We start from the raw sequence: 72,089 nt of genomic DNA, 5'->3' as shown, positions 1-72,089 counted from the left end.
AGCTCCCCTTCATCTTGATTTGAGGTGTCTGCGATTTAGCAACCTGTTTTCTGTAATGTATTACCGTTATTTCCATGCGCGCCACCTCAAGTAGCTTGGGATTAGCCCCGGTTTCATCGACCGAGAACCCTGTAGGTTTTAATTTTCATTATCTGGGAGTGCAGTGTACGCCTCCATTCAGTTTGTGTTTCGGGCCGTTTACTTAACCTGTTCTTTTTCGCAAAGGCCCTGTAGGTTGGATACTGGATACCCCTGTACAAAATGATTTTCAATTTGTAAGTAGTGCCTTGAGAGGAAAGATTGTAAATTATGATGTTGCCTTGAGTGGGCCGTAAGAAACTGAAAGCCTGTTAGCTCTTTTTCCAATGTTTGTGAAAGTAACGTGTGCCTCTGGAAGGCAGATATTGTATTTTGGGAGCAAGTGCTCTTGAATTAGGGGATTTCTGCCCTTAACTAAAGGATTTCTTATTTTTAATTGAAGTTCTGTAAACTGGATCCGGTATATCTGGAATTGCAAAACTACGGGCCTGAAGCCCAGAATCTGTAAAGTTCACTGTTTTTGAATTTTCCTAGTCTTGCTTCAAGATTGCTTTTGTACCTGATATGTTGTTATGTTCACCTAGTGAAAAATTGTGAAGTTTGAAGTTCTAAAATAAATATAATCTTCAATTCATGTTTTAAATTAATTTTGATATCGTAGATAGTCCCATTCACCCCGGCACCTTCATTAACCTCTTTCTGCTTCACGTGTATCCCCGTAATAATAATAATAATAATAATAATAATAATAATAATAATAATAATAATAATAATGGCCGGGCTGAGTGGCTCAGACGGTTAAGGCGCTGGCCTTCTAACCCCAACTTGGCAGGTTCGATCCTGGCTCAGTCCGGTGGTATTTGAAGGTGCTCAAATACGACAGCCTCGTGTCGGTAGATTTACTGGCACGTAAAAGAACTCCTGCGGGACTAAATTCCGGCACCTCGGCGTCTCTGAAAACCGTAAAAGTAGTTAGTGGGACGTAAAACAAATAACAATATTATAATATAATAATAATAATAATAATAATAATAATAATAATAAATTCGTTACAAGCCCAGGAGAAGTATCTGAAAGGAATAAATAAACTGCGCATAATTTACAGTATGTAATAATATTGAAATATGAGTTACTTCTTCAACGCATTCCTAACGACGCATTTAGATAGCACTGCAGTGGTGGATGCCCGATGTCTCTAATAGTGTTCATAACACAGAGCGGGAAGTCCCCATTATCCCCACTATCACGCGCCAAAACGTCAGGGAACGCTTTAGCAATTACTATTAAACCTGCGATGCGATTTGGATGAAAATAGATCAGTAGATAGATCTATAAATAGAATATCGATTCGACTCTGGAGGTTGATTACTAGCGCAGCGATTTTGTCAAAGTGGGAGGAGCTTGCCCTCTTCAGGTAGAACTCCACCGGTCTGGTATAAAAGGAGCCTCCTCCTGCTTGCCTATATCCATTCACTCAATTTACTCAGTTCTTTTCAGTCATAAGTTTATTCTGTGTCAGCCGGAGGCAGCCTAATTGTTTTTATGTAGAGCTACAGTTATTGTTTGATGGATATGTGCGATGCCGATATTAGCACTCAGTGAGGGAGTGAATACAAATGATATGATCTTCAGGCTAAATAAATGAATTTCATTCAAAGACCGGGTTACGATATCTGTAATCGTCAGTGCCTGGTCAGAAATTAAGCATAGAGAATTAATGATCACTGTGCCATAATTATCTCATGTGCAGTTATTAGAAGCAGTAAATATAATAAAATAAATGCCTTCATATCAGCCAGGAACGTATACCATAAGTGAAGAGTGACGCTCGGTTGGGAGTAGACAAATAAGCGAATACATCTATCTGTAACGAACGGGGCGCGAGTGGCGATCTTCAGAGACACTAATCGCTACTTGTGGTGGTCCATCTCGAGCTTATGAGTGGTTACTATCATTGTCTCATTATCTTGAAGTCAGATAAAAATGTCCGCATGTATGTGAGTGCCCTTCGAACCCAGGATCTACGGTTTCGGGAGCGCGCCTTTGTGCCAGCAATATTCCTGAGTGGAGAGATAGCGTGGAACTTTCGACAGCTTGTAGGTAGCAGTTTCCAGGAAATCATGGAGTCAACGCGAAGCCAGATGAACCCAGGACCTGCTACTAGCGAAATGGCAGTCATGGATAACTAAATCCATATGGGTATCGCCAGATGACAGCAGGTTACATACCAAAATGATAAGTACATTCTAATAATATTAATAATAATAATAATAATAATAATAATAATAATAATAATAGTAATAATGGCGTATGGCTTTTTAGTGTCGGGATGTGTCCGAGGACTTCGGCCCGCCAGGTGCAGGTCTTTTGTTTTGTCTCCCGTGGACGACCTGCGCGTCGTGATGAGGATGAAATGATGATGAAAACGGCACATACACCCAGTTCCCGTGCCAGGGGAATTAACCAATTATAGTTAAAATACCCGACCCTCCCGGGAATCGAACCCGGGACCCCTGTGACCAAAGGCCAACACGCTAACCATTTAGCCATGGAGCCGGACAGTACATTCCAATGATCTCTTAGCATGAAAATCCGTCAATGTTGCAGTAATATGTTAATTTACCTTTTGTAGATGAGGTCAATAAGATGCATTTTTATTTCCTATATAATGTGTAGATAACGAGATGTATGAGTTATAAAAGGATACCCTTTTTCTTATTAACTTTGTTTCTTGTCTTCAGTGTAGGTATGGGTTAATCGCAACATTTATTTCCGGCAATCTGCATGAAGTAGTGTATAACTTGCTGTAGGTTGTATATCTATTTAGTGAAGCTCTCGTAAATGGGGATGGATTGAAATAATTCGGCTAATTTCCACGATATTTCCAATTAAATTCAAATAGTATGATCTCCTTAATTCCAATCATTAATTTGTCGAGGAGCTTCACAATTTAAATTCTGCATGACTATAGACATCCCCCTTACTTTAAGGATGCTGACAATTGAAGGAAGAAGGCGATAGTTCGAGGTACTAACAAATGACTTAGATAGATACGCGAGTGTGTGTAATGTTATAAATCAATCCATATTGTTGAGGGTCATCTACATATTTTAGAAGATATTTGAATAGTGTGAATATTAAGTACTTGTGTATGAAATTGAGGGTGATCGAAATAATATTTGAAAATGTGCAAGACAGGAGAAGGCTAGTAATGAATTTTACTGAGGCATTAGATAAAATGAATGATATATGAATGATATATGAATAGTGCCCATGGAAAACATGCGAGAAATGAAATGAAGAATTAATCGTTTATTCCGGACGGGATTGTACGCATCCACTCAGCTGTTGTGGCTAGAACATGCCTTCGAGATGAGTGATTTATGGCCCCATAGTGGAGGGTGAGAAAAGTGAAATTCCAGACCCTTAGTCTGTTGTTCTGTCCCATTAAAGATATGCCTGCCGCCCGTGCGCCAGTAAATGTCAGAGATAACATCGCTTCTTTAAAACACCGTAGTCAAATATACAAGTGCTTAGTAATTTCTTTTCGCAAGGCTACGTGTTCATTGAGCCAGAGTTGATGCATTGCCTCCAATTAGGGTATTTAAACAAAGTCGTAGTAGGGAATTTCAGATAACACCTCGATGCTAAGACGGTGTGGTTCGACACCCGACTGGAATCGAAGTCCTTGTATCGATACCAGAAGACCTTCAAGGGGTCACAGATTCCGGAGAACATTAAAGTGTATTATTATTTGTTTACAGGGACAATGCTCCACCATATTATGTGTTAATGTTTGTGCTGTGTGTAATTGTATGTTGATTCATTTGTGGAGTTACAGGCTAACGAACGTTGTGATGTCCGCCTTGTAAATACTTGTCAAACGCAATTTTCACAATCTCAACTCTGCAAAAATGATTCATAAGAGGTGCCACCGTCTTCCTGTAATGTATGTTGTCATGTCACATTATAGTAGATATCCAAATGATATCAGTATTAAGATGAAAGGGACAGATCCCTATCAATTTGTAGTGTGCGGTATTGAGTGATTTTTGGATTGGGAATGCCAGAAGGATTTTCAGGAGTGAATAACGAACTGACAAAGACATTAAATGGCATTACGGTTAAGTGGATTATATTTTAAAAATTGCCAGGCAGGCAATTATGTAGCATCTCTCGTGTGTATAAAGTTTTTCTTAGACAATGATTTTTCTCAGTGATTAAAATTATGTTGTGAATTCGGTAAAAATCCGTTCTTATTATTTAGTAGATTGTGTATTCCTCTTACTATAGTGCACTACTTTCAAGGTGTTCATATCACGTGCCCATTTTATTTGTTGAACAGAACCATGACCTGTATGCTCTCGAGCGTAGCCGTTGCACTGAATGAAAGTAAGGAGGATGGGACTTCGATGACCGGGTTTGATTTCCGAAGTTCTTCATCCATGAGATTTCCATCCGTGACCTATTTGTGAAGCAGCATTTTATACTTGGTACTTGCCCGGGGCAGGTGCAATATAACTGAGAAGGAAATACAGTACCTCACCCAGGTGGCATCACCTACTATGCTGAACAGGGGCCTTGTGGGGGGGTGGGAACATTGGAAGGGATAGGCGAGGAAGAGGGAAGAAAGCGGCCGTGGCCTTGCGTTAGATACCATCCTGGCATTTGCCTGGAGAAGAAGTAGGAAACCATAGAAAACCACTTCGAGGATAGGTGAGGTTGGAATCGAATCCCCTCTGAGTGTACCCCATTCCAGTCCTCGTACCACTTTTCAAATTTCGTGGTAGAGTCGAGAATCGAACCCAGGCATCTAGGGGTTGCAACTAATCACACTAAACACTACACCACAGAGGCAAACTTGTTCTATTTTAACGTTACATGAAAAATAGAATATTACAAAAATGAGACCATGACAACATGAGCAGAGTCTCACGCATTACAAACCTACTTTAAAAACACGTACAGTATTATTATTTAAATATTACCCTTTTAATACTTCTATAATGGAAGCTAAGTTATTATTATTTTTTTTTGATTCGTTGTGCCCAGCTGTGGAGCGCGTTTGAACTTATTTTGCACAATGTTTCTTCTTCTTTTCTTCCCAATATTTCTTCATTTTTTCACTGTGTTCCTTTCTGCGTGTTTCTGTCCAGCCTGTATTTTTTCTTGTTGGTTTCTCTGCAAATTTATGTTTGTTTACTAAGCTTCTAAATTTTATTCTATCTTGAATGGTTTCGTCCTCAATACCCATTTCTTGTAGATCTTCATGAATTTCTGCTAACCAATTATTATTATTATTAGTATTATTATTTTAAGAATTGATGAATTATCCAAAAGTGTTTCAAAAAACGTTTTGATTCATCTCATTTCCTTAAATTCCTACCTTTTTTGGACGGGCAGGGGAAGGAATCTTGGCGATCTATGTATAAACGTGCATGGCATTAGCATAATCTTTTATTAGCACAAACGAGCAAACTGGCAGTTTCCTGTTCAGTATAATTTATCTTGTTATGCTGTGGACAGCCTAGTAGGTAACAAAGGCAAGCGTGTAGCGGGTTTCTCATCGTAATTGATCATCCTATGGCCTGCCAGGAGGCCACGATCGTTAAGGCGTCGAATCTATATGGTCTGACGCCAAGGTTAGCCAGTTCGAGTTCCTTTGGTGAAAAAAGAAAGTCACCGTCAGAATGTTGGTCGACAGTATAGAAGAGGTGGTGGTGTACACATTCTAATCACTGCATTGCGTGCCAAAAGCCTGGATTCAATTCCATAACTTCTCTGGAGTGAGGGAACATGACGCTGTGAATGGTGATTCGGTCCTTCGGACTGGTACGTTAGGCCTTGAGCAGACGTCTTGGTGTTATTCGACCGGAGTAGACTATGCTATGTGCTGACTTGCAGTTTCACCTTCTCCCTACCTCATTTCACAATCACCGAACTCGATAGCTGCAGTCGCTTAAGTGCGGTCAGTATCCAGTAATCGGGAGATAGTGGGTTCGAGCCCCACTGTCGGCAGCCCTGAAGATGGTTTTACGTGGTTTCCCATTTTCACACCAGGCAAATGCCGGGGCTGCACCTTAATTAAGTCCACGGCCGCTTCCTTCCAATTCCTAGGCCTTTCCTATCCCATCGTCGCCGTAAGACATATCTGTGTCGGTGCGACGTAAAGCAAATAGCAAAAAAAGAAATAGTCACAATCATCTCACAACCAGGCGCGCAGTTCGCCCATGGGTGTCAAATACAAAGACCTACACCAGGCGAGCCGAAAATGTCCTCGGACATTCCCGGCACTAATTTCCATATGCTAAATAATAAATAAATAAATAAATAAATAAATAAATAAATAAATAAATAAATAAATAAATAAGAATCATCCTACGAAGTTTAATTCCAATCGATGCCTCCGATACATCACATTCCATTTAAAACTGGAGCAAAAATGTACATTTTTTAAAAGTACTTTTCTTTACGGCAGAATGGCTGTCACCATGTCGTAATAAATTGATCATCCCACCAAGTTCCATTCCGACTTGTCTGGTCCAACCCAAGCATTTCCTTTGTAGTCTGGCAGGGCCTCTACGTGCATGATGCCGGTTTTACTCCCGATGCTTTCTAGTAAACTACATTCATACGTGACTGATCTCATGTCAGCAAACACGATGTCGAGGAGGACGGAAATGTTCTAATGCATCATGCATGGAAAGTTCCGCGAGCACCAGTTACTTGGTCTTTCAGCAAGTGAGTGACTAACATGAAAATTATTTCCTTATTCGTAAGCTATTTCTTCCGTGTCTATATTTTTGGTTTTCGGATAAGAAAACGTCTGCCTCTGATGTGCAGTGGTGAATGTGATTAGCTGCCACCCCTCCCCAGGAGACCCGGGTTCGATTCCCAGCTCTGCCACGAAATTTGAAAATTGGTGCGACGGCTGGAACGGAGTCCACTCAGCCTCGGGAGATTAACTGAATAGAGAGAGGTTCGTTTCCCACCTCATTCATCCTCGAAGTGGTTTTCCGTAGTTTTCCACTTCTCCTCCAGGCAAATGGCGGGGTGGTACCTAAGATAAGGCCACGGCCGCTTCCTTCCCTCTTCTTTGTCTATCCTTTCCGATCTTCCCATTCCCCCAAAATATCCCTGTTTAGCGTAGCATGTGACGACGACGACGACGACGACACCACCACCACCACCACCACCACCACCACCACCACCACCACCACCACCACCACCACCACCACCACCACCACCACCACCTGTGCGAGGTACTGGTCCTCCTACTCAGTTGTATCCCCGACCCACAGTTTCACGTTCCAGGACACTGCCGTGGAGGCGGTAGAGGTGGAATCCCTCGTTGAGTCCAGGAGAAAACCAACCTTGGAGGGTAAACGGTTTAAAAAAGAAAGAAAGAAAGAAAGAAAGAAAGAAAGAAAGACAGAAAAGAAAACTCTCTTAAAACGTATCTGGTTTCTTCGACTAGCTTTAAATAGAACTGCTAACATCGTAGTGGCCTTCGGTTAATAGGGCCCTGGGTTCGATTCCCGGCCGGGTCGGGGATTTTAGCCGCGTTTACTTAATTCTTCTAGCTCGGAGGCTAGGAGTTTGCGATTGTCTTCACACACATCTTCATTCACACACACAACACACCCCATAAGTAACCTCCACAGAAACACGCAATGAATACATCCCTCCACATACGACTGGCGTCAGGTTTAATTTCTATGTTGATGGAGTGAAAGTATCTTATGGAGATCACTATAATTAAGTACCTTCTTCTTTTTCTACCGCTTTTCTCACACCTCGTGCGGTCGCGGCTGCGATACGTGTTGAACATGTGGTTATGGCCCTGTTTTACGGCCGGATACCCTTCTTGACGCCAATCCTAAATGGAGGGATGTAATCACTATTGTGAGTTTCTGTCGTGGTTGATAGTGTAATGTGTTGTCTCAATATGAAGAGGAAAATGTTGGGATAAACACAACACCTAGTCCCCGAATCAGAGAAGTGATTAAAATCCCCGACCCCAGCAGGAATCGAACCCGGGACCGTCTGAACTGAAGGCCAAAACGCCAATCATTCAACCCTGTAAGTAATTAGCTATATGTTAATATAAAGTTAATTGGGCAAATCACATTAATTAAACTGTAAATATAAGTTACGTATCTCTTCACATGGTTATGAGGGTATTTAGAGGTGAAGGAGAGAGCGTATAGTCACTGGTACGACCCCAATTAGAGTATGGTTCCAGTGTATGGGAACTTTACCAGGATTACTTGATTCGCGAACTGGAAAAGATCCGAAGAAAAGCAGCACGGTTTGTTCTGGGTGATTTCCGACAACAGAGTAAATTAATGTTACGAAAACGTTGAAAACTTTAGGCTGGGAAGACTTGGGAGATAGAAGACAAAGTAAGCACAATGTTACCGGGCGAATGTTGGCCGTGCGGTTAGGGGCGCGCGACTATGAGCTTGCATCCGGGAGATAGTGGGTTCGAATCCCACTGTTGGCAGCCCTGAAGATGGTTTTCCGTGGTTTCCCATTTCACACCAGGCAAATGCTGGGGCTGTACCTTAATTAAGACCACGGCCGCTTCATTCCAACTCCTAGGCCTTTCCCATCCCATCGTCGCCATAAGACCTATCTGTGTCGGTGCGACGTGAAGCCACTAGAAAAGAAAAAGCACAATGTTCCGAGCTGTTAGTAAAGAAATGGTGTGGAATAACGTTAGTAGACGAATACACTCGAATGGAAAGGAAGGATCCTAATGTGAAAATAAAGTTGGAATTTAAGGGAACAAAAAGAAACAAGCATCCGTTTACAGGGAGTGGAATTAGGGATTGGAGTAAATTTGTCAAGAGAGGAATTAGAAATTTGAATAATTTACCTAGGAAGATGTTCGATAATTTTCCAAATTCTTTGAGATACAGAAAAGAGTAGCTTAACAACTGATAGAGAACCTGCCACTTGAGTGACAGCTCTAAATGCCGATCAGTAGTGACTGACTAGGCCTTTGCTGGCAAGATGTAGTGTTTACAGTGCACTATGTCTTCTGGTATGGGTTAGACTAAATTTGTTACTTTCATTGACCTGTCTCAGTCTCATCCTTGACTTTGACAATATGAAAGTGGCTGAGGTATGAGTGATGCTAGTAATGCCATTCTTTTTGCAGCCAGTCTCTGCTATGAATGGTGTGAAATTGTTGCTCGTAGGGTCGGTTGGTGCACGCATTTCAGTGGGCTTCGCAGACTGATATGCAATAGCAACTTCTGGCTCAGAGAGGAAAGCAACGGGAACTACCTCACTCCTCATTTCCCTAGTGCGCCTCTTCAGTGACACCTAGGCCATCTATAACAGCTAATGGTGGACCTGTTGAGGATCCAACCAGCCTACGGGCTTAATACCCAACAAACAAAGTGACTGACGGATGATTGACACAGAACTTCTTCCTCATGTATTAGACTGTGAACTGGAAAGGAACAGACGACACAGAGAGTGCGGACTGCTCTGACCTCCTTTCAGCGTTCGAAGAAATGGAAAATGTTTGAGGATGTGCACTGTGTAAACTTGCTCAGAGTTGCTCAGTATCACTCTACAAGCCTACGTGTTATACCCGACGGTCCGGTTTGAGATGAGCATAGACCAAGGGGGAAATGATCGCTGACCAGGAAAAAAGAGAGATTTATGAGCCATCCAATATTACAACATCCCATTTTAATAAAAGTGAAAGCTCACAAACTAGGAACGGTACTGTTCGGAACCACCCTTTATACACCTTCAGCAGCATGATCAAATATGTGATAAAGGACTTTTTAAGTATTCTTCATCACCATCTCTACTACTTCCCACTCAATTTTTCAACTACGTTTGGACTCAGAAATAATTATTGGAACTGCAAGATTATCTTATTTGAAACAGCAACTATTTTACATTGCATCAACCTTATGTAATATATAATTTGGTATTTTCGTTCTGGGTTCTTGTGGTCACCTGCAATCCCAGTCAGGCGAAAATTAAATTTATTTTTAAATTTTGATATTGACCTGCCTGTGTTCTTACTACGCGAAAACTTGAGGTAGTTATACCTATTTAAACTTCTGAGCTATGAACTTGCATTCGGGAGACGTTGGGTTCAAACCCCAACAACGATAGCCTTGAAGATGGTTTTCCGTGGTTCCCCATTTTCACACCAAGAAAGTACTGAGGTTGTACCTTAAGTAAGACCACGGTCACTTCCTTCCCAGTCCTAACCTGCGTGAGTTAATGCATCGTTAAAACAGTCAGCATATGTTTTTCTTCTTCCTGGCCTTTTCCCAAACTATTGGGGTCATCACTTGGTATGGATATGGCCCAGTTTTGCGTCCAGATTCTCTTCCTGACGCAAACCCTATGTCGAGGGATGTATTCACTATTTTGTGTTTCCGTGATAGATAGTAGTGTGGTGTATTCTGTGCAGATGAAAGGAAGTGTATTATGACGACCAAAAACACGCAGTCGCTCAGCCAGAGGAATTAACCACACGCAGTTTTATCGTCGGGCCAATCTGGAATCCATACCGGGCCCCTCTCAACTCCAGACATGTATCAATATGTTACTAGGTACAATTCGATTAGAAGAGCAGGGTCATATAGGAAAAGTTCTTCTATATCTGTTTACACTCCAGGGTTGGGTTTTCCCTCGGAGTCAGCGATGGATCCCACCTCTACCGCCTCAAGGGCAGTGTCCTGGAGCTTCAGACTCTGGGTCGGGGATACAACTGGGGAGGATGACCAGTACCTCGCCCAGGCGGCCTCACCTGCTATGCTGAACAGGGGCCTTGCGGGGGATGGGAAGACTGGAAGGGATAGACAAGGAAGAGGGAAGGAAGCGGCCGTGGTCTTAAGTTAGGTACCATCCCGGCATTTACCCGGAGGAGAAGTGGGAAACCACGGAAAACTACTTCCAGGATGGCTGAGGAGGGAATCGAACTCACCTCTATTCAGTTGACCTCCCAAGCCTGAGTGGACCCCGTTCCAGCCCTCGTACCACTTTTCAAATTTCGTGGCAAAGCCGGGAATCGAACCCGGGCCTCCGGGAGTGGCAGTTAATCACACTGACCACTACACCACAGAGGTGGAGTACAGGAAAAGTTAAAGTGTAAAATGTGAATCGAAACAATAACGTTTCGATATATTGGAAATAAGGTCCATGATATACCATGGATTCAGAAGCGCATCTAAAAATACAACCTGGAGATGCCATGTTCGATTTTTACCTGGATCTGAAGGCCGGTCGAGGTCCACTTAGCCCTCGTGATTGCAATTGAGGAAGAGGAGCTATCTGACGGTGAGATAGCAGTCCCGCCGAGAATAACGGCCGAGTGCATTCGTCGAGCCGACCACACGGCACCTCGTAAACTGCAGAACTTCAGGCTGAGCAGCAGTCGCTTGTTAGGGTATGGTCCTTCGGGGCTATTGCACTATGGGGTTTTATTGATATAATTATTAATAATAATCAGCCACCTCTGATTCTCATTTAAGGTTGTCGCCCAAGTGGCAGATTCTTTTCTTAAATGATTTCAACGAAGTTGGAAAGTGATCGAACATTTCCCGTAGTAAACTATTCCAATCCCTAATTCCTCTCCCCATAAACGAACATTTGCGTAAATTTGTTCTCTTGAATTACAATTTTATCTTTTTATTATGGTCTTTCATACTTTTAAAAACTCCATTAAGACATGTTCGTCTACTAATGTAATTCCACTTCATCTCTCCACTGACAGCTCGGAACATACCGCTTATTAGTCGAACAGTTCGTTTCCTTACTCCCGAGTCCCCAACCCCCCACCCCCACCCCACAAAGTTTGCAACATTTTCGTAACAATACTCTTTTGACGGAAATCACCCAGAAAAAGACACGCTGTTTTCCTTCGAACCATTCCCAGTACTCCTGGTGAGGGTCCCACACACCTGTAACCTTTATTTACAATCTCGTTAAAGAGATATTTCCCCAGTGAAGATCTTTCCTTATATCAACACCTAGCTATTTACAGTGATTCCAGTGAGGCGTTTTCACCTCCCCCTCCCATCAACACAGTAAATGAATTTAGAGGACTTTTCCTCTTGGTCAACCTGGCTTTTCATCCCGTTTACTATCATACCAATATCTGCTGTCCATCTCACGATATTGTCGAGGTCAGTTTGCTCACAATCCTCTATCTTATTTATTACGGTACTCTATAAAGTATAACAGCATCCCCAGAAAGCAATGGTTGTCATTCCAGTTCTTTATTCACATAATTTATACTATATGGCTCTGTTATTCGTACAGGCTTCAATTTCTTATGAAGTCTCGTATATTCACATTAACGATTGAAAAATTGAAATAAAACGTACTTTACGGGTAAAAGCATGGTTTGTCAACGATAATTCGTTAATGAAAACCATACTTATTTCCATACAGGCAAGAATATTTGATATGAATGTGCCAGCATCGACAAATGCGTATACCAGTTGTATTCGTACACATGGACAGGATGATGCCCACTGTTTGTTTGCGATGCACGGAAAAGTCTCAGTGACGGCATAAGACTGCTCAAGTGTGTTACTCTCCTTCCTAGGATATCTGTGGTGGACATCGGTAGGAGTGCAGATTAAGTACGGAGCTTAAGAACACTATACAGTACTTAAAATGGCACTTAAAGGATTTTCATTATGAAAGACTGGGCAGCTAGGGAATAGAACACATTCTATGGTGCAATATGTGGTTGATAAATTTAAATACAAAGGCACTGTTAAGAACACGCCAAGGAAACCCAGGAGAAAGTGTTTAACTGAAAGGGAAGAACGGCTTGTTGTTCGGCTGATAAAGTCAGATTCCAAATTAAGTGCACCGTTATTGAGGCACCTTACGGAGGAACGAACTGGAAAGAAGATCAGCAACTCCACGATCCGTCGGATCCTGTATCGGCATGGGTACTGTGGGAGAATCCCTCGGAAAAGGCTATATGTAAGTAGAAAAAACAGAGGGATTAGACTGATATTCGCTAAGGAGCATACAAATAAAGATAACGAATTCTGGAAAGATGTTATCTGGTCTGATCAGACAAAACTAAACCTATTTGGTTCAGATGGCATCCACAGAATATGGAGAAAAATTGGTACGGACAATGATGTGGCAAATACACTCCCAACTGTAAAATACGGTGGTGGGTCTGTAAAGTTTTGAGTCTGTATGTCGACCAGAGGTGTGGGTAACATACATTTCATTGACGGAATAATGAACAAGGAGGACTATAATGCAATCCTGAGGGAAAACGTGAAGCAGAGTGCCGACAAAATGGGGATGCCACCTGTTTATATGTTCCAGCATGATAATGACCCAAAACACACTGCTGATATTAATAAGACATGGTTGATCTGGAACATTCCTAAGCAGCTTAGAATACTTCCCCGGTCTTCGGGTTTGAATCCCAACGAACATCTTTGGGCTACGTTGAAGAGGAATGTCCGTAGGCAACGTGTGCGTACGAAGGAGGAACTTAAAAGTGTGATTCTTCAAATACACATTTTTGAGATCATGAAACAAGATATAATAGGTAGTAAGATGGTAAGTCACATACCTTATGTTACGCCATCGGTCATCATTGGACTCACCAGCGACCCTGGCATTTTTATTTAGCCATTTTTACATTTCTGGCTTTACAGATCATTATATTTCTTCAGGTTTCCTGGAAATAAAGCATTAAAAATGCCCTTCATTTTTTCTTGTTGAGCGCACGCGGTAGACTGTATTTATTTCCGCACACGAATTACTTTCTTTATCACATAAAATTTTATTCGGTACTTTGACCGTCCTATCTGGTACAATTATTTCCACTCAAGAAAGCTATCTCCACATGGAGTCAAGATCCCAGCCACAATGGCTAAAATCTGCGGTTAAACTTAGTCTACTTTTGTTGTTTGATTTCACAGAGCAGCTCAACCCTCTGTCGTCTTCTTCGTAACACAAAATGCAGGAGAAGGAGACTTCGTCATGGCGTCCCTTCATATTTATAGCAGTTACCCCCTCTCTTCGGGCATCTCCCTCTGCCGCCAAGAAAATTTCTATAAAATTTCTGACTTAACTAAACTGTAATTATAAGAGTTTTGAAGGTGACTACATACTCGCTACATTTCTGGCGGTAGTGTTCATGGACATTTAAATTTTATACATGTTCAATTAGTTGGATAAATGACCTCATATGATAGGCACTATATTTTCAAGCAGGCTTGGGCACGCCATATACACGCGCTTTGAAATAGTTCACAAAAATGACTTAAGATTCTTCCGCCGTTGACACGTGCGACTGACGTCACGTATCCCAGAGCGTAGGACCGAAGGTAATCACCCCCTTGCCACGTGTCAATTCCATGCTATCAAGAATAGAACTTCTTATCCCATTGATAATTTAATGCATAATATTCTTGGGGCACAAAGATCATGGGCGCCATTTTACTGAACCCTTTTGGTCCATATTGAGGGATACCTACCTTTCTTACCTACCAGCAAAGTTCATGAGATCTGTCTCTTGGGTCGTATCGGGTTCTTCGTCACTTGCTGAGGTAAAGGTAGGGTTCAGTAATTCTAATCTATCTACTAAATGAAAGGTCTGTTTAAAAGATTTCTATTTATTCACGAAATTCTGAAGCATTCTGATTTGTCAACTGTATCATTGAAATTAATCGTGTCCACTGGACACCACAATCATTTTTATTACATATAAGGTCAGAACACTGGTGTGAGCCTTTGACATAACTGCCTGATGGGCATTCTTACTAGAAACCATTGTCTCATTTTATATTAAAGAAAGGCAAGTCTGGAAATCCTTAATTTCGGCTTCCATGTGAGACCACATGTACCACCATACTGATTCGTTATGGCCCAGCCCTCGTAACACGAACTCTGGACTCTGAGTATAATTAAGGCCGTCCAATCGGCGTGTGCCACACAGTGGTTCTACGGCATGGACCCTCAATTGAATCGATGTGACCTGCGTCTATGTCATGGACCGACATCTAAACTTCTAAGTTACTGTAAAGTCATTGTGGATGATGACCGCAAGGAAAATGATGCTACAGTGGCATATGGCCTAATCGAAGTCACTGAGGTTGATGACCCCTGACCATCCAAGTTTCTAGGCTGAAGGCCAAACACAATTAAGTTACATCGGTTGATGACCAACGTTTCCACTTTACTATCCCCAGCACATTCACTGCTCAATCAATCAAAGTTAAATAATACAACAATAGCAATGCTCACAATACCATGTGGCAGTAAAATCCATTACCTTCGGATATGTCCCCTTAATCGTTACGTTAACATTTACACATTTCCCAGAAAACAAACTAAGATTTCCAGAATGCATCTCTTAGTTATTCGCTCGATTTAAAGTTATTTCAAAATGCGGTTTCATTGAATTTAATTATTAAATAAATTTAAATGATTTAATGAAATCTTAAAGGACAACGAATTCTATCTCCGCGGACTCTGGTTTCTTCACAAATTCCTACGCAATTGTGTTTTCACAATTTTAAATCCCGTGATGTTTATCTGTCGATTCCGATGGCTGGAGAAGAATATTACATCATTCATGTCCAGTTTATATATCCTGTTTCATGACCTCACACTTTAAATCTAATCTAATCCTAGCCATTATTAACAGTTGGATACCCTAATAATCTAGTACAAACAAAAAGCAACTCACCCTATAATTACGATATCATATCTCGTCATAACTTTTTTTAAAGTTTGCGCACCCCTCACAGAAAAATAAATTATCACTACCATCGCTCTATATTTTGGACAACCCTGAATTTGGCTTGTCTTGTTCATTATACTCTAAGTCCGTCGTATCAAATGCACGTTACGTCCCTAATTAAACAAATTTTACAGTAACTAATAACACTCAGGTTATTACCGAATGAAAATTTCAACTAAATCCAGCATTTAACGTTCTCCCCGGCCGAGAAATACAATCTCAATTCCACGCGTGTCCCGTTATCTTGCGGTGAACCCCTTATCCGCTGACGGCCTCTCGCCGCCAAGTTCACTTGGCAGTGATGTAAAACACCCGGTTCGTTCTACCTGACTGGCTTCTCAAAATGCTCCCTTTTAAACTCTGCCGACATAATTAAACAAATACGATATTCTAACCAACAACAAAATGCACAGATTATACTTCAAGATGCCAACAATAATTATACACGTCACAAATTAATACCAGCGCGGATTCCTTGTATATTGCTTTCCATTCCCAACATTATAAAATCTTCCTCGGGCTTCCACAAGTCCCGGCTTCATTGACAGGTCTCTAACCTGATTCACAAATCTCATCTCGACTCACACGACAAAACTAACCTCTGTTTCCCAACTGACGACTATCACCGCCAAATAACTGGAATAAAATCCTTACTAGAATCCACGACGCCTAAAACGCACAACGCATTAATAATGAATAACTTCGCATAAAATGATATCGTATTTTTAATAACTGGATTTTCACGAAAATGACTGAAACATTCTACCAGATCTTTTTATTGTCAGTCAGACACAGTTTAAATGAGCCTAGAAAAACGTTTCACTCCGTGACCAAATTTATCACACTATACTCTCACCCGACAGCGCGCATCCACTCGATTGGAAATGGGTAACTATGGATTTCTTATATTATTTACGTCAAAATTTCAGACAGAAATATTTTACGTCGAATGAACATCTTAATTTGACATCACAAAACGTAGGCAGTAAACACACGGAAATGACGATCTACATTGGACATGATATCACCTCGAAACCCTATTTAATAACTTTTTACAACATCATACAGCACTCGCAAGACTTAAACATTTTATCCAAGTGGAAAATAAAATATATGACTATTTTTTGGTCGTATTCTAACATTTTCAAAAAACACATAGGGGGACCATCTGCGTCGTATATACCCCATTCAAATACACATTTTTGAGATCATGAAACAAGATATAATAGGTAGTAAAATGGTAAGTCACATACCTTATGTTACGCCATCGGTCATCATTGGACTCACCAGCGACCCTGGCATTTTTATTTAGCCATTTTTACATTTCTGGCTTTACAGATCATTATATTTCTTCAGGTTTCCTGGAAATAAAGCATTAAAAATGCCCTTCATTTTTTCTTGTTGAGCGCACGCGGTAGACTGTATTTATTTCCGCACACGAATTACTTTCTTTATCACATAACATTTTATTCGGTACTTTGACCGTCCTATCTGGTACAATTATTTCCACTCAAGAAAGCTATCTCCACATGGAGTCGAGACCCCAGCCACAATGGCTAAAATCTGCGGTTAAACTTAGTCTACTTTTGTTGTTTGATTTCACAGAGCAGCTCAACCCTCTGTCGTCTTCTTCGTAACACAAAATGCAGGAGAAGGAGACTTCGTCATGGCGTCCCTTCATATTTATAGCAGTTACCCTCTCTCTTCGGGCATCTCCCTTTGCCGCCAAGAAAATTTCTAGAAATTTTCTGATTTAACTAAACTGTAATTACAGGAGTTTTAAAGGTGACTACATATTCGCTACTTTTCCAGCAGTAGTGTTTTATGGACATTTAAAATTATACATGTTCAATTAGTTGGATAAATGACCTCATTTGATAGGCACTATATTTTCAAGCAGGCTTGGGCACGCCATATACACGCGCTTTGAAATAGTTCACAAGAATGACTTAAGATTCTTCCGCCGTTGACACGTGCGACTGACGTCACGTATCCCAGAGCGTGGGACTGAAGGTAATCACCCCCTTGCCACGTGTCAATTCCATGCTATCAAGAATCGAACTTCTTATTAAATTGACAATTTATGCATAATATTCTTAGAGCACAAAGGTCATGGGTTCATATTTCCCCCAAGACACGAATTCCTTTCGCACAGTGACAAGGAATTTCCGTTTAAAACAATCCAGATGGTGAAATTTCCAATTTCGACGTCTGATGAAACAGGACCTTTGAATATAAATTCCTGTCTTCTCTTTTATGCAGTTGCTCATCTCCTGGTGTACGCATGTTGGTTGATGCCTTCAGCTTCCTGGTAGTTCTCCACTGACTTTTCGACTGAGCTATTTACTCCTTCCTTGCCATCAAAGTCTTCCTTGCTGTCAGAGTCTTCCTGCTCAGAACCTTCCTCAAATTCTCCCTGTTCTATCCAGATTTGCTCTGTAAGATTCCAATACTCCTCAAATGCTCTCAATATCACAGAGTCTGGCACTTGCCTGAATTCCCTACATCGTTTCAGTGGGTCATCCTGCTTTTCTTCGAGCGGTTCTACATCTTGATCCCCCACTGATTCAATGAGGTTAACTTCCTGGACTACCATATTTTCAGGTTTGCGATAAACTTTCAAATTTACTGCATTGAAAATAGCCTCAGAGCGTCCATCTAACGACTGGATTTTATAGGAATTATTTCGGAAGTTCTGAATGACTTTAAATGGACCCATATACAACGGTGTAAACTTCGCGTAGTACTTATCCTCAGGTTTTGAAAGAGCGGGTTTACGAACAAGCACAACTTATTCGCCTTCTTTCAAGGGCTGATGAAATCTCTTATTTTTGACGGGTCTCAGCTTGCTGATGAAGATGCCTAGCTGTCTCTTCAATGCACATTGCTTGAGTCGGCCGTGGGTCGCTCGGACACTTCACCACTGCGTACCACGGTCTCAGAGGATAAATATTGGAATGAACCACATTTGGGACGCACCCTATAGATTCGTGGATGGTGTTATTCACGCAATCTTCTATGATATGTAACACATCCAACCATCTCCAATGCTCTTGAGCACAGAAGATCCGACAGAACTTTGCGATGACCTGCATAATTTGCATATTTGAACTTATACGCAGTTGAACTTTTAGGCCAGCTGCATGAATTTGTGCCGCTCCATCTAAAAATATGGAGTTAGTATCAATATTTCGGTTATTAATCACCCCATGATAATAAATGGCATATTATTTTTCAAGCCCCTGGATATCATTTACGAATATGAAAACAGAATACCGATATCTTTAATGGTTTAGACGTTATTTCCGTGTAACATCTTAGGTGAATAACCCTGTATATTGAACCCTTTTGGTCAATATTGAGGGATACCTACCTTTCTTACCTATCAGCAAAGTTCATGAGATCTGTCTCTTGGGTCGTATCGGGTTCTTCGTCACTTGCTGAGGTAAAGGTAGGGTTCAGTAATTCTAATCTATCTACTAAATGAAAGGCCTGTTTAAAAGATTCCTAATTATTCATGAAATTCTGAAGCATTCTGATTTGTCAACGGTATCATTGAAATTAATCGTGTCCACTGGACAAATTTTTATTGTTGTTGTTAATCAATCATCAATCAATGTCCGGTTCCATGGCTAAATTGTTAGCGACCTGGCTTTCGGTCCAGGGGGTCCCGAGTTAGCTTTACGGCTGGATCGGGATTTTAACCTTCATTGGTTAATTCCAATGGCTTGGGGACTGGCTGTGTGTGCCATTTTCAGCATCAGAATTCATCATATGTAGGGCCCCATCCTCATAGACGCGTAGGTCACCTATACGGCGTTAACTCCAAAGACCTGCACCAGGCCTCTTCGGAGGCCACACAACATTCTTCTTCTTATTGTTCTTATTATTATTAATCAATCATCAATGATCTGCATTTAGGGCTATCGCCCTGGTGACAGATTCCCTATCAATTGCTTATCTAGTTCTAGCTAGGGGTCTTAATTTCGCTGTCGTTCCCTCTAAAATGTCCGGCTCCATCGCTAAATGGTTAGCATGCCGGCCTTTGATCATAGGGCTCCGGGTTCGATTCCCGGCAAGGTCAGGACTTTTAACCATAATTAGTTAATTTCCCTGGCACGGGGCTGGGTGTATGTGTTGTCTTCATCATCATTTCATCCTCATCACGACGCGCAGGTCGCCTACGGGAGTCAAGTCAAAAGACCTGCACCTGGCGAACCGAATTTGTCCTCGGACACTCCCGGAACTAAAAGCCATACGCCATTTCATTTCCTCTAAAATTCCCGCTGAGGAGTCAATTACTTCCATTGAGGCAGCCATTCACAAACTACCTACGGATGAGGCTGAGGAGTTAAGACAGAAATGTGTGAGACTTATAAGGTCCGCTGTTGTACCCGCGCCCAATTTAACAAGAGGCGAGAAGAGAGCTCTGAAGGAACTTGGAGATGATTCCGAACTGACCATTCTCTCAGCTGATAAGGGTAATGCGACAGTGGTTATGGACACTGACGAGTATAAGATCTCGGCTATATTGTCAGAGCCTGTTTACAGACTGAGCTCACATGACCCTACCACTCGTGTGTCCAACGCCACCATGAAACTCTTAAGGCAATCTTCAATTCCAAAAGAGTAGGCTAAACATCTGTCCCCGGTGGAAGCAGTGTCGCCTAGATTATATGGACTTCCTAAGATCCATAAAATAAAGATGTTCCCCTCAGACCTATTTTTAGTGCGGTCATGTCTCTCATTGAACACCTGTTCCCTGAGGACATTACTAAACTATTTTACCACTGCATAACGTCCAGCTATTTCTTGCGGGGTGGAAATTTTTACGAACAGACGGACGGAGTGGCTATGGGAAGTCCACTTTCGCCTGCAGTGGCTAATTTATTCATGGGGGATTTTCAGGAGGAGGTTATTGCTTCGGCGCCCGTCAAACCTATGATATTGTGCAGGTACGTTGATGATACATTTATGGTCTGGACAGAAGGCCCTGAGAAACTTCATCTATTTCTAAACCACCTAAATCAACAACATCCTTCAATTAAATTCACTATGGAGCTGGAGTCGGGCGGATGCCTTCCTTTCTTGGATGTTCTAGTGAGAAAGAAACCGGACGGCCTCTTAGGACATATCGTCTATCGTAAGCGTACCCACACAAATCGCTATCTTTATGCAGATTCTTACCACCGTCCAGCACAAAAAACAAGGCATTCTCACGACACTCACCAAGAGGGCGAGACGAATTCGTGAGCCATCAAATATCCAGGTGGAGATGGACACGCTCAAAGTCACGTTGAAGGGTAATGGTTACAGCGATTTGCAGATTCATAGAGTCCTGCATCCCAGAGAAACGACCAAGCAAAGCTCACAGAAGGAAGAAGTGAAGGGAACTGCCTCCCTGCCTTACATTCACAACACCACAGATCGAATTGTCAAAGTCCTCCGCAAACACGATATAAAAGCCATGTTTGGCACCGTCACTAAAACTGCTCACAGTCAGGGTAAAACAAAGGGCAAATGGTCCCCACTTTTACATCCTGGGGTATACGAAATTTTCTGCACTTGCGGTAAGGCATACATTGGCCAAAAATGCCGGTCCATTGGTACCCGTATCAAGGAACATGGATGTAATATTCGTCTCAACCAGCCAGACAAATCAACAATAGCTGAGCACGCTCTATCGTCGGATCATTACGTCATGTTCCAAGATGCTCGAGCTCTTACCCATACTAGACACTACAGGTCTAGGATTATACGGGAAGCTGTGGAAATACATAGAAATCCTAACAATTTCAACAGGGACACTGGCTATCAATAGAGTAATGGCTGGTTGCCAGCCATTAAGGGCTCACGTAGATAGTTCCCTTCCCTGTCCCTTCACTACTGTTATTTCGTTTCGGTGCTTACCAAAATCGTACTTTCCTCATCGCCAGATGTTTCATTCTAGGCTTGTGTCAATGGCATACACCTGTCAATGTCATATGCTACGTATACATGTTATGTGAAGCTCTAGACTGATGCTGATGGTTCTGTCAGCTTCCGCTTCGAACGCTAGCGATGTACCGTATCCAGTGAGCCATCTGGTGACGAATGATTGAACTATTTCTACTTCTATTATAACGTCTAAATTCAAAGTTCATTGTTTGGGAAGCCTATCTCGAGGACAGTCGAGATTTTATTCTGATGACGCAGATCAAAGTTCTCTGCGAAACGTAATTTCACTTTATTTTCTTGACACGGCAGACTTTTCTAGTTGTCTTCAAAGAACTTGGAAATTTACCAAACACTTCCCTTGATAAATTATCCCAATCCCTTACTCCACGTGCGATAAATGAAAATTAGCCCCAATTTGTCCTCTTGAATTCCAACTTTATCTTCATATCATGATCTTCGCTACCTTTAAAAGCCCCACTCAAGATTATTCGTCCACTAATGTCATTTCACGCCACTTCTCTACTGACAGGTCGGACTGTACTGTACTGCTCAGTCGAGCAGCTCGTCAACTTCCTTCCTAGCGACCCAAAGTTGGAACATCTTCGTAACGCTACTCTTTTGTCGGAAATCGCCCAGAACAAATTGTGCCGCTTTCCATTGGATGTTTTCCAGTTCTTGTATCAAGTAGTCGTGGTGTTGGTCCCATACACCAGAACCATACTCTGAATGGGGTCTTACCAGAGACGTATGTCCTCTCCTTCCCAACCTCACTACAATCCTAAATATCATCATGGCCATGTGAAGAGATCTGTAACACTTATTTACAACCTCGTTTATGTGATTACCCCGCTGAAGAAATTTCTTTATATTAATACTTAGGTACTTTCACCTCATGAACACAGTAATTAAAACACAGAGGACATTTCCTCTTGGCGAAACTTACAGTCTGAGTTTTGATCCCGTTTACCGTAGTACAAACTGATTGATTTTGATTTCACGGCTGTTTTGTTACTTACGCTTTTTATTCCGCCTACCGACATCGGTGGTTAATTATATAGCCTGAGCATATGTTCGAAACTTTCGGTAATTTTCAAAATTTCGTGCACCATGTAAGCTCTGCCTTAATGACACCGTTATATCGGATGTAAGATTGTCTATTAAATGTTACAAACATCATCGGTTGGAATTTGCATTCAGAAGTCGATATGAAGCATATTAATAAATTCTCACATCTTCGACCTCCGCATAACTTTGCACTTGAGGGTATAGGGCAACCTCTGTCGTACCGTCACATCGAGCTCAGAGAGAAGTTCAAAACTGTATCCCCATATGAAGCAGTCAAAGTACCGAATTTTCAAAATAATTTTTACTTCAAATTTATGGGCCCCCTAAGCCAAGTTTTCATTTTCTTGGAGCATGGAGGGTATTCAGACTATCTTCTTATTCAGATGTAAGACATCAAATACTCTATATCTTTAGACATAATAACAAATTTCGTTTATCTTTTGGTTTCGGAATAAATCGCGTATCAAAATCATCACTTATTTTAAACTCTCAAGTTTTTCAGTCTGTCGAAACTAATTTGAGATCAATAAAAGTAGAAAATATCTGCATTTAGTTAATAGCAGAATATATCCGGAAAAAATAATATTTAATTAAAACTGAATGACTAGTTTTGTTCTTGAAAGAATATCATCACATTATATGACATCAAGATTTTAATCATTTTTTATGGAACACTGGTAGAAGTTCACATCAACTCACATTTAACACTCCCCACCCCTCCATGGCACAACAGCCCCGAAAGGCCATGGCCTACCAAGCGACTGCCGCTCAGCTCGAATGCCTGCAGCTTATGAGATACCGTGTAGTCAGCACGACGAATCCTCTCGGCTGTTATTCTTGGCATTTTAGACCGGGGTCGCTATCTCACCGTCAGATAGCTCCTCAATTCTAATCACGTAGGGTAAGTGGACCTCGAACCAGCCCTCAGATCCAAGTAAAAATCCATGACCTGGTCGGGAACGAAAACCGGGGCTGCCAGGTAATACTCCTACATCGCGGGTCCGGCACTCACATTTATTACGAAGTTAAAAAACGGAATGTTAGCATGAATGTATTTACACTTTTAATAATATCGTCAATTCCTATATTAAAAGTAATTAAAAGTGTGATTGATAGAATCTGATGATGTCGCCGGGCTGAGTGGCTCAGACGGTTGAGGCGCTGACCTTCTGACCCAAACTTCGCAGGTTCGATCCTGGCTCAGTCCGGTGGTATTTGAAGGTGCTCAAATACGTCAGCCACGTGTCGGTAGATTTACTGGCACGTAAGAGAACTCCTGCGGGACAAAATTCCGGCACCTAGGCGTCTCCGAAAACCGTAGAGTAGTTAGTGGGACGAAAAGCAAATAACATTATTAACATTATTATTATCTGATGATGTCCCTTCAAGAATGAAACTAGTCATTCTGCTAGTAATTAAATGTATTTTGTACAGTTACTGATTTCGCTTTACTTTCGACAGATTGAAAACATTTCAAAGCTATATATTAAAAAAGATTCGAATGCAAGGACCTGATTTTATAGACGTTATCACGCCAGAACGTGAAAATTTGTACAACTCACGGATGGCCAGGGCACCACGGCCCACATTCTGGGAACCACTGCCCTAGATCACGGTGCTAACTATTTAAAACAGGAAAAATATGGAGTACTGGAAGAAAAGTCGCCATTCTCCCGCTCACTGTGTGCCCATGAATGAATGTGCGACATATCAATCTCTCTCAGAGTGAGCAACAAGCGCACGCTGACCATTCAGATAATGACCAAAGTGTCCGGTTGGAGATTTCGGCGGAAATTGCCACTTGAAACTGTCAACAGATACGTTTAGCAATGATGACAGATAATCCTTCTTAAGAAAGAATCACTCGTGCTGTCTGACAAAGAGTAGTCGAACTTAAACTGGGTCACGGAGCTCTTTTCTCTGCGAATGAAGTAGATAATAATGCGCGGAAACAAATAAGCGTTCACGGAAAAATAGAAGGTTGACTGAACATTTATCCCCTCCCCCCCATGGCACAACAGCCGCGAAGGGCCATGGCCTACCAAGCGACCGCCGCTCAGCCCGAATGCCTGCAGATTACGAGATACCGTGTAGTCAGCACGACGAATCCTCTCGGCCGTTATTCTTGGCTTTCTAGACCAGGGCCGCTATCTCGCCGTCAGATAGCTCCTCAATTGTAATTACGTAGGCTGAGTGGACCTCGAACCAGCCCTCAGATCCAAGTAAAAATCCCTGACTTGGTCGGGAACCAAAACCGGGGCCTCCAGGTAAAAGGCAGGCACGCTACTCCTACAACGCGGGGCCGGTACTCACATTTATTAGGAAGTTAAAAACGGAATGTTAGCATAAATTTGTTTACACTGTTAATAATATCGTCAATTCCTATATTAAAAGTAATTAAAAGAGTCAGTGCTTATATTACAATAAATCTTAATGCCGATCGTTCAGGCCAATTTAAAGCATTACTCCACGATAGCTAGAACAGAATGCCCCTACGCGTCTGAAACGCTTACAAGGGAGGCATTGCTTAGTCAATTACAAAAGAGAAAAGGAGATTCCTTAGAAATATTTTGGGTCCAAATAAGTCACCAAAGGAGCAACTCACCTTCTAGTTGAGACCAAATTGTGAATTCGTGTAATGTTCGAAAAAATAATGACAACTGTGAAGAGGAGGAGATACTGTATATTCCAGGGTCAGCCAACTGCGTGTACGTGTGATGTCAGGTAACATGTCACACACTCTGCTCGGGCAGCGAAACGAAGTACTTAGTACTGTAAGTGAGAAGTGATGGCTAGAGGGGCGAGGGGAAGCACAACCTCATTCGTAGGGGGAGGCCCAAGGTCTGCAGGTACAATGCGGTATGTGTAGTACATATTTCTCTCTACATATTTTATTGTAACATAACTTTGTTATGAAGTAGCATAAGAGTTATAAAGCAACTTTATTTCTACACATACAAACTAAACAGTTAGCTGTAGCATTCCTATCATTTTCAACAAATAAATATAGATCTTCCCATAAAGATAAAATGATCGGAGGGGTAGGTAGCTAGTCGCACCGTGATGTGCCCGGTTCATCCATACGTACTGTACCACTACCATCACCACTACGTATGGCACTGTCCGTGTTTACTACAAAGCGAGGCTGTCTCTTCGTATCACTCTTCGACAACGTCTCCCCACCTTCTGCGCTCATACGTCACATGTGCTCTCCGACGTCACACGGGCCCTCTTACACCACACGCCAGCCAGTTGACTGACCCTGGTATATTCGTTCTGAGTAGAGAAGGACATGGATTTGTAGGTTTCATGACATAGTCTGAAAACCATATCCATCCTCCTTTATAGTGTCTCCTTTTCATTAGGGGTAAGAATTTCACCCAGCTACTTACATTTCTGAACGAGGAGGATTTCCCAAAAAAATCAGTTTCAATTCTGTCCCAGGGATCCGCTTTCTCTGAGTCATGTCTGTCTGTTAGGTCAACAGCCCAGGGACTGGTTGAATCCTCAGATAACACCACCAAAGTGTTGAGGTTACAAGGAAACCGCATAAGCCGATGGCGACGCCAAAATGAGGCGTCCTAGGCAAGATAAGGAGGGAAGTAGTTTGTCGTATTGTGTGGCCTTTTCGACGGAAATTCTTAACCCAGTTTTGGTGACAACATTTTGGCATTCTTCCGCCTGATTTGCAGCCTTGTTGAGATTGTTCTACTCCGTTGCGAGGTTGGCATATTTGAACACAGTCAAGTAGGCCTATCACTGAACTTAGCCGGAGTGGAATTCACCAGCTTGGTCTCTACTCTCTGAGTCAATCATCCCGGAGTATTGAAATAATTCACAGCTCACAGAATATGATAACATATAATACATTGATAACAAGTACCCGATCAATGACAATGAAAGTCGAATACATGGACCAAACATTCCATTCTTGAGAAGTACGTTACAGAAGAATGCCGACATCCCAAAAGATGTAAAGGAGGCAAACTTTTGTGATGAAAATGGAGAAAACGAAACAGGCAACCGAGATCGTTTCAAGTGAGAAGAAGTCAATGCCATTGCTAGGGCAGAGTGAAAATGGGGATAAAGACGGATTCAGATTCTAACTCGAGGTGAACGTCGACCACGTGCAAAGAAAAGCAGACACACATGATTACTTACTTACTTACTTACTTACTTACTTACTTACTTACTTACTTACTTACTTACTTACTTACTTACTTACTTGGAGTATTTTGACGTAGCCGGTCTGAGTAGCTAAACCGGTGAAGCGGTGGCTTCTCCCTTCTGAGCTCAACTCAGCAGGTTCGATCCCGGCTCAGTCCGGTGGTATTCGAAGGTGCTCAAATACGTCAGTCTCGTGTCGGTAGATTTACTGGCATGTAAAAGAATTCCTGTGGAACATAATTCGGGCACCTCGGCGTCTCCGAAAATCGTAAAAGTAGTTGGTGGGGCGTAAAACCAATAACATTATTATTATTTTTATTATATTGACGTGTGGAGAGGATTTCCTACTGGCGGATGGCGCCTTGATGGTTGCGAGTTTGAACCTTGTTGAAGTTATCATTTTTATTTTGTTATCGTTCTTTACCAATATAAATAATAGGCCTACAAATGTTAGTTTTTGAAAAATACAAGTATATAATGATAGTGTTAGCTTTTCTTCTTCTTATATTAATTGATTATACTATAATGTATCGACATAGACCGAAAAGGAGACCGAGGATTTGGGCCTGAGACGTTGCCATCTAAATTCCAACGTTCTTAAGAATGATCTATATGGGATTTTATCCATTCTGATATAATTCAACGCATTTTCAGAACCACTACAACTAGATTATATCCTGGTTATTTAATAATGCTATACAAATAAGTTTATTTTATGACAATAATATTAACTTATCTTGTAGTTGCAGCTCTGCCCGCCTGTGTAGTGTTCTGGTTAGTGTGATTAGCTACTACCCCTGGAGGCCCGGGTTCGATTCCCGGCTCTGCTACGAAATTTGAAAAGTGGCACGAGGACTGGAACAATTAAGACCACGTCCGCTACCTTCCCACTCCTAGTCCTATCCTGCCCCGTCATCGCCATAAGACCTATCTGTGTCGGCGCCACGTAAAAACAGAAAAAAAGAGGACTGGGACGGCGTCCACTCAACCTCGGAAGGCCAACTGAGTAAAGGAGGGTTCGATTCCCACCTCAGACATCCTCGAAGTGGTTTTGAGTGGTTTGCCACTTCTCCTCCAGGCAAATGCCGGGATGGAACCTAACTTAAGGCCACGACCGCTTCCTTCCCTCTTCCTTGTCTATCCCTTCCAATCTTCCCTATACTGAACAAGGCCCCTGTTCAGTATAGCAGGTGAGGCTGCCTGGGAGAGGTACTGATCCTCCTTCCCACTTTCATCCCCGACCCAAAGTTTCACATTCCAGGATACTGCCCTTGAGGCGGTAGAGGTGGGATCCCTCGCTGAGTGAAAGAAAAAAAACAACCCTGGCCTGTAAACAGATTAATACAGTAGAACTTTTTAACCAAAGTAATGATTAAGGAACAATTTTTTAGATAGAGTTACTCCGAATGCAGGTCCTTAGAAAACAAATTACGGCTCTGAGGTTGAGATTATGAACTATATTTTCTTTTAAATCTTTGGAATTATGTCTGCAAATAATATAGTAATTAATAAATGTATTTATATTACTCATTTTGCACCCTACGGGTCAGGGTAACCACAGTAATTCCCAACTAGTCAGTTAAACACATCTCAGGGTATCCATGCCTCCAGAAAAATGGTTAATTTTTCTATGTTTGGTTTTACGTGTGTCCGAAGAGAAATAACGGTACCATATGCGGTTCAGAGAAAGTAACGATGCCATACGCGGTTCAGAGAAAGTAACGATACCATACGCTCAGTATTGTTTTGTAAACGCAAACTTCAGTCATCCTTTTAAGAAAAATATATATGCGCACAACGAGAATCTTACATACTAAGTAAAATTATTATCTACCAATATGAATGAAAACTCACTTCATTATATAAGAAACTAATCAAGAAATACATTTATTAAATTGCCAAGTTTCGCAAAAGAAATGGTTAATATCAGGTATGATTCATAATCTTCAATTATCAACTTAATAAATAAATATTTTAATCAGTGAATCAAATATTTTAGGTCAGCGCTGCCTATTTTCTAAACTAAGCTTTTATCTTAATACACTGAGTAACGTATTCCTGAAATGAATTATCTTTCCTTTAAAAATTACATTTGGTCATTTAAATATATTAAATCACAGTCTTTTGGTCACGGTCGAAATTCGTTATATCAATAAATTATTCCATCAGTCACGGTATAATTATATACCTCATTGAAAAATACAACCATCACGTTGTTCAAGTTTCTGCGAAAATGAATTGAATTTGAATAATATGTCCTGAGTACAAATATCAGTGACTTAAGTTATGTTGAAAAGTATCTGAGTTCGTTGGTGCAGGTTAGCGTGAAGAAAATGAAATATTGAATGACGCACTAAGTTCCTCGGTCCTACTGCCATTTAAATTACGGCTCCTAACTAAGTATTCACTCTAATAATATTCCATATTAACAAAACATCGATGATATCCTACGTAAATGTCAAATAAATTCCCTATTCTAGCTAAATAATTTCTTATGTATCGTATTCCAGCTCGATATACATACAGCCAGTAAGCATTTATCATATATAGGTGTGCTAATGCCAACACAAAGATATTTCGAGACTACATTACGTTACTACTTGCATACAAGCTTATTCTTCCATGCAATATCCATTCATTCAGTATATGACATAACCATGTATTCATTTATTCATCACCGGTTGTTATTCCTGTCAAACCACTTTCACACATCCTTAAAATATACGTAATATTATTGTTCGTACCTTGCTGTAGTTCCTCGCTGGGGCATACTTATATTCTGTAATGGCACTGCATGTGCTCCAACATCACATATTAAACATATCAAATACGCTTTACTTCCTATTACTCTGCGCAATATATCATTTCAAACACTATACACACTCCCATTATCTCACCATTAACCTCCAATTCAATTTATATTTAACTCATTTAGCATTCACAACTAGCGCGTTTAACCTCCAATATTTAATTATACAACGATATGTATCCCATCAATAGCGCAGAATTCGTTCCTCAGAACGCATTTTTAATCTTGCAATTCCGTATATAACCCCAAACTCAGTATCTTTCCCTTCAATAAAATCATACAGCAAAGAGTATGGTAACTTATCTTAACCAATTCAACGTGCGTCCCTCTGTGACGTAACCGGGTTTGACTATTACTACATCACACATGGACCTTCCTAACTAACCGGGATTCTTTGAAAACAGCTGTTGCACTATGTCGTACTTCTAAATGGTATTCCTTTATCCTTGGATAAAATAATGTAGTAACACGCTATCACTCCATAACGAGATGTCAACTTAAATATTTCACACTGCACTTTCTTATATTCATAAGCACACTTAATTATCTCATGCTTAGGCTATTCAGATCTACTGTATATACTGGTAATACTCCACATAAGAAATTATATTACTTAATACTATTACTTAGCTCGCCATTCAATATCTCGGGCCTTAGTTGCTTCTCGGTGTGGTCGTAGTCCTTGGATCAGGAACTGGGCAGGATTTCCACCAGTGGTATGTCAGGTAGAATGACCTCCTCCACACGGGTCGGGTGGTTTTAACGGCCAGGACGACATCTCCCTCCAGGTTGGTCTATGCCGATTTAGCAAGCCATCATCTGCTCAGCAAGACAGTAGACAAAATGCGATGATTCTGAAAAATATAAGCTCATCATAGTTCTGCGTAGAATATATATTTTTATGGTGATTGCTTCCTTATTTGGTTTTCCTAGTGATTATTTTCACTAAGAGTGGCTTAATCTCGAGCTCTCTCGTCTCAATCAAGTTCCTATTTTCAAACGGCTTTGCGTCTGAGTATCTGGACGTATTATTCTAAGCTTCAGGATTTTACTTGCTCTTTCCAGTATTTTAACGCTTATTTATTCAATTCGCTCAGTATTTCCTTCTTCTAAGCGTAATACTTCTCGCTAAATGTTGCCAATGTCGCTTATTTTAGAGTGCGAAGTTCGGAACGTCTTGTTCTCACCACGTCAATTTTTCAAGTCAGTTTTTGTAATAATCTGTTTTATCCTTCTTATTTTTTTAAAAACAATTCTATCGATTCTGCACCATTGTACACCGCCTTCATAGTGGTAGGTTTAAGTTAGTCATGGCCTCCTAGCATACATCAATATCGATATCTTATTGTATATTTCTTTGCCTTGGCTGGCCTCTACCTTCCGTAGGCGCCATTTTGAATACGTCCAGTAAATGCATCAGGTACAATTTCTAATTATAAAATTTATATTTGTATCATTGCGAATACTTTGCTGTTATTTTAAGACCTAGGCAGAGGCTAACACTCTACGATATAACCAACCACGCCATTTCTGCCGGAGACTTAGGGTTGACTGACATGGTTCCACAAAGTGGTGAACGAACACATAATATGTAACATGGTCTTTAATTATTAAACTTGATTTTTCGCATCCGAAGCAGCTAGGCGTTCCCACGTTTCAGAAAGGATACCTTGGAGATGGATGCAGATTTATCGACGTTCGGGCATTTTTGTACATGAAGCTGGGTGTGACAGAAGGAAAATGTTAACAACACAACAGGACGGCAGATTAGTGGCAGAGGTTGAAAGGAATCCCTTTCACACCGCTGCTAATTTGAAAGTAGATGTCACTTTCCCTTATTTCGACCTGACCATGAGAAATCTTTTAAGGGCCTCCAGTTTGAGATCTCGATGTGCCATTCATAGGGAAGCCCTTACGGAAGGACAAATAGACAAGATTTTAGTCCTTGCAGTGGGATTTTATGAACAGGATTGAAAAAGGGTGATCTTTAACTTCGAAACTATAATTCTTTACCTCTACTCATGGACAATATATGACCATCTACTTACTTTTCCGGAATTTAATAACGAAAATATTAATACAGTAAGAACGAATTATTTTGTACCAGTCACTGTCTGGCCACGCCATGCCACAAAACATCCTCCAAGACCTGTGAATCAAACGCTCACAGACCACAACTTGGCGAATAGCCTCGCGTTGCCATGGCAACGACACATACGGTACTCAGGCGTCCGCAAACTTTTTATACCGCGTCCCTTTCTAGAACATCATATTTAAGCCCCCTTTATTCTGGCTTCCTTCCTTCCTTCCTTCCTTCCTTCCTTCCTTCCTTCCTTCCTTCCTTCCTTGGCATGTACATTGTTCTCAAGACCTTCTGTTTGGACCTATATGTCTTATAACAACAACAACAACAATAATAATAATAATAATAATAATAATAACATAATGGGAGGCATAAAATAGCAATGACCTTCTGGCTGGCTTCCCATCCAGACGGCTGGGCCTTGAGTACCTGTGACACGGGGTTGGGAATTTTTTTGTGAAAGGGCACGCGGCCATATATTCCCGGACAAATGCAAAGTGAGCAAGGATTGCTACCCCGGCCTCAGAAGTACAGTACCTGAGAGCAGTGATAAAAGATTTCTGTTTTTGTTGATTATTATTATTATTATTATTAGTAGTAGTAGTAGTAGTAGTAGTAGTAGTAGTAGTAGTAGTAGTAGAGGTGAAGAAACGGCAGGGCCTAGGATACTGGACAAATGACCACACAAAATCTTTAACAGTTCAAGCCTTTAGAGCTCAATAAATATCGGGGAGAATAAACTTCCTATTCACAAGACCTTTTAGCCTCTACAAAATCTTTGGTAAAAGAATCTTTGGTATTTCACACAATCAAGAAGCGTGAGCTTCCAAAATTTATATTTATACTCCAAAGGGATATCTAATGCCCGACCTTAACTCTCAATGGCGGAACGGACCTAGAATTCACATCAAGGTACCTTTTAGTGCACTTAAAAGCTTATCAGCTTTTAGTAAATTTGGCACTCGCTGCCCTTACTCAACAGGGAAGTAACAACACAACATATGGATCAGAAAGATGTAAAAGAAGCAGGAAGAGTAGCTCATACTACACGGCCGAGATTGATATAAAACAATGGTAAACAGAAAAGGCCGAAAACAAACTGCTGAACCCACTCAAACAATCCCGTGGCATGACTTGCAATAAAACCTAATGTGGAAGAATACCCGATACAACCTTGGTGACTAAGACGGGAAAGAAAATTACTGACCGAAAAGCAAGAAGACAAATTTAGAACTTTGGAAAAGCTTCTCACCCGGACGGCTGGGACTTGAGTACTTGTGACACGGGGTTGGGATTTTTACGCGAAAGGGCACACGGACTTATGCTCCTGGACAAATCCGAAGTGAGCAAGGGTTGCTACCCCCGACCCGGCAAAATGAACAAGGGAAACGAGGGTCCACACTCGTATATCCTTAATACATTACAAGACACCGGCTTGGGTGGTTACACTCTGCACAAAGAAAGCGTAGAAATATACATTTTATAATCTAAGTTAAGGAAAAACCTACATTAAAATTAGGTAAACGAGACACGATTTTAACCGTTACATGCTAGAGGAGAACGCTGGTATCTTCCCGTCGCCACACGCAAGTAAGTTCACATGATAGAGTACATTCTTAGCCATCTAACTTAGACGCTGCTCCAGATCTCCTGTAGCCTTGTGTAAGAAGAACCTCGCCGTCCGTAGCACTGATCAAGATAGATCCATAAAGCCCAAGATTTTTCCTATTTACAGGGGTGACCTGGGCGATGATTGGTTGATTTAATTTGAAATCACAGTAATGATAACTTACAAACAGAAGACATGTGCTATCTTGTGCCAACCCATAACAGTTGCAAGTCTTCACTGAAGAAAGTTCATACTGTAACCGTTCATCACCATGCCATAGGCATGTTAGGAGGTTTAGTCAATCGTATATGCCGTTTTCCACAACATTCTGCGACATATAATGTCGTAATTAGCAATCTACATGCCGAACCGGGATGTGATTTGCGATACGCCAGCCCGAAGGGAGCAGTTCTCTGCGCTGTATCGAGAAAAGGATAGCGCATTACTGCTGAACCTAGAAATCGCGCTCTCTTTTCGTGTGAGGGAGGAGATATGACGCTACGCGTGGAAATGTAGGTTGCCGGAGAGTGGGCTGAATTAAGGTGTGTTAACCTCGACGAAATAAATATCCTTTACTAATTCAACACCGCATTCATTGGTGCCACTTCATCATCATTAACTAAAAAGAGGAAGAAGAAGAAGAATACCTTCATCTGAGATAATCTCTGGAAATTTATGAGCCATGTCTCATTCGAACCAATGTATTTAATGCTAATTGTTGATGCATATAAATGCAATACTTTAATAGTGGATCGGTAATGACGCCTGTCATATATTGGTACGCAGATTAAAGATGACTGCCGAAATCTGACAACGTGTGCAAAAAAGTGGGAGATCTTGCGTGATGAACCACGACACGTGAATTTCTAAAAGGACGCTTCTGAAATTGTGAATGACCCACTGATCGTTTTGGTTTTAAATGATATCAGTAGAAAATAGGGGTCACGAGCTATAATTTGATTGCTTTCACGTCGCTGTAAGATTCCGTTTACCGGAGCTCCATTTCGACCAGGGGCGTGGTTTACCTCCCCCGCGACCACTCAGCCCAAAGACTATAAATAAAACCCCGACCTAGATGCAATATCCCATTGTAATTTGCGTAGCCGCAGTACGCACACGTTAGGAGTGAACTTGGATATCAGTGTATGAAGTATTGTGTCGAGGAAGAAAAACATATCAGTGCGATGTAAAATATCGCGAAATAAGCCGTGTGGTACAAGATAATGTACAGTGGTGATGAATAGAAGTCTTATCTCAACATTGAATCTTTTAAATATCAACAACAGTTAGTTGCGGCTCATGATGCAATCATCAGTGAAAGGGAAAACGCATCAGGTTGTTTAGAAGTAGTGAGACAACTAATTACGTTTAGTAATTAATAGTGACCGATCTAAAGCATTTCAAGAGTGAGTGACGTTCAGTAAAATTAAAGAACGATATTCCTGATAAAATTAGCGTTTGCTTACTCCATGGACACTTGTGGTGATAATTTGTTAGACTGTGTGATTAATGGGGAAATGAATAGTGATTTACTGTATATCAACTTGCCACCATTTGTATTAACCTATTTAAAGTTATTAGTGGATCCAATCACCAGTAGATTCTTTGAAAGCACATAAACAGTGTTTAGTAACTAATTTTCCCATTTTTGCCTGTATGTTCGTGAGTGATCAACGAACTCCAAGGACAGGAGCCTACGAGAAACGCGCCTAAGTGCTTGCAGTCATTTCTTCAGGGAACGTCTAGAGACTCCACTAAGAAGACCACAGTTCGAGACATGGATCATGTTAAGATGATGAAGAACTAACGACTATCAAAGAGAAGAGCAGTCATCATGATGGTGTAAAATCTCAAGTGTACCTCGAGATGACAGCAAACCATACCCAGCATTCGATAAGTACATTTAATTTGAATATATTAACCCTGACAATTACACCATACGATTTTCTGACGTGTCGTGCGAATGAATGTCATCTAGTACTCATAAGGAAGGGAGAGTTATCCCCTCCACCACCTCTATTCCTTGTTCATTCCGTCTGGTAACTTTAACGCAACTTTAAATAATAGGCTTTGAGTGACACGTCTTCGAGACGTGTGGTGTAACTAAAGCGATATTTATAGACGTGTTACTGTCAGGGTTAAACCACGAGATTTGCATGCCAGTAGCAATTTTTATTTTGTAAATATTAAAATGTTATAATTAATAATATTAAATGTTGGGAACACTATACGCGTGTGACTGGGAAAAGATTATTTATTATTTTAATTAGGGTTTTTAGGTGATTCAAGAATAATCACTGATATTTAGTGGGCTTATTGCATGAATTAGTATACAGATCCCATTAATTCTTAGTGCATATGAAGCACATATTTTGAGAAGAATAGCGCTTTAGCTAAATTTATAATTTCTTCGTAAGTTACTATCTGGTAAAGATTTCATAGTAATTTGAATATAGACAATATGTTTGCTTCAAGGTGATTCAGGTATTTATAAATCCCATATAATAATAAATGATCATTGAAGATGTTCAAACCGAGGTAATATTTGAATTATATAGATACGCGGGTGAAATTGAATTAATTAAATAACCTATGAGAATGGAGTCTTCTCTGTGAATTAATAGAACAGATTTCAGATGCGGTGGTATGACATGGGAAGGTGAAGCTTGTGAGATGTTTGAGATGTTGGAATGATAAAGGATTATAATAATTATGGCTGTTGTGATATATTGAATTAGGCTGTATATACAGCCAGATATTAAGTAATAAGAAGTGGTTGCTCTCAAATGAATGCGTACTTGAGAACGAGCCAAGATGACATAAAGGAAAAAGAAAGAAAGAAAGAAAGAAAGAAAGAAAGAAAGAAAGAAAGAAAGAAAGAAAGAAAGAAGCAACACAAGATAGTTTGCAGCCGCAGAGCAAGGCACACAGCTATTGTCATAGATTGACGGATTTACGATGTAAGGATTTGCAGAGTCTGAAGGGAGATTGTGTTGTTTCCAACAAAGCTTAACGTCTACCTGCAAGCTTTCTTTCATTGCCATTGCAGTATAGATTCCTTGCTAATGATACGTTATGAGTAACGTGGATAATTTCATGATTTTGCGAAGGATGAATTCCTCACCATTTTTATGCATTAAATTAACCCGTGATAGGAGTTTCAGATTTATTTACCTCGGAAACTGAAGTACATGGGTTCGACTCATGTTGGAACCATGGATTTAACCTGATACTATGGCTTGATTAAGCCATATCTTCAAGATGTATTGTGTGCTATATGTTTGATTTTTTCTATGTAATGTGTTTACGTCTTTTATTATTCCTAACGTGTTTTATGGTTATGGGTTCGATACCAGCGTTGGTTGATTTTACTTTGTATATAATTTGTTAGGTGAACCCAGGATACCCGTATGTGTTCAGTGTAATATGTAATTGTTGTGGTCAAATAGACCATGTGTTTGATATACGGCGATGCAATCTCGTGTGTAAAAGTAAGTGTACTAATGGAATGCATACATTCAACAACCATGATAGTTAATTTTCGATATGATTCAACAAGAAGGTGCCATTTTTGATTAGCCTATTAAAATAATAGTCGCCATTTAATATCACTGTTATAGATAAATAAATCCACGTATCAGTGTGTATTAATCAAATGATTTAAGGTATGCCAAGCGACAACTACAATTGTGAATAAACTAAAAGGACGTTAAGGCATACTATATACAATTATTGCTTCAGTCTTGATTATTTCTTTTTTTATGTGTTGTAATATGGCATCATCTCGTGTACTTACCGAGTGATTTTATCAGTATAATAAAATGTTTAGCAAATATTCTCAACAAAGATTATTCTCATTTAATAATATTAGTGTATTCCTCTCACATTATAGAGAACCCTACTTTCGTTATATTTTATGTAGTGCCTACTTTCTTTTACGAACATTCCACTGCCCGTATGCTTTGTGAGCTCCAGCCGTTGACGTAATGAAAGTAGGGAGGACGAGACTTCAAGCCCGGGAAATGACTTCTGAAGGTTCTCATCCAACAATTCCATTTATACGTCTGTTTGTGAAACCGAATTATGTAATAGTTGCCCTAATATGCCCGGGATGGGCACAATACCCAGGCCTCAGCCTCCAAACTAAAAGTAGTATTGTATGTTAATAACCTTGAAAACTATATGGTTTTCATTAAGTTCAGTCTGCCTCCGCGAGACTCCATAAGATTCAGGCGTTTGAGGTGTTGCCTACCATTAGAGAGAGGCCGTATATATGTTACAGTTATTATTATTATTATTATTATTATTATTATTATTATTATTATTATTATTATTATTATTATTATTATTATTATTATCTCATGTATATCCATATATGATGAAAAACAAAATGATGCTCAACAAAGAGGAAATTCAGAAGTTTCACTTGCACTAAAACTAAATACGGTAATATACTTAAAGTACACCAAATTTGAACAGGTTTATGCAAAATAATTATGTATTTATATCAGCTTAAATGAGAAAGGAACTGAAATCAGAGACGAGGCTTTTTGCGGACGATGTTATACTATATAGAGTAATGAATATAATACAAGATTGTGAGCGACTGCAAAAAAAAGTACTCGACAATATTGTGAGATGGACAGCAGACAATGGTGTTACATAGTAAACGGGATGAAAATTCAGGTTTTACATTTCACAAAGAGGAAACGTCCTTTCAGTTTTAATTACTGTGTTGATAGGGAGAAAGTTCTTCATGGGGAGCATTGTCGGTACCTAGGTGTTAATATAAGAAAAGATCTTCACTGCGGTAATCACATAAATGGGATTGTAAATAAAGGTTGCATATCTTCTTCTTTTTTTTTGCTAGTGGTTTTACGTCGCACCGACACAGATAGGTCTTATGGCGACGATGGGATAGGAAAGGTCTAGGAGTTGGAAGGAAGCGGTCGTGGCCTTAATTAAGGTACAGCCCCAGCATTTGCCTGATGTGAAAATGGAAAACAACGGAAAACCATCCTCAGGGCTGCCGACAGTGGGATTCGAATCCACTATCTCCCGGATGCAAGCTCACAGCCGCGCGCCTCTAACCGCACGGCCAACTCGCTCGGTGGTTGCATATCTCTTCATATGGATATGTGGGTATTTAGGGGTTCTAGTATGGATGTAAAGGATAGGGCATACAGTATAGGTTTCTGTAAAGACTACAATTTATAATTATCAATAAGTGAATGTAGTATTTTATAAATTATACTTTAATTGCTTCTTTTCCGTCTTAATTCTTCTAAACTCATTTCTAAATTCAGCAGAACTACTTGACTCGAGAACTGGAAAAACGTCCAAAGAAATGCAGCTCGATTTGTTCTGCTGATTTCCGACAAAAGAGTAGCGTTACCAAAATGCTGCAAAGTTTGAGCTGGGAAGACTCGGGGGAAAGGATATGAACTGCTTCACTAAGCGGTATGTTCCGAGCTGTCGATGGAGAGGGAGAGGGAGCGTGGAATGACATTTGTAGACGAATAAGTTTGAGTGGTGTTTTTAAAAGTATGAAAGATCACAATATGGAGATAAAGTTGGAATTCACGACGACAAATTGGTGCAAATATTCGTTTACAGGAAGATATTTAGGGATTGGAATAATTTACCAAGGGATGTGTTCGATATATTTCCAATTCTTTTTTTAAAATTATTTAAGAAAAGCCCAGGTACACAGCTTATACTGTATCTGCCACCTTGACGACTGCCCTAAATGCAGATCCGTGGTGCCTGATTGATGATAATGATGATGATAACTGAAGATGTGATGTTACAACTAATTCAGAAATGTTGCATGTTCAATGCTCTGATCGTAAGTTTCACAAGCTCAGACTGTTAGCTAAATTATACAAGCACTATGGCCATTTCTTGTTATTTACAAGAATGTTAGTAAAGCCTATTCTCACATAATCGTCTTGATATTTACATACTTTCGTTTTTGTTTTACACTTAATATTTCTTTGGTGTTTTTAAGAGTGAGTAGCCCACTCATCGAATTATTTGTGAGGGATCGCTTATTACCACTGTGGATCAGTCACTTCTCCTTGATTATGACGATACGTGTATAATCACTAAAAAGGGTTAACTAATCTTATTCAGCACGCACAAAATCCACCTGCACTGATTTCTGTCCACTGTCTTTGCACTGACTGACAGTTCGAAGAAGGGAACCTCCTGTCTGGGTTCACTGTACTGAGAATCTGCAAAAACGCAAACTTTTCCAAAAAACAAAAGATGAAATTTGGACATTATAAATCACGGGTGTCAAAGCTTGCCCGCCGTAAGAGCCGTGCCCGTGTGCACGCGGTGGCGTGCCAGATGCGACCGTGCCGCATGCGACCCGTGCCACTAGCGACCGCATAATTTGTAACCGTGCCGGATGCGACCGGCGTTGACAAGCAAATTGTCATTTGATAAGTTGTGTCATCACCCAAGATAAGGTAAGCTAAACGAAGTGCAATGCCGTTTCAATAAGTCCTATAAGCAGCTACTGCCCCTACTTTACATAACACTTCTGGGGGAAACTCGTTTTACAACACGAAACATGGTGATGCCTTTACGTCTTTTCCCACCGGGCGAGTTGGCCATGCGGTTAGAGGCGCGCGGCCCTGAGCTTGCATCCGGGAGATAGTTGGTTCGAATCACACTGTCGGCAGCCCTGAAGATGATTTTCCGTGGTTTCCCATTTTCACACCAGGCAAATGCTGGGGCTGTACTTTAATTAAGACCAGGGCCGCTTCCTTCTCCTTCCCATTCCTTGCCTGGTGCAGGTCTTTCTACCTGACTCCCTTGGGCGGCCTGCGCGTCTGGATGTGGGATTATGATAATGAAGTACGGAGAGATGAAAGCCGGTTTCGGCACGTAGTCTACTCCTCTCGAATAATACCAAGGGGTCTGCTCAATGCTTTTCGTCGCCATCCGACGGCCGAATCACCATCAACGGCATCATATCCCCTCACTCTATTTGAACACTGCGAAAAGGTTTGGATTTGAATCCCGGCTTTTGGCATGCAATCTAGTGATTAGAAACTGTCTACCACCAACTTTCCTACCTTGCCGGCCAACATTCTGATGGTGATTTTTTTCATCCAGGCTAAGTGGCTCAGACGGCTCAGACGGTTGAGATGCTGGTCTTCCGACTCCAACTTGACAGGTTCGATCCTGGCTCAGTCCGGTGGTATTTGAACGTGCTCAAATACGTCGGCTTTGTGTTGGTGGATTTACTGGCACGTAAAATAAGACCTGCGGGACTAAATTCCGGCACCTCGGCGTCTCCTTAAACCATAAAAGTAGTTACTGGGACGTAAAGCCGGCAACATTATTATATTTTTCTTTTGACCAACGGCACTCGAACCTGCTAACCACGGTGTCAGACCTTTATTTTAGAAAAGACCAAGTTAGCTACTTATAAGCAATCTGCCACCAAGTGACAGCCCTTAATGCAGATCAATTGTAAGTGATTGATGGGTCGCATGCGGCACGATGCTTATCCGCTCGGTCGCTATTGGCACGATAATGGCCGGGTCGCATCTGGCACGTAACCGTGCACGCGGACGCAAGTCGCTTCCCCTCACTCGGCTTGTACTTCCCCACGTCGCTGACCCAGGGTGTGCACGCCTACCGGTGACATGCTCCAGGTACCTATTTTGATCTACAAGTAATGGTTGAAATATACAGCTACAAAGGCTGTGGCATAAGGATTGACACAGTAATTTTGTTAGAGAGTGTTTGTGTACTTTTGTATCAACATGGTTGCTTGAAGAGATGCTACTTTTATCAAACCCAATTTTCTTTTTGTTTAATTTTTTTTAAACGACGGTCTTCTAGAGAAGCATGTGGTAGCGGCATAGTATTCGGTATTATTCTGCGTCATAATTGTTCTTAGGAGAATTAAGCATTTTAGGCCCCTAAAATATTTACAAACGCCTTTTATTTTGTACTTTATTGCTTATGGTAACCTGTAAAGTAGTTATTTATTTTCCTGGTACACGATAATAAGAAAGCATGTTGTTCGGCACATTTTATGCAAACGTCGTGTTGAAAACATTTAGGCCTAGTTGTATGTCCTTATATAAGAATATACCGGGCAAGTTGGCCGTGCGGTTAGGGGTGCACAGCTGTGAGCTTGCATCCGGGAGACAGTGGGTTCGAACCCCACTGTCGGCAGCCCTGAAGGTGGTTTACCGTGGTTTCCCATTTTCACACCAGGCAAATGCTGGGGCTGTACCTTAATTAAATCCACGGCCATTTCCTTCCCACTCCCAGGCCTTTCCTATCACATCGTCGCCATAAGATCTATCTGTGTCGGTACGACCTAAAACAAATAGCAAAAAGTATATAAGAATATACAGATGTAATGTAGGGAGTATCGTATTTATGAATGTGTAATGTACACCGCTCCAGACTTGCGCTATCTGATAACATCCTGGGCTAAGCGCTCGTAACAGCTGTTTCTCGTGCACGCAAACCTGTCAGTCAGCTCCTGGCCTTGGCATCGCTGTTATGAATGAACTTTCGATCATATCCCTGTCCCCTTGTATTAGGCTACACGCTGCGTCGCTTTGCGGACCATTGGTCTAGCAGCCGAACAGCAGGTTGTTGTCCCCCACCCACCCACCCACCCACCCACACACACACACACACACACACAGTCGGAGTAGGAAGTAATAGTCACTCAAAAAATGAACACATGATATTATATGTTCCACGCAATTCATATTTTATCATTCTTAATTTTAATTATCAGAATATAATTCACTTCCAATGTCGATACAAACCCTGTGGATATCCACGATAAACATTATATCCATAGGTTCACTCGTTTCCGAGAAATGTGTACCTGCGAGGAACTTATACAATACCATGTGCTCTCTTTTTGAGCGATCGTACATGTCTATCCTGAACGCCGCATTGGCGGTGTTTATCAGGAAAATAAGGTATAACGGTGTAACATGAATAATCTATAAAGTTGTAGGGGTTCCGCTGTCTGTAATTTCGTTTGTTTTGCAAATGTTTCAGATATTTATCCCGTTTAGGTCAAGTCAAGACAGTATCAGTGTTTTTTTTTTTTTTTTTTTTTTTTTTTTTTAGCATTCGTGTCTGTTTGTCCGTCTGCTCAACCATCACGGCGAAACGGCTGGATAGATCTCGACTAAAATTCATCAATAGAGTATACTCATCCAGGGGAAGGTTTAGGTATGCATATGCTTTCAAAATCACTCAAAACCGGGCGAGTTGGCCGTGCGGTTAGGGACGCGTGGCTGTTAGCTTGCATCCGGGAGATAGTGGGTTCGAATACCACTGTCAGCAGCCCTGAAGATGGTTTTCCGTGGTTTCCCATTTTCACACCAGGCAAATGCTGGGGTTGTACCATAATTAAGGCCACGGCCGCTTCCTTCCAACTCCTAGGCCTTTCCTACCCTACCGTCGCCATAAGACCTATCTGTGTCGGTGTGACGTAAAACTACTAGCAAAAAAAAACACTCAATATAATGGGGGTTTATAGAGAAACCACAACAGTTTTCTTCCATGTTCTCTTATACTATTGATTTTCTGTAAAATCCGTGGACTACATGTGACACGTTCCTTCATTTTAAACAACTTTTGTTATGAGCGTAATTTTGCTTACTCTTTAAATGACGGAGAAAATTACTACTTTTTGCGGGTTTCATGCTCTGCATTGACTGGCCGACACACCGACAACGAACCTACCAGTTACCATGGCAACGTCTCTGGCTGCTTGCTAGCAGGGAAGTAACGTAATGTCATTTTCGTCAACATTCCTGTAACTCGTGGTTGTTCCTTGCGTACGGGGCAGGAGAGACGTTATGGCCCCATTCTGCGGGAAAATTGCGGAATACCCTTACAGGTTACAATCGTCTTCGAATAGCTCTAAAGGGGTTGTTAATACTTGAACAGAACTGCAGAGTGTAGCCCATGATTTCACACCGTAAGGTGTTTTCTGGCATTTGCTATACATTTTACTGCATTTCTTTTCTACTTCTGTTTTCCGCTTTAATTTCTTGCCTCTGTCTTGTCTCTTTAGGCTTAAGTAATAACACCATAAGTCATCTTTTTATCAGTTTATCTAAAAATCCCTGCGCCCAGATATCTCTTCAGTTACTGCCTTCTTATATCCGTAACTCATATCTTTACAATTTAGTGAGGGCCATTATATTTTACAATACATCCACTTGGTATTTACATATTGATGATGATGATGCTTGTTGTTTTAAGGGGCCTAACATCGAAGGTCATCGGCCCCTAATGGTACGAAATGAAATAACAAAAATTTCAAAGGCATCCACTGTCCAAAATAAAAATAAAATATGTCATGAAGAATGAATGGATGGACAGGAACCCAACAAAACACAAAAAAAAACAGTGGATCAGACTCAAAACAGATCGAAAATAACATTATTACCAACCAAGGAACCACGTATAAAGCACAATGATGCTTGGTGTCTAAAGGGGGTGCAAAATCCACGTCTAAGGCCCCACAGAATGGTACATGTCACGAGTAAAATAGAACCATGGTATGTGTCATGTTGGGGTATTAATCAGAAGTAGCGAAGACTCACGGTGTTCCACAAAAGATGGTACTACTCACAAGTATTGCAATACGTACAAGTAACGCAGACCTATGGTGTGTCTCACACAATGGCGCAACTAATAGCCAACGCAAACCGAGAAGGTTCCCCACCTAGGTGTACTAAACACGGGCGCCGGTATTCCCGTGGGGTTCCTCACATAGTGGGTACTAATCACAGGCAACGCAGACCCACGGTGCTGCTCATATAGTGGTACAACTCACAGGCTACGCCCAGACCCGCGGTGTTGCTCACATGGGTACGACGCACGGGTAGTGGAATCCACCAGCCCAGGCTTTTACTGCTACTAATCACAAACCTATTTCGTACCGAATTTAGTGGTACTACTCGCAAGTACAGGCATCCTATGGTGTTCCCCGCATGATGGTACGATTCAAAATTAGTTTCATGGTTCTAATTCAGTCAGCCCTTGGTCGCCCCTTTTAGTCGCCTCTTACGACAGGCAGGGGATACCGCGGGTGTATTCTACATGTGCGTCCCCCACCCGCAGGGGGTAGTGTGTTTGGTCCGCGAGAGGTATTTTATTTCCCTCAACTCCGCCGGCAAGCCGGTTAGGACCCCCCTATCCGCCACCTGGGACGCGCCACGTGGGAGTATCACCTCTCCCCCTGCTACGCCAACGTAGCAGGTTCGTGGTATTTACATATTTGTCCTATCCGAGTGTCCTCAGTTATAATCCTATATTCAATTAATTTCAACTTTCTTAACTGTAATACTTTGTTCCTTAAATACCCCGTATGTATGCGAATGCTAAGCCAGAAACCTGGACACCTTTTCCCTTGAGCAAAAATTCCAAGCTGTTCAAATGTACAACATTTTGGCCCCGGAACATATCGAAATATGGAGGCAATTTCAATGATGGTGTAGACCTTCGTTTTGGGGTAATTGGTGGCTAAACAGTAAATCGTATCACAAAACAGGTAGCACAATCGCATTTCAATTTGGAGATATCTACAACTTTGGTCCTATGACATATTGTCGTATATCGATCCCTTAGTCTATACGTTAGATAGAGCTCCACTTCTTAATTTTAAGTTAATTTTATAGTTTTTACACTATATCTTATCGTTTGGTACACTTATATGAAAGATAGAATCATCAAATTCGATACGCACATTGACACGACTAGTGGTCATATGTTAGCCAAATTTTATGATTCCAGCTCCCACATAAGTATCCGAAAAATAAAGTAATGTGTGAAAACTGTGCCCAAATTTCACCATATTTGATATTTCTAACTCATTTGACCTATAAATATAGGAGATACGAGAAAATGTCATAGGACCAACCATGTAGAACACTATAGAATGCGTCTGATGATGGAATCCGTTTGTTGATATGACGTACTGTTTAAAAGCAGTAAATCTCGAAATTAATGCCTGCACTTATAAACGACCCCATGCGTATAAAGTTGTAGGGGGTCCGTTGTCTGTATTTCGTATATTTTGCCAATTTTTCAGATATTTATCCGATTTAGGCCAACTCAAGCCCGGAATAGAAGTTTATAAGTTTCGTGTCTGTTTGTCCATCCGTGCCACCATCACGGTGAAACGGCTGGATATATCTCGACCAACCTTCATATATAGAGTACACTCATCCAGGGGAAGGTTTATTTCAAAATCACTCAATAGAATGGGGGTTTATAGGGAAACCACAAAAGTTTTTTGCTTTGTAATTTTCTCTTATGTTATTGATTTTCTGTAAAATCCGTGCACTGTACGTGAAACGTTGCTTCTTATTAAACACGTTATGTTGTGTACATAATTTCGCTTGGTCACGAGACTCTTTCATTTGAGGGAAATTTCCAGCCTGTTCAAATGTATTACTTTTAGGCCCCGAAAATATCGATATGTGGAGGCTGCCTCAATGATTTCAGTCCTTCGTTTCGTGATAATTACTTTTTAAACGGTAAGTCATTTCACAAAGCAGATTACACAATCGTTGCTCAGTTTGGAGAGATCTTCAACGTTGGTCCTATGCCTTATTGCCGTATCTCGATTCTGGGTGCTTTAGAAGGGCAGCATTTTGTCGATTATAATTAAATTTCTCCAGATCGATTTTGACTGGCATTAGGAAAGGGGGCCTGTTATTATAATAAAAACTGTCCTACTCTATTGTGAATGGCAGTTGGAAAATGAGACTGCCGTTATTGTAGAAACTCCCGAACTCGATTGTGAATGGCAGTAGGAAATGTGACCTGCCATTATTTTAAAAAATCTTCACCTTACATCGGAAACAACGTATGGGGTCCTCCCCGTTTTGTTTCTCAGATAGTGCTAAGAGACGTGCAATTTACTATAATCTTTCTCACTGCGTGTACAGTAACTTACGTAGAACTCCGTATAAAGGTAGAATGCCATAGCGAAGCACGGGTACATCTGCTAGTGTGTTTATAACACAGGTATGTACATATTTACCCTCCAAATATAACAAACATTATGCATGAATGAATGAATGATTGAATAACATTTCTCTCCCAGTCACTGATAACCACCAACTGGGGAGAGAGCATTCATTGTTAAATGAATTAATTAATTAACAGTCGTTGCTCAGTTTGGAGAGATCTTCAACGTTGGTCCTATGCCTTATTGCCGTATCTCGATTCTTGGTGCTTTAGATAGGGCAGCATTTGTCGATTATAATTAAATCTCTCCAAATCGATTTTGACTGGCATTAGGAAAGGGGGCCTGTTATTATAATAAAAACTGTCCTACTCTGTTGTGAATGGCAGTTGGAACAATTTAGCCTTAGTTTGCCTTTCTTGTGAATATGTATGGCATGAATAACAAAGTCTGTCTCCATGGCATGCCGGTTGTTGGTTCAACGGTTTCCGGGTTAGATTACCGGCCGGGTCTGGGACTTTAACTTTTATTAGTTAATTCCACTGGCTCGGGGGCTGGGTGTTTATGTCGTTCTCCGCATTATAATTCATTGTAGGTAGCCCCCCCCCTCCTTGCAGACGCGCAGGTCGCCTTTACGGCGTCAACTCGAAAGAGACCTGCAACAGGCCTTTGCGGAGGCCACACGCCAGTAGTAGTAACAAGGAAATTACGTCAATTTTAGACAAACGACTTCAAATAAATAATTTAAAAATACAGTACAAAATAAATAAATTACATTAATATGATTGGTAAATTCATAAGGAATAAGGAAAGCATCCTGGACATAGCGATGACCCCTGGCAGGGCATCCGGCCGTCGGCGACACAGGGTGTGACGTAAAATGGCAGAAGAAGAAGGTAAGGGGAGGGAAATATTCAAACGGTTTCGATACTTAAAAATGCATTGGTATGTGTGTGTATGTGATGTCTTTTTTCCTTAATTTTGTATTCATATCTATTGGTCCAGGATGTGTAATAATGAAGACCATGGTAACTAAAACACGATTTTTAAGTTCAAAGGCCACTGTCGGCAGCCCTGAAGATAATTTTCCGTGGTTTCCCATTCTCACACCAGGCAAATGCTGTGGCTCTGCCTCAATTAAGGCCGCGGTCGCTTCCTTTCCACTCCCAGGCCTTTCCTATACCATCGTCGCCACAAGATATATCTGTGTCGGTTCGGCTAAAACAGACTGTAAAAGAAAGTTCAAAAGTCATCAATAAGAGACAACAAGATTTGTACAAGTTTCGATTTCCAGGAATATATAACAGTCTTACTTATCGTGTCGTGACGCCTTCCTTTGAAAGAAATAATGGTCTAATAATCCATCGCTACGTAGAAGAATCTTTATGACGGGAATCTCAATACCTGAAACAACGGAAGAGGTTACGTCAATGACAAAGTCCGCCAACAAACCCTCCGTATTGAAGTGCAAGAAAAGTTAGGAAGTAATTCCTGATGACTGATAAACTCTATTTAATTATCACCGAGTCTTATCATCTGTAAATGAGTACAGGTGTGAGTTCAGAGAATGTGGAGGTCGATCATGACATAACAACCTATCATCTTCTGATTGATCCCTGTTTAAGCGAATTTTATCATACAATGAAATGTGAACTGTCAAATTAATACCCAGGTATTAAGACAAATTTATACAATAAGGACTCCCATATTCGACACTAATGCGTCATTATTTTCCAGTATATATAATAACACACTCGATAGGCAAGACATCAGTACCTTTCAAAGTCAAACAGAACGAACGAAAACTACAACATGACTAGTGAGTATAGTTTGGTGTGAATTATAAATTATTATTGTTGCTGCTTTATTTCAGGGGCTTGGAATATCGTAATAGCGCTCTCTGTTATCAGTGCGTAAGTGAATATTCTCTTCACGCTTAAATGTGCGTTTCATTATTTTTTCAAATGTTCATTTTTCATCCCAAAAGTAATACTTAATTATCAGAAAATATATATTTCATGAACATTTAGTTGAAAATCTAAATATGATGGGCTTTGAATGTTCTACTTACAGTATATACAAAGCTGTACAATTATTAGCCATACTTCTGTCTTTACTTAAGGAATGATCAAGCTCATGAATACTCTGAGATTATCACTATTTACCTTCACTATTTTAACTTTACGCTTCAATTCGCATGAAAAGCTTTGGACCACGTTTTCCCTCTGCTCAGACAAAGGTTCTTGCACGCAATGAAGGTGAACCCCAGTACAATTGGACAACTTGTGTGTTGAGTGTTTTTCATTTCACAGTGGCCAGTGGCCGCTAGAATCCCTCCTTACATTAGCTGGAGGGTTGATGATCCTTGAAACTGTGTTTTTCTGCTCTCAGTGAAGTCCGAACTTTACTTCTCTTGATTGGAATTCCGCTTTTCAATCCAACAGAGTGTTTGTGCAAGATCAATACTATTGTTCTTTTCTGCCTTACGATCTTGCCATTTTCTTCTTTAACTTTATTTACTTTTCTGTACAAAATCCAAAGGGGCTGCAAGGCCGAGGCGGTAAAGACGTGCTCGGTTCGCCCGGAAGGACTTGGGTTCGAATTCCCATCAGGAAGTCGTAAAATTTAAGAAACGATATTTCCACTTCCGGAGGTGCATATGCCCTGAGGTTCACTCAGCCTAAACCAAAAATGAGTACCAGGTTAATTCCTGGGGGCAAAGGCGGCCGGGCGTAGAGCTAACCACTCTACCCCATCACGTACCGAGGTTAACAATGGTGGAAGCCTTTACCTTCCACTCCTCCAAGGGCCTTCATGGCCTATACGGAGGTGACTTTGCTTTGCTTTTGTACAAAATCCAAGCATTTATCACTGCTATATTAAGCAGGTGCCTTTGCTAGAAACAAAGTGTTTACATTGCACTATTTCTTGTATAGTCTAGAACAAATTTATTACTTTCATTGACCTGTCTCAGAATCATCCTTGGCTTTGATGATATGAAAGTAAGTGAGGAATGAGCGATGCTAGTAATGGCATTCCTTATGCAGACAGTCCTTGTTATGAATGGAGTGAAAAGTCGCTCATAGGGTCGGTTGGTGCATGGATTTCAATGGGCTTGGCAAGACTGATACGTAATAGCAACTTCTAGATCGGCGAGGAAAGCAAATGGGAAACTAAATGACTCCTCATTTCCCTAGTATGCCTCTTCCATGACGCCTAGGCCACCTATGGATAAAACCAGCCTTTGGGCTGAATAGTTAACATACACATCAAGCAGATGCTGAAAGAATCGAAAACATTATTTTCTGGATTTATTTTTGTTGTGAGAATGTACAGCAGGCAAGTACATTCTCATTTGCACATATGAAATGCTGCGCATGAAAGGGTTAACCAATGTTGCTCTTGCTTCTACTCTGGAATTCATGGTGGCCAGCATTGGGAAGCAAAGAAGCGGCTTGCACCATGAATATCTCTATACAGAATGTCCTTGAAAAAGGTTCCAGTATTTATAGAGGAGGCAGCACATAACAAACGAAAGTGGAAAAGGTCCTATAAAGATTGGTTGCAAACCCACTTTTTTTTTTTCGAGTCCGCTACCATTACCATCAACAATTCTCATTAATTGATCTACTGTATGTGCTCGATGAGACTGCCATCCATTGCAATGCAACCCTCCACAAATTACAGTACTGCAGTGTCACAACTAAACACGCGCCATTTGAGCATGAGCACTCCCGTACACCTAACGAAACGAACCTACGTACCTAACTGCGAGAGCAATAGAGTCTGTAGTACGCAGTGGAATACTGTACGTTGACTAGTGTGTTTCGTTCTTGCTTGATACAGTACAAATAATGCACACACACGATGCTCGATGTACTGTATCAGTCTACTTACAATCAGGGGCGGCTCTACCTTATGAGCTGAAGTGCTGCAGCACATTGCCTATTTGAAAAATAAATTACTTTAAAAATAGTATCTGCAATCAAATACAGTGCATTGAAAAAGACGGCAAACAAACAATAGTCGTGTACTCCACGCCAGGTGGTTGTGCTGGGCTGTGCGATCACAGCTCAGCGAGAATTTCAAAGCTTTTTGCCAGAAAGCAGGAATTCTGCATTTTGCGCATGAGTGCCCAACTTTTCCGATAGGCTGTGGAAACAACAGCCAAGACCGGCAAGACATCACTTCACAGCGATTCTTCGTTCGACCACAGAGAGGCAGCACTAGTCACACTTGCATTACAACCGAAATGAGAACGTGGCAGATGGCACCCTCTTGACTCAGCGGTTGTATTTCAGAAGGGATGGCTCAAAGCAAGCGGGAAAACAAAATACTGTAGAGCTGTTCCCGCCAGGTCTTTTAATAACAAAGAGGATAGAATACTCCCAACTTGCCTATTCCATAGCCACCTTCGTAAATCGATGAACTATAAACATTGTAAATTTTATGTTGTCAAAATAATGGCATGATATTGTGATTTTCTTTAATAAAAATGTCTAGTTTATAAATGTCACCATAAAAACATAACATGTAATTTTGCATTACGATGTTGCTGGTTTTATTTCAATGATTCTGGTAACATTGGGAAGTTCTGCTTTGCGCGCTCACAAAAAGTGTTTGAGTTCATGAATATTTTGCCATTGCAGGTGTTATTATGTGTTTAATTATATAGTTTTATTGTGAGGAATGTGTATGTGTGTTGGGGTTGTTTGCGTGTTTGTTCAGTGCAGAAAATTCAGCGGAGAGCCTCTTGAAAACCGCGTACCGGTATGTTTCTCAATATTTTTAATTTTTGGAGGGGGATGGGTTACAGAACACAACTGATTTTCTGCACCAGCCGCCACTGCTTACATTGGTTATGCATTTGTTTCATTACAAAGTGCTCGAAGTGCAAGATATGCCCCTCCTGTATAATAATACCATAACATAACACGCTAGTAGATTTACGACCAAGTTTAGGCAGGAATGTATTTCCATCTTTTCTTACATACCATCTTCCATACATTATTGGGACTTGGTGATCATTGATAGTAGTAGCGGAAGATAACTCGGGAGAAATTGTGTTTGCGACAAAAGTTTATGGGACCTCTTTTCCTTCATTTGTTGTGTGTTGCATTCTCTGTAAATATTGGAACCTTCTTCAAGGACATCCTATATAGTTGAAATTAGATAACACAGGGAATCGTTTGTATAACGGATAACAGCCAAATTCACGTTGGGTACTCATTACAATTTCCAGCAATACGTGCAGTTTTTTCATTTCTTGTGTTAATTACAGCCATATGCAGCATTTGTAAGGCAGACAATCCAATGAGAGTGGGCGGTGTTTGCAGTGTACGGGAAACTGTGGGTTACTGTGGTGAAAATTAGTGTCGTATGTGAGTTGTAGGAATGGTGAAGGACAGCACAACACCTAATTTTTGAGTGAAGTAAATTAAACAATTACATTTGAAATCCCACTACCTACCTTGAAATCGAACCCAGGGCCCTGAAATCCGAAGGAGAAATCTGTCACCACTCAGCTAAGGTGCCCAACAATGAGTACCTTAAGCTGTCCCCAATTAATTATTTTCAATCCATATTATTTTAAAATATGCGAAGTTTTCTTAGGTAACTTACGGCTTAGAAAACATCAAAACTGTATGTTATTCAGGAAAACAAACTGAAGTTTTCAATAATTGGTGGCCTGCGCTTAAAGTAGCGGTGTCGTTTTCAGCACGGTCAGTTGATAATGAATAAGAATTAATAACATAAATTAGGTTTTTTTGTCGGCCAGTAAGCGATACGTTTCAAATATATCGAATGGTGGTCAGATTTCTTTTTAACGCAAAAGCATACGGTAAGGCGAATTGATAAATCGTTTCTCAGTTATGTGTACAGGCATTTCGATTTGATTTGATTCACTAGGTTCGATGTTCCGTTTTACTCTGCTAGATGGCAGAGTGAACCAGATCTCTGAAGGGTAATCAATGATTGTGTTTTATTTAATTTTGTCGGATGAACGCCAAATGTGTCACCAGAGATATTTAGATGCCGACGTCGTGCGAGATGGAGTGTCAAATGAAACTTTTTCTACGCTTTAAAAATTCAACTACAGCTGCCGCGTTTGAACCCGCGATATAGTGATTGGAGGGTAACACTGTACTACTGATCCACAGACGGAGTTATACCTAAATGGATACATATATACATTCATTCATACTAATGCGTTACACACAAATTTGACCTTAACGGTATTGAAAACACATTAATGATATTTTCCCCAGAAGCACGATAAAGCAAACTTAAAGAATTTCAAGAGACTTTTTTTCTGCAAGGCGTAAAACAAAAAGCTTGTGGGCAGTGAAATTGTCAGCAGAACAAATCGAACTCTGTAAAAGTGAACAGTGTGATATCTCAACTGGAATATGTCGTTCATTTCAGGTGTACATCTAGCGCTGGTGCTTCTCGCTTTTTGTGTGGGTCACGCATTCTCTGAACCAATTGGGAAGTGTCCAATACCTGATCCAGAGGAGAGAACTGAACATCTACCCGACGATACAGACTGCAGCAAATTTTGGCGCTGTAATCACGAGATTCCAAAACAAGAGACATGTCCTGATGGATTGCACTTCAATCGTGTTCTACAAGTTTGTGACTGGCCTATACGAGCCGGATGTGACTCTAATACTGGATCATCCCAACCACCCGCATCTCCATCATCAACTTCGTTACCTCCTAGGGATACAATTTGTGAGGCTGCAACTGAAGATAGATGGCATATTCCTCATGCAACAGACTGTACAAAGTTCTACAAGTGTGACTTGAATGCTGGAAAGGCTACAGAATTCCAGTGCCCCGATAATCTGCACTTCAACGCTGAATCTCAAGTTTGTGATTGGCCGAGCCAAGCTGGTTGTGATTCTGCTTCCGGATCATCGTCATCAAAACCTGAGATAACTACATCCGGATCATCGTCATCAAAACCTGAGATAACTACATCCGGATCATCTTCATCCAAACCTGAGATAACTACATCTGGATCATCGTCATCAACACCTGAGATAACTACATCCACATCCACATCGACCACTACCTCTCCTCGGGATCCAATCTGCGACAGTGCTACTGAAGACAGATGGCATCTTCCCCACCCTACTGACTGCACCAAGTTCTACAAGTGTGACTTAAGCACTGGAAAGGCTACAGAAATACAGTGTCCCGATGATCTACACTTCAACGCTGAAACTGAAGTGTGTGATTGGCCGAGCCAAGCTGGTTGTGATCCTGCTTCCGGATCGTCATCAAAACCTGAGGTAACTACATCCGGATCATCGTCATCCAAACCTGAGATAACTACATCCGGATCATCGTCACCCAAACCTGAGATAACTACATCCGGATCATCGTCATCAACACCTGGGATAACTACATCCACATCGACCACTACCTCCCCTCGGGATCCAATCTGCGACAGTGCTACTGAAGACAGATGGCATCTTCCCCACCCTACTGACTGCACCAAGTTCTACAAGTGTGACTTAAGCACTGGAAAGGCTACAGAAATACAGTGTCCCGATGATCTACACTTCAACGCTGAAACTGAAGTTTGTGATTGGCCGAGCCAAGCTGGTTGTGATCCTGCTTCCGGATCGTCATCAAAACCTGAGGTAACTACATCCGGATCATCGTCATCAAAACCTGAGATAACTACATCCGGATCATCGTCACCCAAACCTGAGATAACTACATCCGGATCATCGTCATCAACACCTGGGATAACTACATCCACATCCACATCCACATCGACCACTACCTCCCCTCGGGATCCAATCTGCGACAGTGCTACTGAAGACAGATGGCATCTTCCCCACCCTACTGACTGCACCAAGTTCTACAAGTGTGACTTAAGCACTGGAAAGGCTACAGAAATACAGTGTCCCGATGATCTACACTTCAACGCTGAAAGTGAAGTTTGTGATTGGCCGGGCCTAGCTGGTTGTGATCCTGCTTCTGGATCATCGTCATCAAAACCTGAGATAACCACATCCGGATCATCGTCATCCAAACCTGAGATAACTACATCTGGATCATCGTCATCAAAACCTGAGGTAACCACATCCGGATCATCGTCATCAACACCTGGGATAACTACATCCACATCCACATCAACCACTACCTCTCTTCGGGATCCAATCTGCGACAGTGCTACTGAAGACAGATGGCATCTTCCCCACCCTACTGACTGCACCAAGTTCTACAAGTGTGACTTAAGCACTGGAAAGGCTACAGAAATACAGTGTCCCGATGATCTACACTTCAACGCTGAAACTGAAGTTTGTGATTGGCCGAGCCAAGCTGGTTGTGATCCTGCTTCCGGATCGTCATCAAAACCTGAGATAACTACATCCGGATTATCGTCATCAAAACCTGAGATAACCACATCCGGATCATCGTCATCCAAACCTGAGATAACTACATCTGGATCATCGTCATCAAAACCTGAGGTAACCACATCCGGATCATCGTCATCAACACCTGGGATAACTACATCCACATCCACATCAACCACTACCTCTCTTCGGGATCCAATCTGTGAAGGTGCAACCGAGGAAAGATGGCATCTTCCTCATCCTACAGACTGTGCAAAGTTCTTCAAGTGTGACTTGATCACCGGAAAAGCTACAGAATTCCAATGTCCTGATAATCTGCACTTCAACGCTCAATCTCAAGTTTGTGATCAGCCAAGTCAAGCTGGATGTGAGTCAGCTTCCGGATCATCATCCTTCCGACCTGACACAACTGACATAACTACATCCACATCCACGTCCACCACTACCTCTCCTCGGGATCCAATCTGTGATGGTGCTACTGAAGGTAGACGGCATCTTCCTCATCCTACTGACTGTAGAAAGTTTTACAAGTGTGACTTGGACACCGGAAAGGCCACAGAATTCAAATGCCCGCGCAATTTACACTTCAATGTTGAAGACCAAGTTTGTGGTAGGAGGAATGCTGCAAGATGCAGAGTAGATTCAAACTCATCATCATCTGAAAGTGGGTCATCTGATGAATCGGAAGAAGAGTGAATAATAAGAACCGAATGGAATCTTTACATTTAACATTGGATATGTTTACCTCTCATCATCACTGGACTGATACGATTTGTAAGTCTGCTTGCTAGGTACTTATTGTAACCTATCATCGAATCTTCAGTAATAAAATGATCTAGATTTAGCAGCATATATTTTCTATGATTTTCTGAAATATTGAGTATTTATATGTCTCACCTTTTAAAATATTTATATAGTTAATGTACATATGTTTACCTCTTTGTTCCTTTTATATTTATAAATAGTTAATATGCTAATTTATTTATCTCGATATTGTAAAACAGTAATGAAATAAATTTATAACATACCAAACAATCCTGGTATATTCAACAAATATTCTTTCTCGAAAGGCTTGATGTTTCATCTGCACTATTTTGCGTTTCTTGGCAGTGAATAGTACACCTACAAGTTATTTTTCATGCTGGTTAATACTGATATCAAAATTCTGTCTGGGAGCATTTGTTCAAAGGAGGAGTATGTGATGTACCAGGAAGGCCTAGGTTCAGTCCGTCAGCGATGCCGCTGGTGGGATCCTCAACAACTTTGCCATCAGCTGTCATAGATGGCCTAGGCATCACTGAAAAAGCTACTAGGGAAATTAAGAGTGAGGTAGTTTCCCGTTGCTTTCCTCACCGAGCCAGTTGCTATTGCATATCAGTCTGCCAAGCCCACTGAAATGCATACACCAGCCGACCCTATGAGCAACAATTTCACACCATTCATAGCAGGGACTGGCTGCATAAGGATTGGCATTACTAGTATCGCTCATACCTCAGTCACCTTCATATTGTCAAAGCCAAGGATAAGACAGAGACAGATATAAGAAAGTAACAAAATTGCTCTAGCCTATACCAGAAGACATAGTGCACTGTAAACACTAGGTCCTGCCAGCAAAGGCAAAAAAGAGGAGTAAATATTGCAATTATTTGCTTTTTCTTAACTTCTTCTCCTTATTCCTGGCCTTTTCCCAATTACTTGGTTGTAATTTCTTGTGCATTAAGCCCACTTTTACGGCCGGATGCCTTTCCTGCCGGCAACCCTATGTGAGGATGTACTCACAATTGCGTGTCTCCGTGGTGGTTGGTGGCGTGATGTGTTGTATATAACTGAGAGTGTTTACTAAGACGAACACAAATGTACAGCCCCCGAGTCAGAGAATTTAATCAGACACGATTTAAAGTCCCGACCCAGCCAGGGAACGTACCCGCGGGCCTCTGATCCGAAGGCCACTGCGCAGATCATTCAGCCAAGGAGCAGTTGAGTTTTCTTAACTGCATTACTCAAAACTTCAGACGTACACTAGTTTATCATTATACATAAATACATACTTCATTGTAGGCTGAAAGGCATTAAGTCTCTCTAAGAGGGATGATTAGATTGGATTCACGAGCATATATATATATAACTTGGCGACCACGGGGCCCTTAGGTAAATCCTTGTATTGTTTCCACTTGTTCCAGGCTCCTCACTTCCATCGTTCCTATTCGATCTACCTTGCTCGGCTCTTGTTCTTTACCGACCCCGATGGTATTAGGTTTACAAGGCCTAGAGAGTCGCACATGTTCATACCCTACGTGGCCCTTGTCTTCCTTTGGCCGATGCCTTCATTTTTTCAAAGTGTCGGACCCCTTCTATTTTTACCCTCTTATTAATGTTAATAGGGAATGGTTGCTGAGTTGTATTTCCTCTTAAAACAATAAACACCAATACCCTCCACAGAAAGGATACCAGGGAGATGTGATTTGTGGATGTAGTTACGTCAGGTAAGGAGGGTGATGATCCAGAAAGAGAATCACAGTCGGCTTGATTCGGAAAATCACGAACCTGAGACTTAGAGCTGAAGCGTAGATCATTGGAACACTGCATCTCTGTAGCCTTTTCAGTGTTCAAGTCACACGCGTAGAAATTGATGCAGTCTTAATGGATGTGGAAGATACAATCTGTCTTCGACTGCATCTTCACAAATTGGATCCCAAGAAAATGTAGAAGGCAATGTGGATGGAGTTATATCAGGTCGGGATGATGATGATGGTAATGATGATGATAATGAGGAGGAGGAGGAGGAGGACGATATGATCCGGGTGCAGAATCGCAGCCAGCTTGGATCGGGCAATCACAAAACTGAGACAGAGCGTTGAAGTGTAGATTATCTGGACACTGGAACACTTAGCCTTTCGAGTGTTCAAGTCTCAGTTGAAGAACTTTGTACGGTCTGTAGGACGAGGATGTACCTCCACATGTTGGGCCAGAGGATGTGGACGTAATTATAGTACTCGACACGCGAGGCAATACACTAAAAAAGCAAATATCACTGGCGTATTCTCTTTCTTTAATTGCACATCATTGCTGTCAAATTGGTTAGTTACATACTGAAATTACGAGGCAAAATCATCAACAAACTAATCTATACCAATAATGGAAGTAAATTATCAATCAAGATATTCCTAATTAAGTCAGTTTTCAAGCTCAGTGAGGAGTTAAGGAAATAAACACACTCATCCTCACTCAGTTTAACGTTATACTTTTCTGCCTTTATTTTTATATACGCATTACTATAGCCGTATTATTCGGTGTTTGCCCTGTGTAAATAATTCGGCTCTCATCTTGAAATTTGCTGTTACTTGTCGGACTGAAGTGAAACTACACACAAGCACTGAATGGCCAAACGTCACGGGAAGAGATGTCCCATTAGAAAATGTGTCGTGTATGAACCCTGAGCGTTGCAGCTAGCTGAGCAGTCTGTCACAGACACCGGTGTCGTGAATATGGCAACACGTCGCGAGTTAACCGATTTTGAACGTGGGATGATCATCGGCGGACGGCGCATGGGTCATAGCATTGCAGAGTTACATGCGAATTCGCGTTTCCGAAGTCAATAATGTCGAGGGTGGATCTTGAATATCGTAGAGAGAATGTAAACCACCGCATGGAAAGACCACAAGTGTTTAACGAACGGACATCACGTCGCCTCCGCAGAATACTGGGTGCTCGGCGGGCTACTGTGAGTCAGATCACCGCCCAGTTGAATGATGGGAGTAAGGAACCCATTTCTACGAGGACTGTAGGGCGGCAATTGCACCGCATAGGCTTCACAAGCCAACGACCAACTCGTGTTCCTTCCCTGACACCTCGACACAGAGCTCAACGACGTGCATGGGCCCGCGAACATCGGCAATGAACCATGAAACAGTGGCGGCGTGTGGTATGGCCTGATGAATCCTGGTTCCAGTTGTATCGAGTTGATGGGCGCGTGAGAGTGCGGCGTAGGGTATGCCCCATGAATCTATGGATCCTGCGTGTCAACAAGATTGTGTCCAGGTGGGAGGTGGCTCAGTTCGGCGTTCTTATGGTCGCAATTAGGCCCCATTGTCCGGATGTAGGGAGCGCTGACAAGTGAACGTTATGTGGACATTCTTTCAGACCATCTGCATCCCTTTCTGGCCCAATAATACACTGATGGAGATGCCATGTTTCAATAGGACAATGCGCCATATCACCGCTCTGTGGTGGCACGCATGTGGTTGGAGGAGCACTCCATTGAAATTACAACCATGGAGTGGACCTTCAGATCCCCCGATCTTAATCCAACCGAGCATTTATAGGATGCTGCCGATGCTGCTCTACGATCCATGAACCTCACACCAACTACATAAAACCAATTGTGGGTAGCAGTGCAACATGCGTGGGGCCAGACCCTTCCATCCCAACATCTTGTAGAATCGACGCTTCGCCGTACTGATGCCGTTTTGAGGGCTCGCGGAGGAGCAACTCGTTATTAACATCATATTCAGAGTCTTCCCATGACTTTTGGCCACTCAATGTATATTATAAGTACGTGTGCCGTAAGACAATACGAATACACTGTACCAAAGCCGTGACAAGACAAGCTTAGGTTAGGTTAATAACGAAATTTCCTTCCATTTCAAGTGAACTGGTCTTTATAGAGGAGGTAACGTTGCTTTCCTGTTCGGAGGAGTTCTTGAAGATGTTTCTTGCTTCTTACACACCCTAGTTGAAATTTATACATACGAACTGGACGAAATAAGACCGTATTAATAAAATGCTACGTTCGTCATTTAATACAACTACGTTATTAAATGCGTTATTCGAACCTGTCACAATTCCACTTAACCCAAACAGATTTACAATCCCACAGAAAAGGAAAAATATGTTTTACTTATTCCAGCAAACGTAACGCTAGTGATTTTCACAATACGGCAGTGGCAGTACGCAATAATCTCGCAAGTCACGAATACATCATGACTACATAGTGCCAACTGGCAAGATTAACAGTAACTGTAAGACGTCGTATCGGCAAGTAGTGTTCCTAAACTGTATGGTTAGCGGCACTGAATCGAACCTAACAGTTAGAAATTAAATATAAATCACTACCTTCAGTATTAAGAGGGGAGAAAGAACAAAGTTGTACCCTTAGTGTACTGTATATGTTCACATGGCAGGGACTATATGTCTGGTCAGGAAAATGGTCAAGCTCTAGCACACCGTTTCCGGGCAATATGTAACGAAATGAGTAAGCATGACATGACGGTCGCTTAACGTCAGTCTCAGGGTTGTGAATCCAACCTGATCATCCCTGTACTATGAAGATGAAACCTGTGGTATTATCTCATTGCTCTTTTGTTAAGTAGGCGTACCCACACCAACCTTCGTCTCTCAGGTCCACTTGAGCTTCGCCTAAACCTTTCCCCATCCAGCCTATGTCGCAACCACCAAATTAGGCGGGTCAGAAAAATGACGCTGTTACCAAGGTTATGTAGCAACTGGCGAAAAACATCCCACAATTTGCAAAACATACTACAAGTTTCAGCGGTATAACTATTTTCCACATAAATCAATTAGAATACTTATTAAAAATAAACGCCTGAGCAAGTCAATTTTAATCCGTTAAATCATATATTGAAATTTTCAGTAAGCGGCCACGTTTTTGTTTCTTCAGCCAAAGAAAAATGCGGGGGAAATGTAGGAAATTGTCTAACTGTTCTTTTATCAAAAACATGTTTCCATAGGTCTTTTGGTTTTCTTTGAAAATGGCCGGAAAGTGGCCATATAAATGTCACTAGTTGAGTTCGTTTGAGTCGCGCGCGCCAGCGCAGGATACAGGACCCTGTAGGTAGGTACTTGCGGGTTACGTATTAATCTGTACCATATTCATTGAAATATTTTTGTTTATGTTTTACAATTAACTTTAAATACTTGAATACTGCACCACACCCCTCCCTTACCGATAATATATGACATAATATAGTACGCACATCGGGAGATTAGAGGCGTGGACCGCGACTAGGATAGGCCAAAGACACAGCCCTGAACTGGAAATGTCCCCCATCAACAATGCACAACAGGGATGAGACTAATACTATTTGAAATAAAATTCAAATAAAATTTAAATGAGGGTTTATTAATGCAATAAAAAATTCAAAGAAAAAGAAAATGAAGCCACCAATAGAAACAATAAAAAAGGATACATGCTTGTGTTCATTTGGTTCGGTCGAAATAGTAGCATAAATACGCGAGCGCAGCATTTCTCAATACACCAAAACTAATATTTAATTCACGGATTTGTTTGGTCATTCTTTCCATGAGATTAATTACATTGTTTCACATACGCTTCCATCAAACTGCATCATCATCATCGCGACAACAATAGCAATAGAAAGATAAGATCCCCAAGCATCCCGGAGATGAAACACAGAGCAGATATATAAAGGAATGTAGGTATCAGGATGGCAGAGAGAGAGAGAACATCTCTGCACCAAAGAACAATATTCAAATCAAAGAGAATCATATGCATGCGCATAACCTGAATTAAAGGTAAACAAACATGGCGGCCTCGTGGGCAAACAAACGGTCAAGACAGAGACCAAGACAAAATAATTAACACCGTACCGAAAACAAACACAAGGCACGGAAACAAGATCAAAAGGAAAAATTTTACTGACCGATACGTCATCTTTTCACTCCCCACACTCACGAACACACACCCAAACATTCAGACATTGCCGGTATCGGCCAACAATGCGAGCAGTAGCTCCATTCAATAAGTTGGTCACAAACTCATGTAGTATGACTCTCATGGTCACAAACAAAGGTCTCACATATGTCAGAGTAGCGTGCACGACGCAAATATTTCATCAGTAGGATAATAGGGACCCATAGTCACGCACCGGTCCACCAGCTTACACACTCCGTACGACACGGATCTCCGCGTCGACACCCACGGCATACCTTCATTTGATGGTAAAATACATTAGAATTGCAGTGCACATAAATAGAATTTATCAGAGACCCTGTTACCAACATCTCACAATCACAAATCAGCCACAAACACGCGATCCATTCACGCCGCAGAGCATAAAGACTCATATCAATCAGCTATGATTAAAAGCACAAGAAAACCACGAGAAAGTCATACAACCAATATAAATACAAGGATCACCATACCTGCTATATTAGCTCTCAAAATAAAAAAAAAAGAATGGCAGTATAGACTGAGTTTAAATCTATTAAATACCCATCTATAGCTCAGAAATGCCACTCCGATCTGCGTGGAGTCCATTTTTATAATCCTCTCTCATAACCACTACAAACATTCGAGTCAAAGAGATAAAGTTACAGAATCGCCGGAAAGAAAGAATGACCCTCCGTGTTCACAACTGAGGGTGCTGCCCTCTCTAGTACAACCTTGGAAATAGTTAAGTCAATCAAGCTAAAGCTGATACAAGCTCATAGCAATACGGGAAACATTGCTTTTTACGAACATGCTATATTAGCATGTCTCAGTACTATATATTGGAATGCGTAATATAGAAAAGGAACTACTTTAATTAGTACACGGACTTGGACCGCGGCTTCGACTAGACAGCACTGCACGGTCAGCGTTGCCATCCGTGCTCAGAGGTAAGGGACTCTCGACCCGATGCCGCTTCGCCGTACCCATATGACGCAACGGCACAGTTTTCCTCACCCGCCTAATTCAGTGACCACAGGTTTAATCCTCGACTGGCGTTGTGGGGTCGAAAATGATACCATAGAATGGATGACCTCAAACACCCTTTATGTACGTTTTAAAAATAAATACATGTCAATTATATTTCCTTATACCTTTTGCATCACCTACAATGAGAAATTAATATCCTTACTGATTATAGATTGTGAGATAATGCACAATTGTTTTCCCGTCACTGATTTTAAAGAAAATCGCACTCCCATGTATTAAACTTAAATGAAAACAAATTTTAATTGTTCATTGCTCCAAAGCAAATTCAAACGTACATTTAAATATTATACAAAACTCATAAAACGTTCGAATTTCACAGTCATTTACGTCATTTTCACAACCACTTAAGTGTTGGAAGTTTGACAATAATGTTCTGACTTTGACGTGTCACTTGTCTTTTGGGTTCGGTAGCTGACCACTTATATCTGTTCCTACCAGAGAAAGATGATGGCTGGTTGTCCGTAAAACTTCCCTCTTCGTCTTCCTCACCTTCTTGTTCCGAATCCGTGTCGTGCTCGGAATTGTAATCTGGATTATTTTCATCTGAGAGATCGCTGTCCTCACTTCCTTCGGCATCTTCCTCTAAAACACTGCGATCCGAGGATCACACACTGCCATGCCAGGGTGAGATGTGGAAGCCATGGCAAGGTTTACACGAAGAATAAGTACCAAACACGCACTTCGAATGAAATATGGTAAGGTAAGGGTTGTTCTGCCCAAAGGCAGGTCCGAACCTCCGCAGAGGTGTTCCTGAGCCGGAGTTTACGTGCGGTAGGGTGGCCAGTTCCTTTCCGCTCCTCCATTCCCTTACCCCCAACAGCGCGTGGCAACCCATCCAACTCCTGACCACGCCCAATGTTGCTTAACTTCGGAGACCTCACAGGATCCGGTGTTTCAACACGGCTACGGCCGTTGGCAATGAAATATGAACACTTACAAATTTTTAAGTTACGACAAACTTCGTGACACAAACGCCGTTTAGTTCATGAGAAAACCAATATTTACTAAACGCTACAACTCCAGATAGCAGTTGATCTTGCACTAACAATAAGTAACAGTTACAGTGAACGGCAATAGCCAGAACGGAATACGGAGGGAGCGCCAGGGTTGTACAAAGTTACTGGTATCTTTAAAGACCTCCCAAACGCCAGTCGATGGTTAATTTTTATCTCCTTAACCGATGGTGTCTGGCAGTGTCAAGACAAATGAAAGAAAAATACAAAGGAATTATATTTCCTTATACCTTTTGCATCACCTACAATGAGAAATTAATATCTTTACTGATTATAGATTGTGAGATAATGCACAATTGTTTTCCCGTCACTGATTTTAAAGAAAATCGCACTCCCATTTACAAACTTTTCATATGCGTTTACAGATCTTGTGCAAATCTTCGATTCCGTAAACTGAGAAGTTTTTTGATGGGTCCTAGTTTTCGTCACGTGTCCGCCGAAATATATGCCTGTATTTGAGTACCGGTACCAATAATATCTTTAAATTTGTTCATTATTGCACAGAATAACTCAATATTTTTATACATGTAAGTACACTTCAATATGGACACGGTATTGAATTAAATCGAAGCTCTTGCCACCTGTTCATAAGCATTTGGGACGTTATAAGTTCAACTGCTTCAATGATACGTTGTCTCAAATCAGTTAGACATCGAACTTATCTCCTAAATGATACGTCCTTAACAAACCCAATACAAAAGATATAAATTAATCAAATCCAGAGATTAAGAGGAAACTTCTTTTTTCAGGTGAAGTCTTGTGGACTATTCCACACGAAAAGCCTTTTAACATAATAATAATAATAATAATAATAATAATAATAATAATAATAATAATAATAATAATGTTATTTGCTTTACGTCCCACTAACTACTTTTTAAGATTTTCGGAGACGCCGAGATGCCGGAATTTAGTCCCGCAGGAGTTCTTTTACGTGCCAGTAAATCTACCGACAACCGACACGGGGCTGTCGTATTTGAGCACCTTCAAATACCACCGGACTGAGCCAGGATCGAACCTGCCAAGTTGGGGTTACAAGGCCAGCACCTTTACCGTCTGAGCCACTCAGCCCGGTAAGCCTTTTACCAGTGGCAAAAAGCTGTCCGAGAAAAAAGGGGAGCGAAGGGAAGTAATACCCCTTACACTATAGCAAAGAAGACAGAATGAAACAAAAAGAAATCCCGTGAGTAAGGGTATTGACAACCCAAGACGTCTGCTGCCCATCTAGATGGTCTGTGGATATTAGGGTGCCACGTGGTCATGGGTGAAACATCTCTGCCATATCGTTTGGCTGTAATTGATCAGGTCTGCTGCATTTCCAATAAACCATAGCCCGCCATTACAATCCTTAGACTGGCCAGAAATCAAACCGGGCCCTCTGGGTAAGAGAGAGTCACGTTACACTATGACGTTATCAAAGAGAAGGAAATAAAGACAGAAAAGTATAGTAAAATATGCATATGATTTTTATTTGAATCAGAATATCAACCAGACCCTAACAGAAAAACAAAATGCTTTAATTCGTGATAGAGAGACTAGACTGTTAACTAGACCTAATTATAGAAGGAAGGAAGGAAGGAAGGAAGGAAGGGATAGAAATCCTAGATTTATAAAAGCGCGAAATAAATATAATTTTCTTAAACCAGAACGTGAATTGTACGGTCTGAGTTTTCAAGACCTGAGTAACAAATGGTAGGCCAAGGAGAGGAGGATACTGGGTCCTGTCAAATTTATTTATTTATTTATTTATTTATTTATTTATTTATTTATTTATTTACCGGTATTTATCATATGGCTTTTAGTGCCGATAGTGTCCGAGGAAATGTTCGGCTCACCTGGCGCAGGTCTTTATATTTGACTCCCCTGGGCGACCTGCGTGTCTAGGTGTGAGATTATGATGAGGAGGAGGGGCGGGAGGAGGATGCGGAGTTGAAAAGAGGGTGAAGTCCGGTGTCGGCACATAACGTTCTCTTGTCTAACGTCCCCATGCGACGGACGATTCACCATCAACAGCGTCATATGCTCCCACTCGATATGAACACTGCGGAGAGGTTTAGACAGTGGCGTGCGGTAAACACGTTCGTCACCACAGCTGCAAAAATGTTAAGTAATCGCAACCCCACACCATTATCATTTCCAAGTTGGTATACACGGCACCATATTTTTCAATACAATTTATACTGATCTGCATTTAGAGCAGTCTCCTGGGTGGCAGATTCCCTATCTGTTGTTTTCATATCCTTTTCTTAAATGATTTTAATGACATTGGAAATTTATTGAACATCTCCCTCGGTAAGTTATTCCAATCCCTAACTCCCCTTCCTATAAATGAACATTTGCCCCAATTTGTCCTCTTGTATTCCAACTTTATCTTCATATTGTGATCTTTCCTACTTTTAAAGACGCTACTCAAACTTATTCGTCTACTAATGCCATTCCACGCCATTTCTCCGCTGACAGCTCGGAACATACCATTCAGTCGAGCAGCTCGTCTCCTTTCTCCCAGTTCTTCCCAGACCAAACTTTGCAACATTTTTGTAACGTCGGAAATACCCAGAACAAATCGAGCTGCTTTTCTTTGGTTTTTTTCCAGTTCTTGAATCACGTAATCCTGGTGAGGGTCCCATACACTGGAACCATACTCTAGTTAGGGTCTCACCAGAGACAAATATGCTCTCTCCTTTACATCCTTACTACAACCCCTAAACACCCCCATAACCGTGTGCAGAGATCTGTATCCTTTATTTACAATTCCACTTATGTGATTACCCCAATGAAGATCTTTCCTTATATTAACACCTAGGTACTTACAATGATCCCCAAAAGGAACTTTCACCCCATCAATGCAGTAATTAAAACTCAGAAGACATTTCCTATTTGTGAAACTCACAACCTGACTTTTAACCCCGTTTATCATCATACCATTGCCTACTGTAAATCTTACAACATTATCGAGGTCATTTCGCAGTTGCTCACAATCTTGTAACTTATTTATTACTCTATACAGAATAACATCACCCGCAAAAAGCCTTACCTCTGATTCCACTCCTTTACTCATATCATTTATATATATATATATATATATATATATATAAGAAAACATCATAACATAAGCTACAGTATATATTTAAAAATGTACCCACAGTTCCACCAGGTAAGGCTTCCGTACAGTCATGTTTTTTGACAACAATATACTAGGACTTACTGTTTTTAAACTGTAAATCCTAATCTAAACATTGAGCAAAAGTTAGCAGGTATTTAATCGTACCGGTAACCGAAGTCTTAAGAGTTTCACTACCGAGCTCGATAGCTGCAGTCGCTTAAGTGAGGGCAGTATCCAGTAATCGGGTGATAGTGGGTTCGAGCCCCACTGTCAACAGTCCTGAATATGGTTTTCCGTGGTTTCCCATTTTCACACCAGGCAAATGCCGGGGCTGTACCTTAATTAAGGCCACAGCCGCTTCTAGGGCTTTCCTATCCCACCGTCGCCATAAGACGTATGTATGTCGGTGCGACGTAAAGCAAATAGCAAAAAACAAAGTTTCACTCGCTTACTGCGTGTAGGTACAGCGACGACAGGCGTGGGAAGACGTCGATACCACACTTCACGGAACTGTAATACAGTATACACTCAACTTCCAGCTCGTTCTGAAATGTTAGGTTAGGTTAAGTTTACCACAAGGTTCACGTTCCCGAAAGTGATCCTGTCCATTGATGACATGCTTCTTGCCAAAATTGACCGTGATCCAATTGAGGATGACATTACATCCATATTCTTTTAAGTGGGCGCAAATTTGTTTCCTATTATTTCACAGCCTACTACAGAGTGTGTGACCTGCCTAAGGTTGCTATCTAGTGAGTAGCTTGTAAGTTGTTGTTGTTGTTGTTGTTGTTTTTGGAGAGGTTATGGGCTCTATTATTTCACCCAGCCACTACACTTATTATCGTGATATTACACTTATAATGCGAAATCACACGCAATTATTCACACTACGAAGGTCACACGCAATGAATCTCACTACGAAGGTCACAAGAACATAGTTGAGCATCATGTCTATGTACACATCTTGAGTAGCGCGTAACATAACACAGGAAGTGCGTAGAAGCAAAAAACAGTGGAAGCAGGAGTATGTAACCGTGCGAACAATAAAGAGACAGTAATTTACCAGTAATTTACAAATGAATATGAGAGTCATCCAAATATTGATTGATAGCATGTATTATAGCAGGAGACATATCGGTAAGCAAACTTGTAAGTTAATGAAAATCGTAAGGAATGTATTTGTATGCTCGAAGAATGTTCTTGGCTGCGTTCACAAAGTATGACTCCCAATAGAGTAAGAGTATCGCGGAGTAACGTGAACGCTTGGAGTGAATACAGAGTAACAGAACATGACGTATCAATTAAGGAAGGCTATTATTTTACCATTACCACATTTGCGAGGAATTTAATAACTAATTTTCAGGTGAGCTTCTTCATAGCAGTGCGCTATATGAGTTGGTACTACTTCCCTCACTGAGTTGTGCCTTAAAACAGTATCCGTTATTCTTTATCTCGTAGTAACAATCCTATGACTATCAATATATCGATGATTATGTGTAAAGAAGTGGAATCAGAGATAAGGCTGTTTGCAGATGATGTTATTTTGCACACAGTAATAAAAAAGTTGCAAGATTGTGAGCGGCTGCAGGGTGACCTCGATAGTGTTGTGAGATGGACGGTGGGCAATGATATGATGGTAAACGGGGTTAAAAGTCAGGTTGTGAGTTTCACGAATAGGAAAAGTCCTCTCAGTTTTAATTACTGCGTTGATGGGGTGAAAGTTCCTTTTGGGGATCATATAAGAAAAGACCTTCATTGGGGTAATCACATAAATATGATTGTTAATATGGGGTACAGATCTCTGCACACGGTTATGAGGGTATTTAGGGGTTGTAGTAAGGATGTAAAGGAGAGGGCATATAAGTCTCTTAAGACCCCAACTAGAGTATAGTTCCAGTGTATGGGACCCTCACCAGGATTACTTGATTCAAGAACTGGAAAAAATCCAAAGAAAAGCAGCTCGATTTGTTCTGGGTGATTTCCAACAAAAGACTAGCGTTACAAAAATGTTGCAAAGTTTGGGCTGGGAAGACTTGGGAGAAAGGAGACGAGCTGCTCGATTATGTATGTTCCGAGCTGTCAGTAGAGAGATGGAGTGGGAGGACATCAGTAGACGAATGAGTTTGAGTGGTGTCTTTAAAAGTAGGAAAGTATGAAGATAAAGTTGGAATTCAAGAGGACAAATTTGGGCAAATATTCGTTTATAGGAAGGGGAGTTAGGGATTGGAATAACCAAGGGAAATGTTCAATAATTTTCCAATTTCTTTGCTATCACTTAAGAAAAGGCTAGGAAAACAACAGATAGGGAATCTGCCACCTGGGCGACTGCCCTAAATGTAGATCAGTAGTGACTGATTGATTGACTCTGCACTGGCGCTAGATAAGCCATTTAGAATAACTGTATAGTCTATGTAGATTATGTTGTTAACAACTACGACAAAACCGAATTCAAACAACGTTTCCGATTGCAGAGATCACCATTCGAACATCTGCTGAGAGTCATTAGTCCTAAACTTTCTAAATCCAAAATTGGGGAACGAGGAAGATCATTGTTAGACCCACGAAAGCAACTTCTGACTGCAACTTGGCTCTTAGCAACGCCTAATTCATACAGATTTGTTTCGTGAGAGTTATAAACGCATTGTGTGATATTTCTGAGAATATAATTAACTGGTCTCATTCAGAAGGTCGTCTAAAATAAACAAAGTTACATATTATATATTTACCAAATAAATCTTAGAAATTTGAGTTTGATAAATCAGCTGACCATTCATAACATGGGCATTCTTATAAAAATGTAAACATGTTATTTCAGGTGATTATCAAATTGGTACATACTTTTCCTGTTTTGACGCAAATAAATCTTTCTTCATTTAATGCATAACGTCCTTCTTTGTCGACAAGTAGGAAATAATTTGAATTAATAGCCATCTCAATATACTCGTACTTGTATTTTACTATTTTTTTGCCGCTGCAAATGAATGCATTACTGCGCATGTCGAGTTAAACCTACCTACCAATTTATGAGTAGTAATTCTTTGTTTTGTTTTTTTGCTAGTTGTTTTACGTCGCACCGACACAGATAGGTCTTATTGCGACGATGGGATAGGAAAGGTCTAGGAGTGGGAAGGAAGCGGCCGTGACCTTAATTAAGGTGCCTGATGTGAAAATGGGAAATCACGGAAAACCAATTTCAGGGCTACCGACAGTGAGATTCGAACCCACTATCTCCCGGATGCAAGCTCACAGCTGCTCGCCCCTAACCGCACGGCCAACTCACCCGGTCCTGGAGTAAAAAGAGTATACTCTGAGTTAACTCGAATGGATTTTCTGAACACCTTGTAGAGTTAACTCTTTGCTTTTGTGAACGGATAGAGTGAACTTCGAGTTTGCTCGGAGTTGGCGAGTAGTATTTTATGAACGCAACCCAGAAAATGCATTCGAGTTAACTCATAGTATACTTTTTTACTCCGCGTAAATAGGTAGATAGATTTAACTCAACATGCGCAGTAATGCATTCATTTGTAGCGGCAAAAAACATTAAAATACAAGTACGAGTATATTGACATGGCTATTAATTCAAATTATTTTCTAATAGTCGACAAAGAAGGACGTTATGTATTGAACTAAGAAAGAAATATTTTGGTCCAAAACAGGAAAAGTAGGTACCAATTTGTTAATCAGCGGAAATAACATGTTTAAATTTTTATAAGAATGCCCATGTTATGAATGATCAGCTGATTTATTGCAGGTGATTTATCAACCTCAAATTTCTAAGATTTATTTGGTAAATATATAATATGTAACTTTGTTTATTTTAGACGACCTTCTGAATAGGCCCATTTAATTATATTATCTGAAATACCACACAATGCGTTTATAACTCCCACGAAACAGATCTATACGAATTAGGCGTTGCTTGTAAGTCCATTATATTGTTAGAGCTGATGAGCTCATTAATGGTTGTTATTCATTCAGATGTCCTATTTCTCTAATTTTAAACTCAGAAAAAAAAAGGACAGATAATAAAATTTAAAATTTTGTTGTGTTCAATTTTATTTGAGATTGTTCACACCTTTCATTGTGTTCTCTTGTCCGACTCGTTGGCTGAACGGTCAGCGTACTGGCCTTCGGTTCAGAGGGTCCCGGGTTCGATTCCCGGCCGGGTCGGGGATTTTAACCTTAATTGGTTAATTCCAATGGCACGGGGGCTGGGTGTATGTGTTGTCTTCATCATCATTTCATCCTCATCACGACGCGCAGGTCGCCTACGGGAGTCAAATAGAAAGACCTGTACCTGGTGAGCCGAACCCGTCCTGGGATATCCCGGCACTAAAAGCCATACGACATTTCATTTTTCATTGTGTTCTGTTGTTCCTCTCTTCCCGGTTAGATGGTGATGTATTTGACTGAATGGTGCCGTGCCATTTGCTGTTTTACTATCGTCGTTAGTAGGAGATTGCTGCGGTGCGTTTGCAGGTGGTTCAGATTCTGAATGTGTCGTTTGCGTCTAAAACAGATAAGAGAATAAGAAAATTATTTATCTCAAGGCGTCTAATACTAGTTCTTTATTTTTAAGGTACCAAGCACACCAGATGAGTGGGCATCCATTGCAAGAGGATTTGAGAGAAAATGGAACTTTCCGGGTTGCTGTGGTGCACTTGACGGGAAGCACGTGAACATTCAACAGCCCAACCATAGTCACAGCGATTTCTACAACTACAAGGGGTTTTACAGCACTGTACTTCTGCCATTGGTTGACAGTAATTATTGTTTTACGTTCATCGATATTGGTACGAATGGCCGCGCAAATAACAGCACCATATTCGCCAACTCAACACTGAAGGCAAACATTGAGGACAAAACGCTTGCCTTTCCTGATTGGGGTGCCATAGTAGCGGATGATGCATTTTCACTGAAGATTTACCTCAAGAAACCTTACTCTAGATGCACTACTTTAACACGTGACGAGTATTATCGTCTGTCTCGGGCAAGAAGTACAGCAGAAAACGCATTTGGAATCATGGCGATGAGATTCCGTATTTACCGGTGTTCTATCAACCTTTGCCCTGAAAAGGTCGACAAAATCGTAAGGACCACATGTGCCCGTCATAATTGGCCGATAAAGACCTCTCCTCATCTTTATGTACCGACCGGTATTGTCTCTACTGTATTTGCAATAAGCGACACTCAGCGAGATATCGAGGGACAGCTATTAGAGCTCTCTCTAGCGGGTAGACCTGAGAACTACTGATTCTGTCTTAAGAGCACGTGTATTTGTGTGTGAAGTTTTGGGTATTATTTATGCGTTTTCAGTGGGTTGACATAAATAAATAGTAGTGTGTCATTCCTTGATATCTCCTCTCAACATGAGAGGAAAGGTATGTGCTG

The 72,089-nt window shown here is 41.1% G+C and overlaps 1 protein-coding gene across 1 annotated transcript; it reads left to right on the top strand.

The window, feature by feature from the left end:
* The first annotated feature begins 48,209 nt into the window (after positions 1–48,209).
* LOC136858550 (uncharacterized) lies at positions 48,210–55,696 on the top strand. The gene is made up of 2 exons (XM_068225447.1): positions 48,210–48,288; positions 52,896–55,696. Exons 1-2 carry the CDS (start codon positions 48,282–48,284, stop codon positions 55,538–55,540), a joined length of 2,652 nt encoding a protein of 883 aa, XP_068081548.1. The 5' UTR covers positions 48,210–48,281; the 3' UTR covers positions 55,541–55,696.
* The last annotated feature ends 16,393 nt before the right edge of the window (positions 55,697–72,089 follow it).

The sequence above is a fragment of the Anabrus simplex genome, chromosome 1 (assembly GCF_040414725.1).
Source record: "Anabrus simplex isolate iqAnaSimp1 chromosome 1, ASM4041472v1, whole genome shotgun sequence".
Classification (NCBI taxonomy): domain Eukaryota; kingdom Metazoa; phylum Arthropoda; class Insecta; order Orthoptera; family Tettigoniidae; genus Anabrus; species Anabrus simplex.
The sequence above is the reverse complement of the archived record's forward strand: the minus strand, read 5'-3'. Positions and strand labels throughout refer to the sequence as shown.